This window comes from Ipomoea nil, unplaced genomic scaffold (assembly GCF_001879475.1).
Source record: "Ipomoea nil cultivar Tokyo-kokei standard unplaced genomic scaffold, Asagao_1.1 scaffold0415, whole genome shotgun sequence".
Taxonomy (NCBI): Eukaryota; Viridiplantae; Streptophyta; class Magnoliopsida; order Solanales; family Convolvulaceae; genus Ipomoea; species Ipomoea nil.
In genome coordinates this window covers 2,735,979-2,806,853 of record NW_017616843.1, presented here as the reverse complement: position 1 = coordinate 2,806,853, position 70,875 = coordinate 2,735,979, and the positions used below count along the sequence as shown (strand labels likewise).

General features: G+C 38.3%; 8 protein-coding genes and 1 long non-coding RNA gene across 12 annotated transcripts; 1 reads left to right on the top strand and 8 right to left on the bottom strand.

The window, feature by feature from the left end:
* Positions 1–19,070: 19,070 nt before the first annotated feature.
* On the bottom strand, positions 19,071–23,487 carry LOC109172299 (receptor kinase-like protein Xa21). 3 transcript variants are annotated; one of them, XM_019321473.1, is made up of 9 exons: positions 21,924–23,486; positions 21,368–21,796; positions 20,709–21,032; positions 20,577–20,649; positions 20,436–20,492; positions 20,178–20,243; positions 19,994–20,050; positions 19,659–19,905; positions 19,071–19,479 (listed from the first exon to the last, which is right to left on the bottom strand). In XM_019321473.1, exons 1-2 carry the CDS (start codon positions 23,404–23,406, stop codon positions 21,444–21,446), a joined length of 1,836 nt encoding a protein of 611 aa, XP_019177018.1. In that variant the 5' UTR covers positions 23,407–23,486; the 3' UTR covers positions 19,071–19,479; positions 19,659–19,905; positions 19,994–20,050; positions 20,178–20,243; positions 20,436–20,492; positions 20,577–20,649; positions 20,709–21,032; positions 21,368–21,443. The 3 variants fall into 3 exon arrangements, with proteins under 3 accessions (XP_019177018.1, XP_019177019.1, XP_019177020.1); XM_019321474.1 differs by lacking the exons at positions 19,071–19,479; positions 19,659–19,905; positions 19,994–20,050; ... (1 more) ...; positions 20,436–20,492; positions 20,577–20,649 and adding an exon at positions 21,185–21,265 and having other exon boundaries at positions 20,953–21,032; XM_019321475.1 differs by lacking the exons at positions 19,071–19,479; positions 19,659–19,905; positions 19,994–20,050; ... (2 more) ...; positions 20,577–20,649; positions 20,709–21,032 and adding an exon at positions 21,262–21,340 and having other exon boundaries at positions 21,375–21,796; positions 21,924–23,487.
* Positions 19,639–20,975, bottom strand: LOC109172212 (4-diphosphocytidyl-2-C-methyl-D-erythritol kinase-like). Its single transcript, XM_019321359.1, has 4 exons — positions 20,858–20,975; positions 20,173–20,243; positions 19,994–20,050; positions 19,639–19,905 (listed from the first exon to the last, which is right to left on the bottom strand). Exons 1-4 carry the CDS (start codon positions 20,973–20,975, stop codon positions 19,639–19,641), a joined length of 513 nt encoding a protein of 170 aa, XP_019176904.1.
* On the bottom strand, positions 23,463–28,222 carry LOC109172211 (probable LRR receptor-like serine/threonine-protein kinase At3g47570). Its single transcript, XM_019321358.1, has 4 exons — positions 27,141–28,222; positions 24,343–24,414; positions 23,512–23,915; positions 23,463–23,477 (listed from the first exon to the last, which is right to left on the bottom strand). The coding sequence occupies exons 1-4, from the start codon at positions 28,138–28,140 to the stop codon at positions 23,463–23,465; spliced, it is 1,491 nt and encodes a 496-aa protein (XP_019176903.1). The 5' UTR covers positions 28,141–28,222.
* A 7,083-nt stretch (positions 28,223–35,305) lies between these two features.
* On the bottom strand, positions 35,306–51,608 carry LOC109172305. Its single transcript, XR_002052729.1, has 3 exons — positions 51,462–51,608; positions 49,127–49,132; positions 35,306–35,316 (listed from the first exon to the last, which is right to left on the bottom strand). It is a non-coding gene; the product is annotated as an uncharacterized LOC109172305 (long non-coding RNA).
* LOC109172297 (luminal-binding protein 4-like) lies at positions 38,329–41,979 on the bottom strand. Its single transcript, XM_019321471.1, has 8 exons — positions 41,772–41,979; positions 40,967–41,234; positions 40,668–40,882; positions 40,325–40,567; positions 39,680–40,159; positions 39,442–39,596; positions 39,218–39,300; positions 38,329–39,131 (listed from the first exon to the last, which is right to left on the bottom strand). The coding sequence occupies exons 1-8, from the start codon at positions 41,830–41,832 to the stop codon at positions 38,630–38,632; spliced, it is 2,007 nt and encodes a 668-aa protein (XP_019177016.1). The 5' UTR covers positions 41,833–41,979; the 3' UTR covers positions 38,329–38,629.
* A 133-nt stretch (positions 51,609–51,741) lies between the features above and the next one.
* LOC109172209 lies at positions 51,742–52,936 on the bottom strand. The gene is made up of 2 exons (XM_019321357.1): positions 51,977–52,936; positions 51,742–51,816 (listed from the first exon to the last, which is right to left on the bottom strand). The coding sequence occupies exons 1-2, from the start codon at positions 52,934–52,936 to the stop codon at positions 51,742–51,744; spliced, it is 1,035 nt and encodes a 344-aa protein (XP_019176902.1).
* Positions 52,937–53,025: 89 nt separating this feature from the next.
* LOC109172208 (fasciclin-like arabinogalactan protein 3) lies at positions 53,026–55,771 on the top strand. Its single transcript, XM_019321356.1, has 2 exons — positions 53,026–53,033; positions 55,429–55,771. The coding sequence occupies exons 1-2, from the start codon at positions 53,026–53,028 to the stop codon at positions 55,769–55,771; spliced, it is 351 nt and encodes a 116-aa protein (XP_019176901.1).
* Positions 55,772–56,741: 970 nt separating this feature from the next.
* LOC109172207 (protein YLS7-like) lies at positions 56,742–57,245 on the bottom strand. Its single transcript, XM_019321355.1, has one exon. It carries the CDS (start codon positions 57,243–57,245, stop codon positions 56,742–56,744), a length of 504 nt encoding a protein of 167 aa, XP_019176900.1.
* Positions 57,246–59,620: 2,375 nt separating this feature from the next.
* Positions 59,621–62,739, bottom strand: LOC109172141 (receptor kinase-like protein Xa21). 2 transcript variants are annotated; one of them, XM_019321287.1, is made up of 4 exons: positions 60,729–62,739; positions 60,224–60,586; positions 60,125–60,159; positions 59,621–59,869 (listed from the first exon to the last, which is right to left on the bottom strand). In XM_019321287.1, exons 1-3 carry the CDS (start codon positions 62,674–62,676, stop codon positions 60,146–60,148), a joined length of 2,325 nt encoding a protein of 774 aa, XP_019176832.1. In that variant the 5' UTR covers positions 62,677–62,739; the 3' UTR covers positions 59,621–59,869; positions 60,125–60,145. The 2 variants fall into 2 exon arrangements, with proteins under 2 accessions (XP_019176832.1, XP_019176833.1); XM_019321288.1 differs by having other exon boundaries at positions 60,248–60,586.
* Positions 62,740–70,875: the final 8,136 nt, after the last annotated feature.

Below are 70,875 nucleotides of genomic sequence, written 5' to 3'. Positions count from 1 at the left end.
ATTAACCATTATAATTTATTCTTTCTCCTGGGTTATTAATTTAATTAATTAATTAATCAGTTGGTTTTAGGATTCGTAACACGGGGTGTTACACACGCCATCTCCTCCTCATCGTGAACCCCGCCTCGCCGCCGCCTCCCCCGCAGCCGGAAGACGCCGCGTCGACACCCGCCGGAAAAAAAAAAAAAAAAAAAAAAAAAAACACGCCGGAGCGCTGCCCACCTCGCCGGAGACTCGCCGGAAATCTCGCCGGAAACCTCGCCAGAAAATCCACCGGAAAAATACCACCTATCGCGATGCCAAAGAAACCCCTCGGAATCCGCACCCCGGAGTGGAACAATGCCGATTACACCGTGATCGGAGGTAAAGCACTTGAACCCGACCAATTCTCTCCGGAATTGGTTGATATGCTTAAACACCAAGGACTTTTAGATACGTATCTCACCATCAAAGGGGATACGTACCCCGAATTGGTGAAGGAGTTCTATCAACACCTTGTAGCCACCAAACGGGGTGACAAGGTAGAAATCACCACCAAAGTCCGCGGCAAGGAAATTGTGCTTTCCGAAGGCCGTTTGGCCAAGCTCTTGAAATTGACCACCACGGGTGTGTCCGACTATGACCGGAAGGGGTGGATTGGCACCCAAACTACGGGATACAAGGACTATCTCGGGTACTTACTCGGGAAAGAGGATGGGTTCACCTCGGCCACCCGACCAAACCGGAAATGGCTATCGGCGGAGCAAAAGATATTGGTTATGATTGTAACCGATAGCCTCTTGCCCACCAATAACAAGAGCAAGGATGTGGGAAGCTTGGAGTGCACCTTTGCGTATCTCCTAAAACATAAAATCAAGTTAAACCTGCCGGCACTCATGCTAAAGCACATAGAGTTCTGCAAAACAAACAACCGGCTTAGCCTACCTTACGGGATGATCCTAAGTTGGATCATGGAGAAAAAGGGGGTAGACCTAAGCCACACCGAGGTCAAAACCGCCAATGGCATGGTTTTCAATGCCCAAAACCTCCGCCGCAACGACATCTACTTCATCGAAGGAGGACACTATCTCACCCTCGAAGAAATCTGCCACAAACCCGATGAGGAACGTAGGGAATTGGTTGATCGGTTGGACATCTCCAACAAAAAGCTCAAGCGGGCCATGCAAGATTGCGGAGGCACGGAAGAAAATGAAGGACAAGAGGAGGAAGACGGGCCTAACCCGTCAGTGCACCCACAGCCAGGAGGGAACCCGAGGGGGCAAGACGAGGGTTCGGTCAACGAACGCATACTCGCACAGCTCGACCGACAGAATCAAATCATGGAAGAAGGGTTCTCATCCCTGATCCGCACCACACACGCACTCGATCAAAGGGTAGCAGCGATCGAGGCCGCCTTGGGCACTCGCGGTGCACCCAGTTCCAGCGCAGGAAACCGAGGTACAACCGAAAACTTCCCTATCACAACACCATCAAAAGTTCAGCCTACCCCAAGCCAAGACAAACGTAAGGCCGCAACCCTAATCAGGAGGCCGAACTACGAGGTGTCTAGGGGTGAAAGGGTGGACTATAACACCGGGCTTCGGGGATGAAGCCCTTGTAAAGGGGGGAAGAGTGAAACACCCCGTGTTACGGCCCCTAAAACCATTTAATTAATCAATCAATAAGCCCAAGAGAAGGAATAAATCATAATGATCAATTAGGGAAAAGGCCCACCGTAGTCCATGGGCCCTCATATATAAACCCAACCCCTAAACCCAATCCTTAGTTCCGAAAGAAATAGAATTAGCAAGCCTATAGTATTAATTCCTAATTAGGACTCCTAAATATATAAATAAGGGACTTAGGAGACACCTAGAACTTCCCACACGCCTAAACGCCCCACCTCCCCAAGAGAGCTCCAAGAATTCCCTTAGAAGAAAGCAAGAAAGCTTAAAGAAAGACCCTGCATAGCCAAGGAACTAATTAAGGCTAAGAGGTAACCCATGTCTCAAAAAAACCTATTTTCATAGCTATGATTTCCCCCGTAGGATTTCCCCATATTATTGTATATTGACGAATTGTGATATTATTATTGATGATTGATGGGATAATTCCATGGGTGATCTTGATATTGGTAGGTTCTTGATAATAATGATGTTCTTGAAGATTATGCGGAGTTCTTGATGTTTATATGTCGTTCTTGATAATTGTTTGGCATTCTTGATGCTTATGTGTTATTTGTACCGAATCTTGTAATTAGAAGACGAATCGTATTCTTGATGTTATAAAAGTGATTAGAACCCTAGGTTGTATCGTATGATATTATTCTTGGTGTTTCGGGTGGGGAAATCGCATGTTTGGGTGTCGATTATGTTTAGAAAAGCATGATAGGTTATGTGTCGTACGTTTCTCGTATTTGATCCGTTAATTGTCTACGTGTTAATCGTTAATTGCGTTGCAAAGTGTCTAAGCATGGTTTCGGGTTCCACAACGGTTCCCGGGGCGCAATTGATGAAAAAGAGTCAGTGGGGGGTAGGTGGGGGGTAGGGGACCCGCCACCTACCCGGTGCCGAGAATCACCGCCTGGCAGCGGGTGGCCGGCCGGCGGGCAGCTGCCCGCCGGCGACCCGCTGCCCGGAACAGTAAAACCGGCGGGCAGCCGGCGGGTGGCCCCCCACCCACCGGCTACCCGCTGGAAATTCCCCCAACTTGGGATCCCGGCTTCCCCATTTGATGTTCCCCGTTCCCCGTGGTGTCCCAACGGACTCCGTTTATCGTGCTTATGTCTAGTGTGATGTTTCGGGTACCGTTCGTAGGTTTATGAGTCTGTTATATCGCATGCTAGATGAATTGGTATCCCGTTGACCTAGGTGAAGGAAGTATGAACCCCTTAGGACTATTCTTAGTATGTGATGGATCACGCATAGGTTTGTTATACGCTTTATCCCCCTTCCCAATGTGTAACGTGGGTTGCATGTGCTTGCTATGTGTTATGTGTGGGTGCTACCCCAATTCGGTTGCGATCGGATTGGTTATCCTGAGCTGCGGTTCAGAAGCTGGCTGCGGTCAGATTGGTATTCCTGGCTGCGGTCAGATGACATTCTCTTGGGCTGCGGTCCACCGTTTGGTTGCGATCAAACGTTTCTATACGAGCTGCGGTTCGTCCTTTATCCTGGCTGCGGTCAGATGACACTCTCTTGGGCTGCGGTCCACTGTTTGGTTGCGATCAAACATTATGATGAGCTGCGGTTCATCGGTCGGTTGCGATCGACCTCCCCGTGTTGCGATACGGGGCATGGTGCTGCGGGGCTGTGTCAGAGCTATATGCGCTGACCCTCATGTATGGGCATGCGATCGGTCCCGTGGCGCCAACAATGTGCGCTATGTGTGTGATATGGACGAATTGTGACTATAAGTGCCTTGGGGGATGTGACTATGGGATTTATATTGGGGATTGTCATGTTGGGTTATGATTATCGTTTATGCTTTGCCTTATCTGCCTTATCTGTTGTGAACTGCATATGCTCGTTATAACTGTTGATTGTGTCTGGCATTACCTGTCGAGTCATTCCCGGTTTTAAAAGCTAGAGTTCGTAGGATATATCTTCATGCTCATAACGGTTTTCGTATATCTATATATATCTCTATATGTATTGTATTTCAACGCGTTGGAGTGGGTTACCAGCATCTCTCGCTGAACAGATATATTTGGCTTTCAGGCACAGAGGACTAGAGCACTGGAGCGCGCTAGAACTGGAGCGTAGAAGTAGAGTAGTTTCCCTTTCGGCCTGCGTGCCATATTATGTATTGTGTTTCAATGGATATTAGTTAAACAGCCTGTGCACCTGGGTTCTCTAGCCCAGGTGTGGCATAGCACCCCGTACACTTATGATATACTTTGGGATGTAATGAGATATTACCTTTATTATATAAGCTTAAAATGTCTTGAAAATCTGGGGTGTTACATCCACGATCCCTTGGCCTTCTGCATGCTCCAGTATTGTGCTGACGGGCTGCGTCAACGGGGTGAGAAAGCGTGTGGGGGTCATCCTGGGCCCCTCAGCGTACTCACGGCGGGGAGGCCTGGGTGCCCGGCGGTCTTCTTGGGGGGCTTCGCGTCGGGGCGGGCGCGGTGCCTGGCGCTTCTCTCGGGGTTCCTTGCCTTTACGGTCCTTCCCCTCCTCTTCATCCTTCTTCCTCTTCTCGACTACCTCCGCGTCCGCAAACCTAGAGGCACGATCCATCAACTCTGTGTAGGTCTTTGGGGGGGGGGGGGGGGGGGGGGGATCGGATGAGGTCCTGGTGGAAGGAACCGGATGTGAGGTTGCTTCTGAAGATGGGTATGGCCGCCTTGTCGTCAAAATTGGAGACCCCTATCGACTCCTTCTTCCACTTGCTCAGGAAGTTGGCCAGGGACTCCGAACTCCTTTGTTTCAAAAAACATAAGTCGACGAACTGCTTCTTTTTCCGCATATGGCCAGCGAAGTAAGGCAGGAAGCGTCTTGTGAGGGTGGCGAAGGTCGAGATGGATCCTTCCGGTAGGGACCCACACCAGTCCTATGCGTGGCCGTCTAGGGTCGAGAGGAAGCTTCGGCACATGATAGCGTCGCTGGCCCTAGTCATTCGCATCGCAGCTAGGTACCTGTTCAGGTGTTCACGCGGGTCAGTCGTCCCAAAGTACGCCTGGATGGTGGGGAAACGGAAGTTCACGGGGAGGGGTTCCTCCATGATGTCCCGCGTGAAGGGGGCGGTCAGGACATCAAGAGACACCGGGGACCCGTTCCTGTCATTGATTTGCTTCTAAAGCTCGTCCATCAGCCTGCGGGGTTGCTCGACCTCACCCTAATGGGAGCTCGGAGCTCGACCATTCGACTCCCCGATCGCTCGACCCGGGAGTGTTGCTCTTACCGCGCTGGGGCATGGGGCCCCTAGCTTGGCGATCGTCTCACCTGCGACTCCTGTCGCAGCGGGGCTCGGGGCCCCCTGCAGGGCGAGTTTCGCGAACATGACCCTGCGGCGGGCAGTCCGTTGGCGGCCTTGGGCCCAACCTGTCCCAGGCGGACACGCGGATGCCCAACCTCTCCAAGGCGGGCCTGGCTGGGGCCGACCTCCCTCGAACTCTCTAGCCATCTTGATGTTGATCCAAGCGGATGCTGCCTCCTCCTCGCCTGTCCGAGGGCCGGGGTGAGTTGACCTCCCCTTCTGTCTGGGCGGCATGGGTGCAGGGTGGCCTGCTCAGGCCGCTACGCCCCCTCGTGGGGGCCGGAGGCGGGGTCAGGGTTCTTTGGGCGGCCTCTGGGCCGACCGAAATACCTCCCTGGAGCCCCCGCGCGAGGCGGTCCAATGTCACTGAAGCTTGTTGGAGGGCGGCCGCCCCTTCCCGGAAAAGGGCAGGATCCGGGGGTGGGCGGGCGGCCACCGTGTTGTTGCAGTGGTTGTTGAGGCGATCTCTGAGGTCACCCGCCGACCTCAAAGAAGGGACTTGTGGCTGACTAGTGGTTCCGTTGAGGCCACCCCTAGGAGGGGAGGCACGGGTGTTACGGGAGCCGCGAGAGTTGGACCTCGACCTTGCCATCGTGGGATATGGAGCACGCTCGAGCTTGTACGTCAACTCTCAACAAGAACACCAATGATGGATTTAATAAACCCGGGGTAGACCCGAATCACTAAACCCGATAAATAATGGATCGGAAAGATGTAGAATGTGTGTCGCGGGGACAACTTTGTATTGATAATAATTGTAGAAAGGTTACAAGGTAAAATGTTGTAATAATAATAAGTAGATGTCTTAGGCAAGATAATAATTAATCCTTTTATACTAGCCAAAACTCCCAACCGCCCCCCTATTCTCGCTGGGCGGTTGGATCGCGCGTTGACCGGGTCCGCGTGAGTGCCCGGGGCCATCTTATGCCCCGGGCCAACGTAGGCCTCGCCCGAGGCCGCCTCGAACCAGGCCACCGTTGGCCCGTAGGCCGAGGCCTTGGTCGGCTCCATCCGGGGCCGCCCTAGGCCCTTCGCGTCGGCCTTTCCGGGTCGGGTTGCCCTGAACCTATACCTAATATATCCATCAAGATGTATAAGTCTTTTTCACTCAACCACATCTCTTGGGTTGTAATGTAACATTGACATTGGTCCGTGATATATTTTTCCCTCAAATGAATGGTGGTTTGTGGCAAATTGTGATGTGCAACCGTGTGCACCAAGCATGGTGCACACGGTTGTAAAAACGGCGTCGTTTTGATGTCCAACTTAAAAAAAAAATAATTATTTTCGATTGCCGTTAACGGCGTTATGCTGTACATAATTTGAACTATATATCCAGAATTAATGAACTATATATCCAGAATTAGTGAACTATATATCCACACCAGTTACTTGTACTCTATTTTGGCTTATGACAATTCGCTGCGTCTGTGTATTCAGAATGAATGAACTATATATTCAGAATTAGTGAACTATATATCCAGAATTAATGAACTATATATCCAGAATTAATGAACTATATATCCAGAATTAATGAATTATATATCAGAATTAATGAATTATATATCCAGAATTAGTGAACTATATATCCAGAATTAATGAACTATATATCCACACTGAAAATGGTGAAAATCCCGTCGATTGGAATTTTTTTTAAAAAAAAAAAAAAATTGATTGGTGGAATTAAACGGTTCCACTAACAACACCGTTATTCCACCATAGTGAAACGATGTCGTCGTTCGCAACCGTGTGCACCATGCATAAATAGGGTCAGTGTCATATTTAGTTAAATATTTTTGATCGTGTGCCAAATAAGATAGTTTTACAAAGATTTCAAAATATGAATGAACGTGAGAGTAATAATGTCTCTTAATTTGTCATGAATTTTAAATAATTTATTTTGATTTATAACATAATTTTTTTAATCATTCTATTTACAAACATCTATTTATACTATATATAAAAACAAAATCCTCAACTTTAACTTCTCGCTCAATTCCTAAAATTTCTATTCTAATATTGTAAAAAAATAGCCTAATACAATTCCTAATAAAATATATTGTTTTCTACTTTCCTATTCGTATTATAATTCTATGTTAAAATTCCTATTCTAATATTATAAATTAGTGTAATATAATTCCTAACAGAATATATTGTTTCCTACTTTAAAATTCCTACCATCCTATTCGTATTATAATTCTACATTAAAATTCCTATTCGTAATACAATAGGACAATACAAATAAATCTGGCACTATAAATACTAGAAATCTTATAATCTGCCCACATAATTCGACACCTCCATATAATACTTTCAAATCTGCAAATTTAAAAAAAAAATTTCGTTCGATTCTTCAAATAGTAAATACTAATGGGATTTGTTTTTGTCTTTGCTTTGACTCCGGCTAATGCAATGTTATTTGTCAAGGGAATATCAACGTTCCACAGTCAATCAACAAAGGCAATTCAACCAAAGGTTAGTGCCATTGACGAAGTAATTTAAATTTCTTGTTGCTATCTGTATACTTTAAGTTGTATTTTATTAAGTACTTGACAGTTGCCAAATTATTGTTTTAAGTTTTATTGTATTCTTACTGCTATGTATATATAGGAACCGTGGGTAGAAAAAACAAATAATAATATAAAAAAAAGATTATTATTTTCAAGAAAAATAGGGAAGGAAAGATGGAGAAAATTGGCTAGTGTTTGGTGTTGGGTTTTTGCAAGAGTCAAGTGAGCACTCTTTCCTTAAAACCATATTTGCCACCTCCCAAAGATGCTAGGAGCGTTGTGGTCTAGGCTTCCCAGGATAAAACTTGCTATGATTCAATGTTTGAGCATTCAAACAAGGAATCTGGCGAGCAAGACACGGTTATGAACACAGTAGGATTAGAACGAGAAGGAGTAGAAGCAGAATTTTGAGGCTGGAAAAACAAAGTTTCGTGTAGTGTGCTTGTTGTACTCTCTGTGTAAAAAACTGCTTCTCACTGCCTCTCTTATATAGGGGTGGAGGAGCCAATAGCTTTTAATTTGGCATTTAAAGGCAGACAACTCCTATAACAGCAACCACTAACTTGAGTTTTAATTCAAAATTAAAATTGGGATTAATTCCAAAGAATTAACTCCGTAACAGCTGAATTAAAAACCCCAACGATCACAGAAGAAGCTTCAGTTTAGCCAAGAATTAACTCCGTAACAGCTGAATTAAAAACCCCAATGGTCACAGAAGGAGCTTCAGTTTAGCCACGAGAAGGCCGAACTTTCGGCCAAGTCCTCCGGTGGCCGAAACTTGCAAGTTTCGGCCACTGGGTGCATGTTTCGGCCATCTGGCCAAAACCTCTTACAAGTTTCGGCTCATAGCCGAAACCTCAGTGGCTATCTGTTGGAAAAATTGGTACCGAATTTTGGCATAACTTAGCCCGCAAGGCCAATTTCCGGACGACATTCGTGCCCGCAGGTGCCGGCGCACACGAGCTCGGGCTTGAATCAAGCCTTTTCAATCTCGTTTAGTTGGAATTTGATTTGCACCCCCCACCCCCCACCCCCCCTACAATTCTACAAGCTTCAAAAGAGCTCTTGTATATAAGTGGGGGAAATCCTCATTCCAAACCAATGTGCGACAAAGCTCACTTTTCCCTTCATTTTTCCAACTCAATGGGTCTACTTTGAGAATCAATATCTCATTCATCCATTATCCGTTTTGAGCGTACAGTATATCGATCTCTTCGTCTCACTACAAAGAATCCGAATCCACTTTGACCAGAACCAAATCGGAAGTGGACCCCACTGATAATTGTACCACAAAATAGCCACTTAACATGCCATTTTAAGCTATTTTTTCCAACAATCCCCCACATGAATGAAAATTGATTTTCGGGTTATTTTAAAATCGGAAACAACTGTGTTCAAACGGTCGGTTCCTGCATAGGATAGGTAGGGAGTCACTATACCCTTAGAACCTTCCCTTGTGAAGACATGTTTACTCTACTGGCTTTACGGTAGAACGCGATGTCTTTGAACCGACTGCCGTTTGTGTAGACGATGACATATCTCACATAGGTACCTCCCAACCATGCTCTTGCTCTCACGAGTGTGCCCGTTTTGGTCGTGGGTCACCGTTCCTGGTTCTGCGAGAGTTTCTAAAGAATTGTGCCCAACAATTCTCCTTTGAAGCGACCCTCACTTCTCTCTAACATAGGTGATTCTTTCTCGAGTATCCCGCATACTCAAGAATCATTAAAGCATTAACATGCTAGCCTCTTGCGGGAGTCACTGTTTTAACGAGGAGTGGTAGGGAGTCCGAGACCCCCACAGTAACGCGCTCCGTTCCATAATTTAGTTGTCCCATTGAACCTAGGTGCCAGCTAGGTTGGGTATCCACTATAGAACTTTTTAGTCCAAGGGCATTAGACCCATTCCTCATGTCAACTTCTCCACAACTTTTTTGCCTAACCCTTTGGTCAGCGGATCCGCTATATTGTCTTTTGACTTTACGTAGTCAATCGTGACAACACCAGTTGTGAGTAGTTGTCTAATGGTATTATGTCTACGACGCACATGTCTAGGATTACCATTATACATATGACTATGTACTCTCCCAATTGTGGCTTGACTATCGCAATGCACACATATTGGAGGTACCGGTCTTTCCCAATTAGGAATATCCTCTATAAAATGGCGTAGCCATTCAGCCTCTTCACAACCTTTGTCCAAGGCTATTAGCTCAGATTCCATCGTGGATCTAGCTATCACAGTTTGCTTAGAGGATTTCCATGCAACGGCTGCACCGTGGACTTAGAGTCCTTAATATCAGATATCCAGTTCGCGTCGCTATACCCTTCAAGTACAGTGGGATATCTCCCGTAGTGCAGTCCAAAGTCACGAGTATACCTCAAGTATCTCATAACCTTTACTATTGCCTTCCAGTGCATAGCACCGGGGTTACTCGTATATCTACTGAGTTTACTAACCGCATAGGCAATATCCGGCCTAGTACAGCTCATAAGATACACCAAACTACCAATAACCCGAGCATATTCCACTTGTGAAATTCCTTCTCCGTGGTTCTTGGTTAGATGAATATTTGTATCAAATGGTGTCCTAGCCAATTGACTATCATCCTTGTTAAATTTGTCAAGGACTTTTTCAATATAATGTGATTGGCTCAACACGAGACCATCAGGTCTTCTAACGATTCTAATCCCAAGGATTAAATCAGCCAAACACATATCCTTCATGTCAAATCTCGCATTTAACATGTTTTTGGTAGACTTAATCATCTGATCGTTACTACCAACGATGAGAATATCATCGACATATAAACAAAGAATGATGTAGCTGTCTATCGTTTCCTTAACGTAGACGCATTTGTCTCTTTCGTTTATCTTAAACCCGTTAGTTAACATCGCATGGTCAAACTTCTCGTGCCACTGCTTAGGCGCTTGTTTCAAACCATAGAGCGATTTAACCAATTTACACACTTTCCTTTCTTGGCCTGGAACCACGAACCCTTCGGGTTGTTCCATATAGATTTCCTCATCTAATTCGCCGTTTAGGAAAGCGGTTTTCACATCCATTTGATGAACTTCCAAGTTCCGCAACACGGCTATGGCAAGTATCATCCTTATGGAGTTTATTCTCGTCACGGGAGAATACATGTCGAAGTAATCAAGGCCCTCGCGTTGCCCGTAACCCTTGATTACAAGCCTAGCCTTATACTTCTCGATGGAACCGTCCGATTTCATCTTCCTTTTAAAGACCCACTTGGATCCTAAGGGTTTACTACCCGGAGGAAGATCAACGAGTTCCCAAGTGTGATTCTGTAGGATAGAATCTACTTCACTTTTTATAGCCTCTTTCCACATTGGTCCTTCTGTAGAAGTCACGGCTTCTACATATATTCGAGGCTCTTTTTCTATCAAACAAGATAGAAAATCAGGTTCGTTTTCTAATAAACAAGTTAGAGTACCTGAATCGTACTCTAACAAGTAAGTTAGAAAATCAGGACTGAAAGATTTTCCTACTCTCGCCCTCTTACTGCGTCTCGGCTCGAGCTCGGGTTCTTTCTCAGATTCCCCACTATCATTATCCATAGTTTCGTCAAACGTTCGTTTTGACGTACTTGGTCCCTCGTTGGACCTACAAGGAAATATATTTTCGAAGAAATATGCATTCCTTGATTCTATTATCGTGTTCTCATGTACGTCCGGATTATGCGACTCGTGTACTAAGAACCGATAAGCACTACTATTATGTGCACAGCCAATAAAGATATAGTCCACCGTCTTAGGACCTATCTTTATTTTCTTAGGTGTTGGCACCAAAACTTTGGCAAGACACCCCCACACTTTCAGGTACTGGTAAGAAGGTTTTCTACCGTTCCACAGCTCATAAGGCGTCTTATCGAGCTTCTTGCGGGGTACCTTATTCAAAAGGTAATTACTTGTCAAAATTGCCTCACCCCACGCATCTTGAGGTAGGCCCGAACTTATAAGCATCGCATTCATCATATCTTTCAATGTACGATTTTTTCGTTCGGCAACACCGTTCGATTGAGGTGAGTAAGGTGCAGTACGCTCGTGTATTATACCTACACTTGCACAGAAGTCACCAATCGGTACTTCGTACTCACCACCTCTATCGCTTCTAACCTTCTTAATTCTCCGATTAAGTTGGTTTTCCACTTCATTCTTATAAAGAACAAATTTATCAACGGCTTCATCTTTGCTCTTAAGTAAATACACATAGCAGTATCGTGTGCTACCATCGATAAACGTGATAAAATACTTATTACCACCTCTCGTTTGTATCGATCTAAAATCGCACAAATCACTATGGATTAATTCTAGTGGTTCAGTTTCCCTTTCAGCCGATTTGAAAGGTACTTTCGTTAGTTTTGCATCAACACAAATTTCACACTTGTTATTTGTGTCAATTTTAAAGTTAGGAATATGGTCCATGCTAATTAATCTACGCATAGAATTAAAATTAACATGACCTAGTCTACCATGCCACAAATTGGAAGACTCCAACAAGTAAACAGAATTAAGTTTGCTTTTATTGATAACAGGAATTACACTGAGCTTGAAAAGCCCATCAGTTACATATCCTTTACCAACAAACATCCCTAACTTGGACAAAACTAATTTGTCTGACTCGAACACCATGCGAAAGTCATGCTTGTTCAACAGAGAGCCAGACACCAGATTTTTCCTCAGCTCAGGAACATACAGCACGTTGTTCAACGTCAGTTCCTTCCCGGAAGTCATCTTCAGAACCACCTTGCCCATGCCTTCCACAGCAGACTGAGCAGAGTTTCCCATCCACACCTTTTCACCCTCAACGGTCTCAAAGGTGTTGAACATCTCTCGGTTGCAACACAAGTGTCTGGTTGCACCGGTATCAATGAACCACTCACGAGTCACGAGGGTTTGAGCCACGAGGTTCACCTCGGTCACCATAGCCGAAAGGCTAATCTCGACCTCCTTATGACTGCTATCTCCAACAACATTGGCTTCAGAACTCTTGTTCTTCTTCCTTGGAGCCTTGCATTCAGATGCTCTGTGGCCATGCTTGCCACAATTGTAGCATTCACCAGGAAACTTGTTCTTGGTAACGCCACCTTTCGGACCTAGCTTTCGCTTGTCCTTCTTGTTCCTCTTGGAGCTCTTACCGTGCTCCACAACGTTGGCCTTAGCGCCAACAACGATAGGAACTTTCCTATCATTCGTCCTGTTCCCTTCTTCAATCCTGAGTCGCTGGATCAGGTCCTCCATATTTATCTCATTTCGCTTATGCTAAAGGTAGTTCTTGAAGTCCTTCCAACCTGGAGGCAACAAATGGATCAAAGATCCCACTTGGAAGGCTTCACTTAGCACCATGCCCTTGTCACGGATCTCATCAAAGATTAATTGCAAATCTTCTACCTGACTTAGCACGGTCTTTGAATCAACCATTTTGAAGTCGAAGAATCGGCCAACCACAAATTTCTTTGAGCTGGCATCCTCACTTCGGTATTTATGATCCAAAGCTTCCCACAACACTTTTGACGTGCTTATCTTTTGATATACATCATATAGCGTGTCACACAATCCGTTTAGGATGTAGTTTCGGCAAAGGAAGTCCGAATCCTTCCAATAGCCAACTGCCATTACGGATTGTGTATCTTGTTCCTTCAACTCGGGAACCTTCTCGGACAAGAACCTTGCCAAGCCGAGAGTTGCTAGGTTGAACAACATCTTCTATTGCCACCTCTTGAAGTTCGAACCAACACCGGTGAACTTCTCCGGCTTTTCAGCCGAACCACTCGGTACCGAAGGTACCCGAGACATGGGAATATATCCCTCAGTGCTCCCACCATCTTGTGAACCAACGTTCACTGGTGTAGCTTGGGAATTAGCAACATTGTTGCCGTTTCCTCCATTGTTGTTCTCACCAACATTTTCTTTCCCATTGTTAACGACAGACAGCTCGCGGTTATCCATTTCTTCAAGGAAATTAGAGAAAACAACCAACGGGAAAACAAGGAATAAGGTTTTAAGATTGTAGGAACCGTTGGTAGAAAAAACAAATAATAAAAAAAAAATAAGATTATTATTTTCTAGAAAAATAGGGAAGGAAAGATGGAGAAAAATTGGCTAGTGTTTGGTGTTGGGTTTTTGCAAGAGTCAAGTGAGCACTCTTTCCTTAAAACCTTATTTGCCACCTCCCAAAGATGCTAGGAGCGTTGTGGCCTAGGCTTCCCAGGATAAAACTTGCTATGATTCAATGTTTGAGCATTCAAACAAGGAATCCGGCAAGCAAGACACGGTTATGAACACAGTAGGCTTAGAACGAGAAGGGGTAGAAGCAGAATTTTGAGGCTGGAAAAACAAAGTTTCGTGTAGTGTGCTTGTTGTACTCTCTGTGTAAAAAACTGCTTCTCACTGCCTCTCTTATATAGGGGTGGAGGAGCCAATAGCTTTTAATTTGGCATTTAAAGGCACCCCTACAACTCCTGTAACAGCAACCACTAACTTGAGTTTTAATTCAAAATTAAAATTGGGATTAATTTCAAAGAATTAACTCCGTAACAACTGAATTAAAAACCCCAACGGTCACATAAGGAGCTTCAGTTTAGCCACGAGAAGGCCGAACTTTTGGCCACCAGGCCGAAACTTGCAAGTTTCGGCCAAGGCCTCAAGTGGCCGAAACTTGCAAGTTTTGGCCACTGGGTGCATGTTTCGGCCATCTGGCCGAAACCTCTTACAAGTTTCGGCTCATAGCCGAAACCTCAGTGGCTATCTGTTGGAAAAATTGGTACCGAATTTTGTCATAACTTAGCCCGCAAGGCTAGCCAAAGCCAATTTCCGGATGACATTCGTCCCGCAGGTGCCAGCGCACACGAGCTCGGGCTTGAATCAAGCCTTTTCAATCTCATCTAGTTGGAATTTGATTTGCCACTTAACATGTCATTTTATGCCATTTTAAGCTATTTTTTCCAACAGTATATACTTACTTGCTTACTCCGGCTGATGCGATGTTATTTGTCAAGGGAATATCGACGTTCCACAGTCAACAAACAAAGGCAATTCAGCCAAAGGTTAGTGCCATTAACGAAGTAATTTAAATTTCTTGCTGCTATGTATATGCTTTAAGTTGTATTTTATTAAGTAATTGACAGTTGCCACATTATTGTTTTAAGTTTTATTTTATTCTTACTGCTATGTATATGCTTACTTGCTTAGTGACATAAACATTATATGCTCTATTCTTCTTTATTAGTTGCATATCAACAACTAATGGGTAAAATGGTTGGATAGGTATGCCCTTGTGGCATTTTATGTGTTTTACATATTTGACAATTACTACTTTATAAAATGTTTGACTTAACTTCTTGCAGTTTAACTGCTTATATGATTTTTACTTTAAGTGCTTAACTTTTTTTGTTTTTTTTTTTTTTTGTTTTTTTTTTTTGTTTTTGTTTTTTTTTTTTTTTTTTTTTTTTTGCAGATGTGTGAACTAACAACCAAAGACACTGACAAGTAATAAGAGGTGTAATAGTATAGAGGACAAATGTATAGGTCTTTCGTGGGTTTTCTGTAGATTTTGTATATAGGGATTAAATGTATTTTTATTTTTATTTTTTTTTGAAAATAAATGTATTTTTATTTACAATATTAATATTTAATAAATAAATAAATATTCTTATCAAACTAATACAAGCTATACATATTTCATCCTTTTAAATTAATAACACAAGTATATCTTATACTATATAATTTGTTAACAGCGTAGCAGGACCTTACACTTAGTGGACTAGCATCTTATTATAAAAACTCTAACAATAAGGCAAAAAAAAAAAAAAAAAAAAAAAAAAAAAAAAAAAACACAAATTAATAACACAGATAAATCCCAAATTGCACAGGGTTAAGGCAGAACTATGACTTATATCAATGTATAACCTCCAGCTATTACGCATAAATACACAATAACTGAAATGGTCCCTTGACTATAGCGAAATTACTAATTTGGTCCTTGACTATTTTTTGACCAATTAAGTCCCTCAACTTTAAAAACTTAATCAAATTGGTAATTTGCTATAGTCAAGGAATCATTGTGGTAATTAACTTTAAGGGTGGGCAATTCAGTTCAGTTTTCTCAAACCGAACTGAATTTGTTTGGTAAAAACCGAACCGAACCGAATACCGTTTGAACTTTGGATTGCTATTTTGTTGAGAAAATTTCAATTTTGGTCCACTGACTATTGGGGTTGTGTTAATTGCAACACTTGACTTTCAAAAATGTTAATTTAGTACCTTGACTATGCAATTTCTTTCAATTTTGGTCACTCCGACCAAATTACTGGTCAAATCTCACCGGAAATTTTTAATAGGTCAAATATTGAGGGCTTTTTTGGTCATTTTACTTTTTTCCTTTCTTTCCCGACGAGCAACTCCATTTAGACTATGTCCTCTAGGAAGAAAGAAATGGACATTGCAGTCCTAGTATATGTAACGCGGCGTATTCCCACATTACGAGGTTGGAAACTGCCCGCCAGGCTTGGAATCCTGATCAGGGGGTATGCACGCTGATAGTTCGATACCTGATTCCACAGAGTTTGAGCATAAAACCAAGAGAGTGGTTCGGTGGACGAGATGAGTATTAGGACGGCTAGACGTCATGCCCGGATAGGTTCGTTCACGCTAGGTGAAGTTCCTACCTCGTCCATTAGTAAAGAAAGTGAGTCATTGCGACTCTAAGAAAAGAAAGAAAGAAAGCGAGTCATTGCGACTCTAAGAAAAGAAAGAAAGCAAGCGAGTCCTTGTGGCTCAAAGAGACCTCCACAGAAAAGTATTCTATTTTACAAACGAGTGTATGAATATACTTATAGTATTGCACGAGATTGCATTTGAGTATAGTATTGCACTAGATTGCATTTGAGAATGATTAACCGAGATTGTATATCGAGTATGATTGCTTTAGTGGCATTTTGATGTCTTATATATCTAGTTTGCATGATGAGAACTTGAAAGCATGAAGATATTTTCGTATTGATTGTTGGTCCGCAATTGATTGATAGCATGAGTTCGTTATGATGAGATTTGTTATGAGAAATATGTGTTGGAGTATTTATGTTGATGAGTTTTATATATTTGGAGCATGCTTGATGATATTATAGGTTGCAAGCATATAGAAAGTCTGTGATGTATCTTAAAGTTGTCTAAGTGTTGAGATTCCTTGATTAGAGTTTGTGAACAAATGTTTTTCCAAAGTATATATTGTAGTACTTTACAGGGTTGAGTATGGTTATACTTAGCTTCATGCTAACGCGTGCTTTCCTACTTGTCTACGTGTTGTTTTGCAAAACCCCTTTCAGGTGGGCCCAGCGTTTGAGAGATGATCGAGTTAGACTAACTTAGTAGATCTAGTCTAAACTCTAATTATTATGATGATGTTTATTTGATGGATTGTAGACTTATGCTATGTATGTCCGATGATAGACATCAGGGTGTTTTTCCCCAAGTGACTTTAAGTTAAATAATTTGAATGTTAGTTTGGTTTAATGATTTAGTTCCATCCAAGGTTGCAAAAATCGCGCCTAGGCGCCGATTAATCGGCGCCTAGGCGCTAGGCGCCCGGCCGCCGCCGCGAAGAAGGCCGGAATCGGCCTCCTCCGCGGCCGGCCGGCTAGGCAGTCTAGGCGGCCGCCTAGACCGCCTAGCCGGCTGAACCGGCGCTTTAATTTTTTATTTTTATTTTTATTTTTATTTTTTTTTTGCGTTTTAAATTGCGAAATCTTCGGGAAGGCATAACTTTTGACTCGGTTGTCCGTTTTGGACAATTTTTTTTTTCAAATCACGTATTTTTTTCGAGATCTATCCACCGCAAACAGCCGAAGGCGGTTTGGTCCACTAATTTCTCAAAAAAATGCTTCTTTAGCTCTTAATTTTAGTTTTTTATGTATTTAGATGGTTTAAACAATCTTTTGAACACTTTTACAACCACTTTCGTAAATAGTTTCTAAGAAATAACTATGGAAACCTTATGTTTTGTTACTAAATTTTAAAAATTTTTAATTTTTAATTTTATTTTTAATTAAAAAAAAAATAATAATAATAATAATAATAATAATAAAATAAAAAAATCGGCGCCTAGGCGCCCCCTTGCCGCCTAGGGGGCGCCTAGCGTGTTTTGCAACATTGGTTCCATCCTTAGCATGTGCAATCACCGTGGAGAGTTGGTTGTGGCGGTGACATTCCCACTAGTTTATTATTTAAGTTGTTTATCCGCTGCTTAGTTTATCTTGATTTTGGTTTTAGAACTGTAATTAAGTTTAAAAAAAGTGGGGTGTTACAAGTTGGTATCAGAGCGGTACGAACCGCGGGAGACTTAGGAAGATGGACAAGATTCTGCTACTACTACCAATGTCGTCTACAAAGATGCTTTCAATAATGTGCAATTCCAACCAGTGATATTATGTTTTCTTTTTAGGCGAAGATGACAAAATTGGTATATATCTACACAGAAAATATATCTTCCATACAAATAAATTAGGATAGCAAATGATTTCTATAAATCCTAAACACTGATATATAAATTCTCTAAAGTTTCAGCACCGGATTCATACATATACACATTAGCTATTAATTGGGTAATTATTTATTCAAATTCAAGCAATGATAATATCATAAAATACAATCGATCGAACTCAATTCTTCAATTGTGTTATATAATAATCAATGTTATAATAATTTATATAATTATATATATCGATCCAAATATTCTTAAAATATTATAACAAATCTATTCTGTGAATTGCACGGGTGAAAATACTAGTTTTATTTATTAATAACATTATCTTTTGACATTTCTGAATAAAACCCCAACTACGACACCTGCTTTCCTAATATAAATCCATGTTAGTCCAAATACTAAAAAAATTATTGTATTCACATTTTCATAGTGCAGTGACGTCATAGAAAACTTTTCTTCTGGTGGAAAACTGAAATGCATGTGGACGAATATTGTTTTTTTTTTTTTCTGAATTTTAAAGGGAATTTGTTTTGTTTTTTTTTTTCACACATTAATTCTCTAATTTTAAAATTCAAAAGATGCGTTCAAATTCAATAACTAATGATGACAATATCAGAGACGCCATAACTTACAATTTTTCTTATATGTTATTGTATGACTCAGGATTTCAATTTCAATTTTCACAAACTAATTTTATTATAACACTGCATTATTTGACAATATACGTTGCTGAATTAGCAAATCTGGCATACAAAGTTTCCGAAATAAACGGGGAACAGAAGATCACTCCCTGCAAATAAATATAATAAATACCGACTTCCAAGCAAATAAATGGACATTCGTTGTGGTTTAGGCCATGTTTGCATATATGTCTGAACGATCCTGCTGAACAACTTCTCCCTTACAAACTCTGAATGCTATTGGCTCTATTAAAATGTATTATCTGCCTCCACTGAGGCTCGAACTCACAACCTTTTAAATAGAAATTCAATCTTGATACCATTAGACTACATAATCTTGGTAACAAACTCTGTATACAGATTCAATTTAAAAAGAAAATCAATTGTAATAAATATTTGTCAAATAATATTCAAGTACAAAAATCTACATATTATTTGAATTACACACATAACTAAGAAGTACTTTTATAGTTTTACATAAAAAATCCATACTTATATCTTTGTATCTATTGACATGAATGGATCAAGTTTATTAATACGAGTGTATATTTACTTCTTCACATGTACTATGACAACTACAAAATTTGTATCTGTAGACATGAATGTAACAAAACTCTCAAACTCTCAACAAAGCATTGAACGGGGAGATGTTTTTCAAGATTGCAGGCCACAAATTAACTATAGAGTTGAGGTTGATGCTACTTATGTTAAGCCCATTGAGACAGAAACCATTTTCTGGACCAAATTGTGATCCAAGCAACTCCTGGATATATAAATGCTCTTCCAACTCCTGAAGTTCCTATTAGAATTGTAGGTTGTAATGCCTGAAACGAGAGAAAACACAACATAAGTGGCTTTGAGTTGACAAGTTAATTTTTTTTTTTCGAACTACGACAATGACACACAATGTAGTTCCAGCCTTCAGTGGTTCAAACAAAATGTGATTTATACAATTGCATAATGCTAACATTGTAAAAATTCATTTAAAGATGAACAAGCTCACCTCCAGCGCCTAAGAACAAGAAATTTTGGTCAATTAACGCTCTGCCAAGTACTTTAAAAGCTGAAATGATGAGCTCAGCCAAGACAACAGATGTTATTCCCTGTGATATAATTTGAAGCATAGCATTACAATCAAGTACTTTAATGTCACATAAATTATGCAAACAAATATGGATATAGGCTGTTGCAGCATTGCTGCTCCCACCACCAAGACCAGCCCCAGTAGGTACCTTCTTATCAAGATGAATCTGCCGATTTAACATCTCAAAATCAGAAAAAATAAAATAAAAAATTGGAAACATTGTTATATTGTCAGTACACTTTCAAATTTTTTACCCAAAAGTGCTTGTCTGTTCCAGTCTTTTTCCTGTAAAGATTAAGTGCCTTTATTATCTGCAAAAGGAAGTGGTAATAATCAATATGCATGTGATAACATAATATAATGATTATCTTTAGAGACCAACAGTAACACATAAATAATTCCTGTACCAAATTTCTTTCATCAAGAGGAACACCATACCAGGAGCATTAGTTGATAAAGAGTCCTTCGACTTTGATGGTGATAGAGAGAACTTTATTTTATCTCCTGAAAGGACAAAAGGGCTTATCATGATTCATAATACCATTATTGCATAACCAAAAGAGCAATATATTACCAAACAAAGACAATATTAATACCATTATTGCATAACCAAAAGAGCAATATATTACCAAAACAAAGACAATATAATTATTCCCTAATCTCATTATCTTCTGAAAGAGAGTAAGAGATGCTTACATGAAACAGAGATGCCAAACAAGTTTCATGTCCCTTTGCACTTCTTTGTCTTCAAACCTATTTAAGATCTCCATTATAGTTAGCTTGAAAACACACACACAAAACACATATTGGAGGAAACTTAAGAGAGAAATTCATTACTTTCTTCCAATAAGCCTCTTTACATATAAAAAAAATGGTCCTCTGATCTCAGGGTTGATTCTTGGCTGCATGCCTCACCGATTAGTCTCTCATTGTCAGTGAAGTAAAGCCATGATGGTGTGATACGATTACCTTGCTCATTGGCTATGATCTCGATCTACACGCTCATCCTTTGCGGTTGAAAAGGCAAATAACAGGCCCCATATATATAGTCTTTCTAAACAAATCATTGTTCAACTCCTCAAAACCAGCCCGAGTAAGTGATTCTGAGAAATCATTACCATCAAAAAGAGATTCAACCTCTACACCAACTTGATGCTGACTGCTCAGAGCCCTCTTTGCCCACTCACATTCCCTCCTGAACTTCCCAAGAACCCTGTTAGTTATCCTTATTACCATGCTTCTTCTTCATTAATTTAATGAAATACTCCATCATTCTCTCATCAAAATCTTCATCTACAACAACAAATTAAAAGGTAAATTAAATGTTTGAGTGAGGCCAAGAAGAATCATTTATCTTATTTAAACCAAAATTAGTCAAATGCTACACCACCAAACATGAACAAACAAGTCCCAAACACCACATACATAACTACAAAGGCCCTTACCTCAAAGCTGAGTATCTCCATGGGCAATGGCAATGATGCCAGCATCCTTAGTAGCTTGCCTCTGAGCATCATTCAACTATGCTGCACCCAAATTCAAAGGAGAGGGCAATCAAATTGAATGTCAATATCAGAAAGACCAATTAATTAAATTAAAATCTCAACCATACCATTACTCAATTTTACCTGGAACGGTGACAACTGCATCCTTGATTGTCTTTTATTCAAAGGTAAGTTTTTCAGCTGTTTCCTTCCAATTTTATCAGCTCCCAACACTTCTTAGAAATTGAAGTTTGATTTTATTCAGTCTTACAACAACATCTTCTGCGTTTAATCGCTTTTCAGGGGATTCATCTGCACAATGCAATGCCAATTCTAATACGGAGGATATACACTGCAATTTCGCATTGAAGTCTTCATCATATGCCCTTATTAAGTTGGGATCTACAACTTGAAGTACATGATGAGGTAAAGAATCACTTATCCAACTTTTCAAGCTCATTTCTTCACCAAATGTTTCATCTGTGGGCCTTCTTGCTGAAAATGTTTCCATTAACACAATTCCAAAACTATAAATGTCACATTGTGTTGATATCATTCCTGTGGATCCATACTCTGCGATTATCAAAACTACCATCAATCAATCATATGATTTGGAACGGAAAATGGAAGTCTAGCTAGTCCATGATTATTTTAAAATATTTTAGGAATAAATTGAATGAAAGTATAAAATCGCATTTACCTGGTGCCATATAGCCCAGTGTTGCTAGAGTTTTGGTATGCTTGAAGCTCTCCTCCTTAGTTAGTAACTTTGTCACACTAAAATCACATACATGGGCTACCATTTCTTCATCTAATAGCACATTTGCAGGCTTTAAATCACAATGAACCACTGGCATTGTGTAGCCATTATGAAGATAGTCCAAACCACATGCAACATCAATCATTATCTTCAACCTCTGAACCATATCCAAGAAGTTTCTTTGTGAATGTAGCCACTGGTCAAGGCTTCCATTTGGCATGTACTCAAGGACCAAGGCCTTAAAGTCTTCGGCAAAACATCCAGTAATCACCTTAGTGAGATTTCGATGGCATAAATTCTTTAGCACTTCAATCTCAACATTAAAACTCTCAAGTGCATCTTCTAATTGATTAAATACCTTCACTGCTATAAGCATCCCGTCATCCAAAGTCCCTTTATACACAGAGCCAAAGCTCCCTGAACCAACGAGATTGTTTTGGCTAAAGCAAGAAGTAGCCCTTGAAAGCTCATCATAAGAAATCCTTAATTTATCCCATGGAAAGCCAATATCCGTCATACTTGGTACTCGAAATTTCCTTTGTCGCTTTGTAAGGACAAATGCAATAATTACAAAAGTAATTATCAATGAAGCTCCAAGAGATGCAAGAGCAATAAGAAGTCTTCTTTTAATCCTCGAATGGTGGGTAGAATGGCACGGTGGTACGTGAAACCTAGGATTTCCACACAATTCCTTGTTAAACGTGAATGAAGCACTTGAGAAGTTTTTGAAACAACCAGCTGATGGAATTTCACCACTCAATTCATTAAATGAGACATTGAAGTATTTGAGGTATGCAAGTCTTTCCAAAGATACCGGAATTGAACCAGAGAGTTTGTTTAGAGATAAATCTAAGAATTCCAAGGAAACAATTTGACTTATTTGCTTTGGAATAGATCCTTCTAGTTTATTCCGTTCAAGAGAAAGAGAAACCAAATTTTGCAATTGTCCAATAGTGACAGGGATATTTCCCAAGATTTGATTGTGGGATATGTCTAGGAGTGAAAGTGCCTTCAAACCTTCAACATCATTGGGTATAAACCCATCTAAGAAATTTGAACTCAAATCAAGCTCTAATAAGTCTTTGAGATAGCACAAAGTTGAAGGTATTCTAGAAGTCAAACAATTTGAATCTAGATATATTTTTCTGAGGGAAGTGCTATTACCAAAGCATTTCAGCAAACTGCCAGACAGCTGATTGTTGCTCAAAAATAATTCATACAGATAGTGAAGATCACAAAGGCTATCAGGAATGGGACCACTCAATCTGTTATTACTGAGATCCAATACTTGGAGCATACTAACCCTACCTAGCATTGGTGGAATAAACCCGACCAAGTTATTACTACCCAGAGCCAAGCTAATCAAGCTGCTTAAGTTTCGTAGTTGATTTGGTATGATTTGCTTTAACCCACAACTCGGCATAGACAGATATTGAAGGGAAGAAGAAAGATTCCCAATTGATGACGGAATGATAGCATTTAGAGGGTTATAATCTAAGTATACCACCTCCAAGTAAATGCAATTTACCAAAGAGCTGATAATACTTAACTCTTGAGATGCAATATCATTTGTGAGCATGTTTTCATCCAGAGATAGTTCGTTTAGGAGCCTTAGATTACCAAGAGATGTAGGGATTGTGCCGCTGAAATGATTGCTGCCAAGATCTATCCTAATAAGCTTTGAACAATTTGAGATAGAGTCTGGTATCACTCCAGAGAGCGTATTGTTTTCAAGATAGAGTTCATATAAGTTCAATAGAGCATGCCCCATGCTTGAAGGAAGTGTGCCCACAAGGTTATTGAACGAAAATGAAATTGTTTTTAAAGAAGAAATGTTGAAGATTTCCTTGGGTATGGACCCACTTAAGTTAGCGATTTCTAAAGTTAGTTCCTCCAACATATGAAGTTTACCCAACTCTTTTGGTATTACACCTGCCAGCCAGCCAAAATATTTATTTTCTCATGAACTCATCAATGCAACAAGTGTATGTGCAACATACGGGGTAAATAAGTTGTGCATGCAAAATTGACGTAATATATAGATATTATTATCATATATTACATTTTAATTTTCATATATTTTTATTTAAAATAATTTGAACTATCTAGAGTCACAAGTTCATACTCCCTCTGCTCCATTTTATGTGTCTGGTTCGGTTAACGAGACTTGACTGAAGTTATTTTTAATCTAATTTTTCATAATACTAAATTTAATATTAGTATACAAAATTTATATATTTAGAAACTACACTAAACGTACTATTAAACACACAAAAAAAAATTAAAAAACAAGTCTTATATAAATAAACGAATAAATGTGTCTGGGTTTATATATTTAGCAGTATAGCATTAAATGTACCTCCAAAGTTGCAATGTCCAATGTATAGGGTTTGAAGCATGCTTAAATTCCCAAGTTCCTTTGGCATAGGTCCTGGGAGAAGAAAAACAACGCTTCGTAGTGAGGACAAATTAATCCGCCCCTGGTCAAAGCTAATGCGTCTTGTTTATGGGTGTTGCTATTTGCACCACCCTTTAACTAAAATGGGGTATAAAGTACATTGAAAATATTAAAAGGTGATAATTTATAATAAATACATAGGTGGTGCAAATAGCCTAATGGATGGTCAAAATGTTATTTGCACCACCTTAGTAAAACTGCATTTATTAGATTTAAGTATTAATTAATTAATTCAAAATTTAATTCATTAAAATTTTAAAAAAAAAAAAAAAAAAAAAAAAAAAAAAAAAAAAAAAAAAAAAGAGGAAACCATCGCCTTCTTACCGGAGAAGGCAACTGGGTTGCCTTCTCACCGAAGAAGGCGACCCAGGTAGCCTTCTACCTGGGTTGCCTTCTCCGCTGAGAAGGCAGCCAACCCACTGGACTGCCTTCTCACCGGAGAAGGCAACCCAGGTTGAAGGGTACCTAGGTCGCTTCTCTGGTGAGAAGGCAACCCTTTTTTTTTTTTAAATTAATAATTTGATTACAAAAAAATATATAAAATAAATATTAGTCTTTGACCACATTAAATGATGGTGGTGCAAATAGTAATTTTTAATGAGCACCACCTATAAAATGGTTTGACCTATTAAATAGGTGATGTAAATAGTAAAAGAGGTGGTGTGAATAGAATTTCCCCTTCTTTATTTATGCATACTTCTTAAGTGATTGTTATGAAGATTTAAGCTTTGGGAAGTTGCATTGTGAAATTCTTTTGGTGCACCGCATGCCCACTAAAATTGTTGTAAGATATAGATATATATTGTTTGAAGTAATAAATATTTATACAAATTTGATAGACTTTCAACACTAAATTTAATTTGTTCCTAGGTATATTAAAATTTTGGAGTATAGGGAGATGATTTCCAAAATGAAGAAGAAGTTCACCAAATAAATTATTGACTAAAACAGATCAGATAGATGTTCCATATTAGCTGCTTATCGTTAACATATTATGTGAATGCAGTTAACATAATATGTGTCTGTAGTTCACATATTATGTCTCTTTAGTACACATATTATGTGTATTCAATTTATTTACACGAACATAATTTATTAACTGAAGACACATAATATATTAACTACATACACATAATTTTTTGAATAGGATCAAAGTCTACAATGCAAGGTGGATTCTTGTTCATAGTATAACAATTATGTGACGTTTGGTTGGAAGGAAGGAATTAGGGGGGAAATGAATTGTAATTCGGTGGGAAAAGAATAAGGTGGCCGGGAATAAAGTAAGAATTCAAATTACAGTATTTGGTATGTATGTGGGAATAAAATAGGAATACAAATTACATTGTTTGGTATGAAGAAATAAGGCAGGAAATAAGTGATATAATGACTGAAATGACGCTATGTAATAATAATAATAATAATAATAATAATAATAATAATAATAATAATAATAATAATAATAATAATAATAATAATAATAATAATAATAATCCTATTTTTTTAAAAAAAAAATAACCTATGTAATAATAATAATAATAATAATATTATTATTATTATTATTATTATTATTATTATTATTATATTATTATTATATTATTATTGTTATTATTATTATTATTATTATTATTATTATTATTATTATTATTATTATTATTATTATTATTATATTATTATTATTATTATTATTATTATTATTATTATTATTAAGACTTGGGTAGTTTAATCTGGTTTTCAAGTGAAGATGAGAAAGCTAAGGGTCATGTGCGTATGAAGCAAAGCAAACTAGTATGAGGTAGTTATGGGTGGTGATGACTGAAATGCACTAGGGTGGGCTGACTAGTGCACATTAGACCAGGGTATTTTAGAAGGGCAAAATTGTTTTCATACTATTCTTTTTTCTCCCATTGACCACCGAATTGTAATTCTTTGGGGAGGTTTGAATTTTAATTCAGCATTTGGAGGGAATTGTAATTTGGTGGAATTGTAATTCCATTCAACCAAACAGCGTAATTGTGTCTTTCACTGAATTACAATTTAACTACAGCTAAATTACTTCCAACCAAACAGACACTTATGGCCTGTTTGGTTGGGCGTAATTTGGCTGTAGTTGAATTACAATTCAGTGGAAGCCACAATTACGCCGTTTGGTTGGAGGGAATTGCAATTCCACAGAATTGCAATTCCCTTCTTTTGCTGAATTGCATGCAATTCATGGGCACCCCCCTATGAATTGCAATTCGGTGGTTGTGGGAAAAGGAAAAAGGGATGAAATAACAAAAGTACCCTTAATTATTACTACTATTATTATTACACAGGGACATTTTAGTCTTTATATCACTTCTTTCATTCCCTACCTAATAATTCTATTCATCCCTACCAAACAATGTAATTTGAATTCCTACTTTATTCCCTCCTTATTCTTTTCCCACCGAATTGCAATTCCTTTCCACCCTAATTCCTTACTCCCAACCAAACGCCCTGTTATTGTTTATTCAATAATTCTTTGTCAGTCATAAGTCTTGTACTCTTGATCCATTAATTAATCTCCTAGCCCATGACTGACCCGATCTGACCCGACCCCTTTCAATTTCTTCTCTCGAAGTTGAAGGGAAACAAACGAAGTACAAGGAACAGGAAGAAAAAGAATGGAATGGAACATTTAAATTTCATATTACCTATGAAGTAGTCATTACACATACCTCTTAACGGATTTCTACCAAGGGATAACTCCTCAAGCTTTGTTAAGTTTCCAAATTCTTCTGGTATATGCCCACTAAAATTATTGTAAGATAGAGCCATAGTTTGAAGCAATGAGCATTCAGATAAACTTAATGGGATTTGACCACTAAATTTGTTATAACGCATATTAAATGTTTGGAGTTTAGGAAGATGATTTCCAAGATCAAGGGGAAGTTTACCAAATAAGTTATTAGTTGAAAGAGATATAGTTTCTAATTTGGACAAATTTAAAATACCCAAAGGAAAAGATCCAATAAGATGATTAAGGCTAAAATCTAACCACGTCAGTTGGGGAAGATTGCCAATTTCTCTAGGAACACTCCCTTCAAGAGAATTAACTCCTAAATGTAAGACCTCAAGTTTTGAAAGATTAAAAAGGGATGTGGGAAAAAAACCTCTAATGTTATTATTCCCCAAATGCAAAAATCTAAGGTTTGGTAAGAGACCAAACCAAGATGGAATATTCCCACTAAAGTTATTGATGCTACACTGAAGAATTTTGAGGCGTCGCAATTGAGAAAGCTCTCGAGGAAAGGAATTATGAAAATTGTTTTGACTCAAGTTAAGTAAAACAAGAAAAGAAAGGTTTCCCAAGTCTGGAGTTAATTCTCCAACAAGACCCATGTTGAAAAGATCCAAAGCAGACACTCTATTGTGACGAGAATTGCAAGTGACTCCAATCCAGTTACACGGAGTTATGCTGTTAACCGACCAATTGTCAGCTAAAATGCTATGAGGATCAAAAGAAATTTTAGATTTGAGAGAAAGAAGGGCATGTTTGTCGGTGGTAATGTTGGTATGGGCATTAATGGTTAAGCAAAGCATTAGAGAGTGCAAGAAGAAGATGGATAAGCACAAATAATGGCGAGTGATCTCCATGGAATCACACAATCTATTATGTAAGCAAGTTTTCAGCTTTGATAAATATGATATAGTAACTGAGTGCTTTTTTATAGCCATTCTGGCCTGGTGGAGGGAAATTTCTCAAACCCAATATTGCAGTTGACTGATGAGATCTGTCTCCTCAATTCAGAACCACTAAATTTTTATCCTTGAATGATGAAAAAAAAAAAAAAATGGAAATCCATGACGACGAAGGACGGGGTAGGGGGTGGCCAATTATTCGGGAATTTGGCCGAAAATTTAACGGTAAGATTTAATATGATACAAATTACAAAATTTCTTGTGGTCAAACGGCATAACTATAACACCCCCAAATAGGAAGTCATATGTTTGAACCCTGATATAAAAAATATATTTTTAAAAACTCTAATTAAAATATTTTAAATGACATTCATATTAGTAATTATTTTCAAATTATTTTTAATTGTACAATTAAAGTAAGTCATTATCGCACTTTATAAAATCATTACTACAAATTCATTAAGTTATTATTATAGATTCATTATTGCAGGTTCATTAAGTTGATATTACAAGTTCATTAAATTATTATTGTGGATTCATTATTGTAAGTTCATTAAGTCACTACTATAATTTTATTAAATCATTATTGAATTTTTATTATGTTATTACAATATTTAATTAAGCCAGCACTATAAATTCATCATCACATAATTATTGAAGCAATATGTTAAAATAATATATCAATATATGTATGTGTTATTTAAAAGATTTTAATGAAATGTTTTAAACAATAATTTATATACATTAATTTTATTTTTTTTAAGCAAACCATTTTATCAAACCAATTATGATAGTTGACTGATGAGTGATGAGAAAGATGTTTTTTCTTAACTCACGACTACTCACTTATTATGTTTGGGAAAATAGAAATTCAAGAAGAAGACCAATACCAAACTCTATAGTTGTTCCCAATAGTTTTGAATTTTCTATAATTTTATTCAATCTTGTGTTAGTACATATTATATTTATTTATTAATAAATACTCTTGATAATTAATGCTTTGAATAATAACACTTGATTTTCTTTGTAAGGATAAAATATCTAACATAATTCATATGTACGTAACTTCACCAATCGTGCGCACCCAAAAAAAAAAAAAAAAAAAAAAAAAAAATCTTCACCAATCGTTTAAATTTTTAATTGAAATAAATACAAGTCTTTCATTTTTTTCAAAAAAAAAAAAAAAAAAAAAAAAAAGACAAGTCTTTCATTAGTCCAAAATTGTTATGAATTTAATATGTATTTTGGAATACTTAAATATAACCCGTAAAACACTCCAAATTCATTCAACTTTCTTGTGGAAAACAGAAGAGGTGAGGTATGTGGATGCATTTTCTATTATTATAAGGAAAATTTTAGTGTGACAAATTTTATTAAAGGTTATATAATTAGCTTGGTTGACGTGAGTGGTCGTGCACTCTTGTTCTTGTAATCTTAGGTGCCTCTTACAGTTAAAGCCTACTCAGAACATTTCGTAATTTAGATTTAAAGTGCCTCTTATAGTTAAGGCATACTCAAAAGATCTCATGGTCTGATAAAATAAATAAATTATTAAAGGCTATATTTAAGTCTACTACATGTTAAATCTTGACTGTGTCAGTGAGGAGTTATGTGGCGTAGGGGAAGGGGCGTGAACGGGGTCAATTGACCCCTTCCCCTACTCCCAATCTCCTATCCCTATCCCATCCCTATCCCTACTTCTTGAATTTTTTAAAAGATTCTTTTGTCTTTTATTTTTTTGATTTTGGCATTATTAAAGTTTATATTAGAAATTATTTTTAATTATGTAGATTTTATTATTACCTATAATTTTGATATGCTTTGTAGATTTTATATTTCAAAATTTGTATTTCATTTAAATCTCTTTATACAAAATAGAATTTTATAATATGTATTCTTTTCAATTTTTAAAGTTGAATTTTAAAAATTAAATTTTATATTTTATATTTTATATTATATATATTTCCTGTTTGGAACATTAAATTTTAAATATTGTGCTTTATATTTTACATTTTCTATTTGTATTATTTTTTATTATCATTGTCAATTTTCAAATTAGAGGACTAATTGTTTGAGAAGGGACCGTCTCTTTTAAGAGGATTCGCAGCATGTCAAGCAAATTAAACCATTTAGATATGAAGTTTGGTAGTTATTACATAGGAAGGGTTTACTCCGTGAACATTATTAGATAATATCTGCGAGTTTCTCTTGGTAGAAAAAATAGATTAAAGATGTCTTGGAATGAGTGATTGAGTACGCAGAGCATGATTCTTGTACTTGAAAAATAATTTGTTTTTTGTCAATATCATATTGGTCAAACCATGCACAATCTCAAATAGTAGTGGTGTGTTTCTCTCATTACAAAAAAAAAAAAAAAAAAAAAAAAAAAGGAGGGGGGCGGGGGGTGTGTGTGTTCAAAGATTGAACATTAATTAAAATAATTAATCATGACAATCATGACAAGTAGTTAAAAATAGAACAAAAAATTGGAGTCAGCATAAAATTGATCATGTGGAGATTTATTTTAGAGTAAAGAGATTAAAACGCGTGACGTTATAGTTTAGTTAAAAAAAAATTCAAAGCTAGAGTACTTTAAAAACTTAATTATTTATCAAAATTTGATAATTTTAATCTTATTCGAGTCTTAATAAACTTCAAAATTGAACGAATAAACTTCAAAATTGAATTACTTGACAACTTCAAGTCTTCAATAGACAGATGCCTAATACTACAACCATAAATACGCTAAAAATATATTGGACTTAATATGCATTTTTTAATCCGAAAACACAAATTACATTTTTCCCTCTATAACTCTATTCCTGATCCTCGTTAGTCCAAAAATGTTTTGTATTAATATGTTTTTTTGGAATACTTAAATATCACCCGTAAAACACTCCAAATTCGTTCAAATTTCTTGTGGAAATCTGAAGTGGCGATGTGGACGTATTTTCTAAATTTATCATAAGAAAAACTTTCATGTTTAAAAATTTTATTAGACTCAAAAAGGACAAACTTTGGAATTTATTTAATTAAAGGTTATATTTGGGGTCGTTATATCGTGGACCGCGGTGCATGTCAAAATGACGCTGTTTCTTTAAGTAAAGAAACAGCGCGCCGTTAATGTTAACGGAGTACGCATTTTTTTGTATGTTAATTACCAACTGCCACTACAGTATATCTAAACCGACACTGCCTCACGTATTATTTTTATATTATCAAATGAAACTGCAGTTATTTCAAAATGATACTGTAGTTATGGTGAAATGAAACTGCAATGTATATAAAATGAAACTGAATAACATTTCACATATTTGAGTGTATATTGTACAATGAAGTTGTAATTATATCAAAATGATCATGTAGTTGTGTTTTAATAAAACTATAGTATATATAAAATAAAATTAAATAACATTTTCACATATTTGAGTATATAAATATCGAATGAAACTGTAGTTATATCGAAATGAAAATGTAGTTATGTTGAAATGAAATTGTAGTTATGTTGAACTGAAACTGTAGTGTATACAAAATGAAACTAAATAGCAGAGTTACTTTTTGCGGAATGGTGCGGAACGACGGGAAACTGATGCCGTTTCTTTTCATTAAACAAAACGACATCGTTTGATGCGCAGTGCATAATCGATTATGCACTGCGGTGCACGATATAATTTGCCCTATATTTGATTCTACTATGTCAGTTAATGTTAACGTGGTTTAGGGGGGTCAACATGGTCAAATGGGCAATTTATACCGTGTACTACGGCACACATAGCAATGTGCACCCAAGCACAAAACGCGCGCTTTTCAATTGCTGACGTCACTCCGTCTGTCCAAACGGTCCAAAAACCCCATTATGTGTATTTAGTTAAAAAATTTTGTGTATTGTGTTATGAGTTTTTGTGTATTCAGTTAAGAGTTTCTGTATATTCAGTTAAGAGTTCATGTGTATTCAGTTAATAGTTTCTGTATATTCAGTTAAGAGTTCATGTGTATTCAGTTAATAGTTTCTGTGTATTTAGGTAAGAGTTTTTGTATATTCAGTTAAAAATTTCTGTGTATTATGTATCATGTTAGATTATGTGTATTCAGTTATGAGTTTCTGTGTTAGATTATGTGTATTCAGTTATGAGTTTCTGTGTATTCTGTTATGAGTTTATGTGTATTATGTATTTATGTTATGAGTTTTTGTGTATTATGTTAAGAGTTTATATGTATTATGTTAGATTATGTGTATTCTGTTATGCGTTTATGTGTATTCTGTTATCAGTTTATATGTGTATTTGAAACGAAAGATTTTTTTTTAGACAATGCACCAAAACAACGTCCTTTTGTGATGCGTCCTTTTGTGATGCGCGGGACGCACATTGCTATGTGCTCCTGGTGCACGGTATAACGATTGGGTCAAATGACCCCTTCCCTTACTCCTAATCTCCCATCCCCAATTCCTACTCTTACTTCTTTGAAAGTTTTTTGTTAATATTTTTTCATTATTTGAATTTTTATTTATTTTTAGAATTTGATATTATTAAATTTTATATTAGAAGTTATTTTTAAATATGTGACTGTTAAAATTTTTATATTAAATATTTTTAATTATCAAATTGTTAAAATAAACTTTGATTTTGATTTTTTATTTTTTATTTATTTTAGTTGGTGTAGAGGTATTAAAAGTTAATATCTAATATTTTCGTGGCCTGAAAAAGACTAAGCTCATCTCCCCTTAGTATTCAAGCAATAGATTTCGATGTTCGCTCAAGCCATTTAAGTCGTCCCATGTCATGGTTAAATGTTTAATTTGCAAGCTTATCAACTACTCAACTCTATTATGCTCTCTTTTTGTGTGCGTGGCATATTTTTACCTACCAGGTCGTGTCATCCACTTTTTGTACTCGTCTATGAGATCCATGACTAGCCCGTGCAATGAAGAAATAATATTCAGTGTTTCAATAATGAACGAGAAGAATTGTACAGTCTTATATAATAAAGCTCAGCACCACAATAGGTGGAGCAGATAGAGATAAGCTAAAGACTCTAACTGAAGTATAACAAACTAATATAATTTAGCTGGTCCAATATTCCCCTCAAGCTGGCAAGGGACAAGGAACGACGCCAAGCTTGTGACAAAGATCGGTTAAGCGAACAGCGGAAAGCGGCTTGGTGAAGATGTCGGCCAACTAGTCATGAGTGGAGACAAAGTTGACTTTTAGACTCCAGTCGTGACTTTGTCTCGGACAAAGTGGTAGTCCTACATGTTTTGTTCTGGCGTGGAAGACAGGATTGGAACACAAGTACGTGGCACCTAGATTGTCACACCATAACACCGGGACAGTCGTTTGTAGCAAGCCAAGCTCACGGAGCAGGGACTAGATCCACGTGACCTCTGCTGCGACATCTGCTAGAGTTTTGCACTCGGCTTCTGTGGAGGAACGAGCCACGGTGCGTTGCTTCCTAGAGACATAGGACAAAAGATTAGGGCCTAAAAAACCGCATAGCCACCTGTTGACTTCCTATCAATGGAGCAACTAGCCTAGTCGGAGTCGAAGAAAGGCATGAAGCACTGGAGTGGCGGACGGAGTAATGCGGAGGCCAATGTCAATGTCTAACACGACTTTGATGTACCTGAGGACGCGTTTTAGTGCTGCCCAGTGACTCTGCTTTGGGGTATGCATGAACTGATAGAGCCTGTTGACAGAGTAGGCCAGGCTAAGTCCGGCCGCGTGATCAAGAGGTACATTAACCATCCAACAAGTTGGCGATAGGGAGTTGGATCGTCTAGCACATCTGAGTCATGGAGCAACCTGTGTGGTCACAGAAATACGTGTCGCTAATGGCTTGCACGAGTCCATACCCGCTTTACGAAGCGGCTCAGTCATGTACATTTTTGTCGCTAATGGCTTTACGAAGCGGCTCAGTCATGTACATTTTTGTCGCTAATGGCTTGATATACACGTAATGGTGTGCCTGTTGTAGCATGGTGGTTGTCCGGCAATCGAAGTGTGCGACAACCTGGGTTGGCTTGATATACACGTAATGGTGTGCCTGTTGTAGCATGGTGGTTGTCCGGCAATCGAAGTGTGCGACAACCTGGGTTGACCGATTGGAGGAGTTGGTGGGAGTGGTGGTGTTGCCTGCGGCGGGGGAGGGGGGTTAGTTTCATTCTCATTGGCCATAGGATCAATGGTAGGGTGATACCAAATGAAGAAATAATATTCAATGTTTCAGTAATGAACAAGAAGAATTGTACAGTCTTATATAATAAAGCCCAGCACCACAATAGGTGGAGCAGATAGAGATAAGCTAAAGACTCTAACTGAAGTATAACAAACTAATATAATTAAGTTGGTCCAATACGTGCATCTTCTTCCATTAATGGCTTACTTGTCAAAACATATGGTCAATTTCAATTTTTCTTATCTTACTAGCTTGCTTCCAAATATATGAATTTTAGTTAGGTTATTGTTATTTATTACAGTACCTTATTAGAGATTATATATATATATATATATATATATATATATATATATATATATATATATATACTTGCTTCCAAAATATAAACATCTTGATTCTGACTTATATAGGTTGTAAAAAAATTAAAAATATGATGTTAGATTGTTACTTTGTTAGAAAAAATGATTTTAGGTGTTAGAAAACTATGCTTCTATATATTTTCTTTTTTCTTGTTCTTTTTTTAATCAAGAAAGTAGAGTAACCTAAAAGCATGTAGTTAATAATGTGGTGGCTCTACCCCCCATTACCCCACACTTGTCGTCCCAAACCGTAGTACAGGTGTTCATAGAGGGATCCTCCAAGATTCCAAGCCTATCTCGTGAGTGAGTGATTATTATATTTCCTATAAACAGGGGCGGATCTATATAACCCTTGTAAGTGTATATATATATATTAGCAGTCTCTGTCTCTTGCGAGTTGCCTCAACGCAAGGGATCCTCTTATAGAGCGGGGAATTGAAATCCTTATCGAAGGATCTCCCTAAAAGCTTTCATCGATCTTAGGAGCTTAACCCATCGTTTGGCAGTCTTCTTTCAAGCCAGTTCAAAAAGAAGTTCAGTCAACGGCAGAGCCTAAAGCTCACGCTTATAGTATTCTATTATAACACAGCTACCGCAAAAGAACAAGCAACGGCTTCTAACGCTGCTACAGACGCCCCAACGAGGAAGGTGTTAGTGGTTTATCATTGGGTCAATAATGCTAATCCCTCTTTTTGTGCTACTCCTAGGGCGGGAAGAAGACGGTCGCCATTAAGGTTCGACCCATTAATAGTCCGCCCTGCTCCCCCCTTCTGGGGGTTTGGTATGGGAGCTTCTTAAAGAACGAGTATAACAACCTATGCCGTCGGAAAGAGGGGATGATACGTGGTATACCTTGATCGTTTAGTCAACGAGACGTACGTAAGTCGACATAGCTCCATGTATATGTTCTTTGGAGCTAGAACCAATCAATAGAATGAAATTAGTGTTGCGCGCCTAGGAGGGCAGCGCGCTTTGGGATGCGGAGGAGCTATTATCGTCCAGCTCCCTAACCTAATGCGGCACCGGGTTTGGACCGCAGGGAACCATCATTTCTTTGTGGACAGAAAGGAAAGATTACGACTATTTCCGATAGATAACCAAAGAACAGACAGGAGCAAGCCAGAGACCTATTCCATATGAGCTAGCTAGCCGAACGATTTGTTCCTTTTCACTTCACAACAGCAAAGAAACTCTTTCTAAATAACCAAGGAACACGCTTGAGTCTTTAGACTTAGACTCACGCAGGTCTTGTGCCGTTGGACCTGCCCTTTATGCAGCAGTAGTTTCGGTTGAACTGGACATTGCTCCCGCTATTGGTAGGCCGCGGAACGGTGAATAGACTTACCCGGGAGATGATCGAGGAAGTAAATAATATATACGCTAATGCGTATATTTGGAGCTCAATATGAAATCCTATTTTCTTGCAAGACCCATTCGGAGAAATACCATTCCGGCACAATATGAGGCGGGGTGGGCATCGGATTAGCAGAGAGCGGACCTTTTTGGATATATAATCCAAGTCGAGACTTGGGATCTCAGCAGGAAATGCGAAGGTTGCTTCGGCCAAAGAGAATCCACTAGTTTAGTTCTGATCTGAGTAGGCTCAAAGCTTCCTAAATCTACTGAAGCGAGGAATACTAGGATCATATATATATATATATATATATATATATATATATATATATATATATGTATATATATATATATACAATATGTATATATGTATATATATATATATGTTGTAGTATAAGTATAAGAAAACAGAAAATATTAATAAGAGTTGAGTTAGAGTAGTTGGTAAGATATGTGGATCAATTACATTATGAAAGGTCTGTGATTTGTGTTTCGATGTGTCTTATTTTTCGCCTATATCCAATAATATTTATGGATATATCTTAATGTTCGTCCCCACTAAAAAATAATTCTGAATCCTCCCCTGCCTATAAATGTTATGAACCTCCACTGCTTCAAAACCTTTGATCTCTTTCATGCATGTTCTGATAGTATTTTTCCCCTAACCATGAATAGCACTGCCACCTCTAAGCCAGCTTACAATGTTGGAAGAATATATTGCACACAATAACAATTTTCCTCGTTCCAGTTTCCTTAGCCACCCTCTAATGCCTTGGAGAATAGCCTAAGCCTTCGCCTCAACCGCTGAAGGTGAAATCTTTGATCCACTACCCCATGCTCATCTCTCAAGATTCCTCCACAACCTATCTACTCGATCTATTTTCAACTCCTTTGTAGCAGTCATCAACATTGACCTTGCTCCACCCGGCAATGGCTTCTCACATTTCAGGTATATGTGTCCATGAAATTCACGGCGCCACTACTTGGGGTCCATAACCGTGCAAATGTCGCATCAACCAGGGCAGATCCAGAAATTTTGTTCAGTGGGGGCGAAATTTTAAAAAATATAGATAGTTTGAAAAAGAAAATGTAACACTTAAGAAATATAACTATAAATATGGTGTGATATAGCGAAAACTAAATAAATATGTGTGTGTGAAAATTTCATTATTAATATTTAAAAAGTCAAATTTAACTGTGTTGAAGCAAAACCAAAATTGAAGTATTTAACTATATGTTAGTACAAAGCCAAAACTAAACTATGTTGATTTTCAAAACCCAACCGCGCACCTTCCATCTAGTCTAAATCAACCTTTGTAACAATTTTCAGTTTTCATATACTTATATTAAAACATTTACTATATATACATACATACACCACAAATGTCCGACGAGGGGGTGGGGCGGGGCCCAGGCGCACGGCGGAGGAGAACATTTAATCTTAATATGGTGACATCCAAAACACTAATATGAATAAAAACTTAAAACAAGAATTTAAAAGTACTAATATATACAAAAATCAAATTATCAATAAAATTTAAAGCAGTCATCCAATATAAGGATAAAACTTGGAATGTGAACGTAGTCTTTGAAGAGGTTTATTATTTTATTTCCTTCATATTGCCCCTAGCCCCCTACACAATTGCTCAATAGTTTATCTGCCAAATTTGGTATTTGAACTTAGCTTCTGCATGACTGCATATATATGATGTGGAGAGTGTGTGTGCGCGTGGAGGGGAGGAACGGGGGAGGGGGGCGGTTCTGTTTTTTTTTTTTTTTTTTTTTATCATCAATATAATGGTGGAAGACTGGTTCATGCAAACACAAAGCCCCTCAATATTTTCCTTCAAATCCACGTGCAAAGTTTCCGAAATAAATAAGAGGACAGAAAACCACTCTCTACGAACAGACATAGACCACTCCCTTAGTTCGTTTAACAAAAGACGTTTAACAAAAGAAATGACTGGCATTGCAAAAACAATCTAACATTTCGTTAGAGGAGACTTCGGAACACACCCCAGGCCAAGGAATTGAAACTGCTGCCACAAATTGACCCAACCTACTGCCACCCACCCCCATTCTACCACCCAACCTATCAAAAGCTGCATATAACATTACTTTCCACCACCCAAACCGTGTTTAGGGTCACTTCTCCCTCTCTGTCCCTAACATACTGGCAATCAATTGTTAAAATTATCTCCTTCGGCATACCACTGCATTGATTTTTGGAGATTTGAAAATGTTGTAGAGTTAAATTAGTGGCTTAGGAAAACAAAAAAAAAAACAAAAAAAAAAAAAAAAAAAAAAAAAAAAAAAAAAAAAAAAAAAAAACCGGATCGGAGAGAAATGAAGTTATATATATTCAAAATTACATGATTTCAATCTGTCTGGGTAGCATGTGTTTCAAAATTGAACCCTAAGGAACCTGGAAGTAATCATTCATGTCCCTTCAATTCTCAGGAAGATTTCCACTACCATCACTCCTCATCTTTCTGCTATTGTTTCAGTGGGGGAAGGGAAACCAAAAATACACAACTAACATTATCCAACCATTAGCCTATCCAGCTAGCTAGGCATCAATAAAATTTCTCATACCTAGAAATAATAATAAGAGGAAGATAAGAATAATGATTCATCATCTACAGCTCATCATGAGAGTCATCGTCATCGTCACTGCTTCCACTAGCTCCAGGGGCTCCACCAGATCTCTGATACACAGCGCTGATGATTGGGTTGCACACAGCCTCAACTTCCTTCAGCTTTTCCACATAATCCTCCTTCTCAGCGTTCTGGTTGTCATCCAACCATTCAAGGGCCTCTTTTGTTGCTGTCTCAATCTTCTCCTTCTCATCAGATTCCAGTTTATCTGCTAGCTTGTCCTTATCGTTGATCTGGTTTTTCATGTTGTAAACATACGTCTCCAAGCTGTTTCGGGCATCAATTCTTTCTTTTACCTTCTTGTCCTCCTCGGCAAACTCTTCAGCCTCCCTGACCATCCGCTCAATTTCTTCCTGGCTCAAGCGGCCTTTATCATTAGTGATGGTAATCTTCTCAGATCGCCCAGAGGCCTTGTCTTCGGCTTTAACGTTCAGGATGCCGTTGGCATCAACCTCAAATGTAACTTCAATTTGAGGTGTTCCTCTGTTCCAGCAGGTTACAATTTCAGTTGAGAGAATGGAAAGGCAACTCATTAATTATATTGGGAAGAAAATAAATAATATCCTTACCTAGGAGCTGGAGCTATTCCAGTTAGATCAAATTTTCCAAGCAACCTGTTGTCCTTTGTGAGACTCCTTTCACCTTCAAAGACCTGTACAATGCACAAAATCATGTTAGATCAACTGCTACTCTACAAAAGAACTAGACGGTCAACTGTTATAACTGCCCTACAGAATTTAATGATATCTGAACTGATAAACCTATAATTACTAAATGAATGTTGAGGACACACCTGAATTGTGACAGTTGTCTGTTGATCTTGGTAGGTGGTGAAAACTTGAGATTTTTTTGTTGGGATAACAGTATTTCTGGGAATCAACTTCGTCATCACTCCACCAACGGTTTCAATACCAAGGGTAAGTGGAGCCACATCAAGGAGAAGAATATCTGATAACAAAGCACACAGATGTTAGCAAAGAAGTTTAGATTTTTGGCTAATTAAACATAAGTCATATTTACTCTGAAATTACCTTTGGTTTCATCACCTCCTTCCCCACTTAAGATTCCACCTTGCACAGCTGCACCATAAGCAACAGCTTCATCGGGGTTAACACCCTTGTTTGGTTCCTTACCATCAAAGTAATCCTTCAAAAGTTGTTGAACTTTGGGAATCCTAGTACTTCCACCAACCAGGACAATTTCATCAATCTGGTTTTTCTGTAACCCAGCATCCTCCATAGCCTTCTTAACAGGCCCCATAGTCTTTCTAAACAAATCATTGTTCAACTCCTCAAAACGAGCCCGAGTAAGCGGTTCTGAGAAGTCATTACCATCAAAAAGAGATTCAATCTCTACACGAACTTGATGCTGGCTGCTCAGAGCCCTCTTTGCCCGTTCACATTCCCTCCTGAGTTTTCCAAGAGCCCTGTTGTCCTTGCTGATGTCCTTACCATGCTTCTTCTTGATCAATTTAATGAAATACTCCATGATTCTCTGATCAAAATCTTCACCTGCAGGAACAAAAGGTAAATCAAATGTTTGTGTTAGGCCAAGATATGCAGGAAGAATCATTTATCCTACCTAAAGCACAATTAGCCAAATGCCACCCCAGCAAACAGTCCAAACATGAAGAAACAAGTCTCAAAAACCACATACATAACTACAAAGGCCCTTACCTCCAAGGTGAGTATCTCCATTGGTGGAAAGAACCTCAAACACACCATTATCAATAGTTAGGATACTGACATCAAACGTTCCACCACCAAGGTCAAAGACAAGAATGTTCTTTTCACCGCCTTTCTTGTCCAATCCATAGGCAATGGCAGCTGCAGTTGGTTCATTGATAATCCTAGCCACATTCAATCCAGCAATGATGCCTGCATCCTTAGTAGCTTGCCTCTGAGCATCATTGAAGTATGCTGCCAAATTCAAAGGAGAGGGAGCATGACAATCTCAGTAATCACATTATGGTAAGACCAATTAAAGTAGATTCTCAACCTTAGCATTACTCAATTTTACCTGGAACAGTGACAACTGCATCCTTGATTGTCTTTCCAAGGTAAGCTTCAGCTGTTTCCTTCATCTTAGTAAGAATCATGGCACTAATCTCCTCAGGGCTGAAAACCTTGGTTTCACCATCTTTGATCTTGACTTGTATATATGGTTTTCCATCCTTGTTAACAATTTTGTAAGGAACAAGTTTCATGTCCCTTTGCACTTCTTTGTCTTCAAACCTATTTAAGATCCCCATTATAGTTAGCTTGAAAACACACACACACAAACGCATATTGAAGGAAACTTGAGAGAGAAATTCTTACTTTCTTCCAATAAGCCTCTTTACATCAAAAATCGTCCTCTCAGGGTTGGAAGCGGCTAGATTCTTGGCTGCCTCACCAATTAGTCTCTCACTGTCAGTGAAGGCAACCCATGATGGTGTGATACGATTACCTTGGTCATTGGCTATGATCTCTACACGCTGATCTTTGTAAACTCCAACACAGGAATAAGTTGTTCCAAGATCTATTCCAATCACAGTCCCTAATTTGGATGCTTCCTCTTTTGCGATTGAAAAGGCAAATAAGCTCCCTGTCAAGAGATACATTTTCAAATTAATGCATAAAATCAGTAATAATTAAATGAAATATGCAGGTTAGATTCAACAAACAAGGAATGCTGATGCAGAACTTCAATTTTATCACTGTTTAAGCTTACTCCAATCATTTTTCCTCAAACAAACACTAAGAGAAGAAAACTCATCCGGTGATTCAAAGCTGAACATGTTAATAAAATTACTGTAACAACATGAATTCTACAGTGATAGAAAACATACATCACAATTAACACATATGTAGAAGATCTAGTAATATATTAAAACAGGCACCGTATTCCATTTTATTAACTACTCATCACTCATGCCTCCAGATCCAGACAGCATGAGTGATAAGAACACATTTCCTAGTAGATATCACTATATCAGACGGTCTTCGTTCAGCTCTGGCCCTAGGATTTTTCTTATCGTTGTTTTTCTATCATGCAATAACATAAATTTCGACAGTGAGCTTCGCATACAGGCTCAGAAACATAACACTTCGAAGATTCGAAAGCGGAAATCAGAATGCTTACCGATAACAACGATTCCGAAAAGGATCGAGGACGTGCGCCTCTTCCACGCACCACCAGCCATTGCTCGAGGATCAGATTGAGTTTTCGTTCTCGCAAGTTAGAAATGGTTCCACTGTTCTATCTCTACTTTTCCGTGAATTTTTACAGAGATCAGAGACTGAGTATAAAAGAGAAGCCGTAGTCAGTTTTCTCTTCGAAACTCAAACGGCCAATATATATATAACGCAGTGGAACCGGACGAATGTGTCATTGGGGATGACGTGGACCAATCCGCTAGAAGGAAACTAAGTATCGTAGCCAATCAGGAGAAGCCATGTTTTTTGTTGCGTCATCTCGCATCTAATGTGTATTGCTGACCATGTCATCCGTGATGACTTGGACCAATCAGGATTGTGCTTTATACGTGGGAGCCAATCAGTACCTTCTCTACGGTGGTATCATCCAAACCGTTCGTTTCAAGATCTGAGAGTTCGGCGGTTTTAGATGGACCGACTTCTGTGACATGCAATGGAGTCGACGCATTTCTGGAAAGTTCATGCCCAAAAATATTTGGGACGTAAAATCCGAAACAAAAGGGGGGAAATTCCGTTAGCCCATCCATAATAGTTTAATTTTGGTGCAGTTTTTTAAGGGGTTTTGTAAGAGTGATTAGAAAAGAGAAGATAAGAGATGAGAGAAAAAAGAATTGAATTTGAAAAAAAAAAAAATTAGTGTGTCAGACGCGCGCTGAGCCCAATGGTGAAGCCACATGAAAGTTACAAGGGCCTTTATAATAATAAACTAGTATTTGCTCCCGTGCGATGCACGGAATGAATTTGTTAAAATATTTTAAGAATATTTGGATTGATATATAATTATATAAATTATTATATCAAATATTATATAATGCAATCGATTGTATTTTCTAATGTTATCATTGCTTGAATTCGATCAAATAATTGTCCAAAATTAATAGTCAATGTGTAGATGTACGCATGCTGAAACTTTAGATATTTTAAATATCAGTGTTCAGTGAATTATATCTAGGGATCATATTTAATTTTGAGTGAATTATTAATATTCATTACATTTTCCAATTGGTCTAATTTGTTTTCCATCTTTAAGCAAAATCTTCCTTACATATTCTATACATAATTTTACATCTTTAAATTTCGGCTACTTTCATTTTTGTCTTTTTTAATTTGCAAATGAAATACATTGCAATTGTGTTTATTATAATAATAAATTGTTATTTTGCTACCAAAATCTTTAACTTTCTACTACTTTAATCTTTGTCCATCTATTTTTTTTCAATTTTAGTTAATTCAATTGATTTGTCAAAAAAAAAAAAAATTAACACGGTAAACATCGGAAGTTTGAGTTGAAATGAAAAAGACACAAAGAATTGATCTTTTCTTTAAAAGAAAGAATTTTAAAAATTCAACATCTCAAGTAAATTTATTTACAAGTATTGAGCCATTGAATTCTGGAAGACGTTCAAAACTTTAGTATATTTGTAATATAATGTGTATTTTGAAATATGTTAAATAAATATTAATATGTTTTTATTATTCTCTCTCAAATTGTGATTGGCCCCTCGCACCAAGAAATCCTGACTCCGCCCCTGGCTGAGCCACACAGGCGCGTGCACGCGCCCATGTCGCCATTGGCTGTGCGCGAATGCGCATAGCATTTGTTGCTTCTCTGTTTTTTTTTTCTTGACATTATTTTGATCTTTGCAGAAGAAATAATTCATGCATTAATCCCACCTCACATCAATAAATAACCCCACCCAAGTTATTTCATCTGACATTAACCCAATATTATGCTCTACTATGGATGCTCTTAGTGGTTTACTCTTTACGTTCTTATTTCTGGACAATTTCATCCTTTGGATTACCGGAGTCGTTAAAACTGAATTTGAGTTCTCCATTTTAAACCATTTCAAAACTAAGAAATAACACATTCAGGGACGGAGCCAAGGGGGGCAGGGGGCAGCACCTCACCCCCACCCCATATATAGTCTTTGTATGTATATATGTATATATATAGTACAATGTTTTAGTATTAGTATAAAAAAACTATAAAATATTAACAAAAAGTGAGTTAGATTAGGTGGTAGAACACATATTTGGTAATAATATGAGGTCAAGTGTTCTAATATTGGCCTAAACATAGTTTTACAATTCTTTTTTAATAGTTTTTTTAATATTTAATATTAAATACACACACACGCACGCACGCACACATATATATAAAAAACATTTTTTATATTAATAATAAGATGTGTAATTTATAATGTGTTTTCTACTCAAATTATTTTATTAATTATGTTTCATATTTTGTTATGAATATTTTTATAAAGTTTCGATGTGTTTTATTTTCGTCCATATCCAAAAAAATTTACAACTATATTTCTTAAGGTAATTTATTTATTTATTTTTAAATTATCTCTTTTGTTTTAATGTTTCGTCTTTACTGGAAAAATTTTCTGAATCCGTCTATACTGTTTCCCTTCCCCCCCCCCCCCCCCCCCCCCAATCAAATTTCTGGCTCCGCCCCTGAACACATTAGACCAAATCGTGTTGTTCAGCGACATAACTGTGGCTCTCCCAAATGGAAAATCACATATTCGAACTCCAATGGAATATTGACTCTTTGTACTTCAATAGGTTGAGCAAATATGTATGTACAGATACTATATTGTAACAGAGTGGATAGTACTCGCAAGAAAGATTTATCATGAAATAGACAAGAGAAAATAGGGCTAAAATGCTAACTTTTAAGGAGCCGAAAGTCATTGCAACGATTGAAAAATCTGACAAAAATAACCTACTACGCAACCAATGGTCATTATACACGGGAGTTTTTTCCCAAAATGGTCCCTCAACTATCGCTCATTCTCAATTTTGCATTTCGACTTTCAATTGCACCCAATGTGGTCCCTTGACTTTTAAAAACTACCCCAAATTAGTCCTCTGTTAGGTTTTCTGTTAACTAGGCGTTAAGTTTAGGGGTATTTCGGTCATTTCGTTGTGTTTTGAGGGTTTTTGTTCTCCAGACGATGCAGGAGCACCAGATGAAGCCACGACTCCACCAAGAGGTGTCACACTGCCAACACTTGCAAACAAATTAGGTAACCTGGGATTAATTCCAGTATTAGGCAAAGCAGATATAGCCGAGAAAGAAGACTAACTAATACCATTAGATGAAATAACACAGTAGTTAATCGTCCTAAAACATTGGCATTCTCACGAGCTGCACCAACACTAGAATTAAACACAGAATTGGGCAAAAGATTAGGAATATTTGCAGCAACTAGATCATTTTGTAAACCAAAACCAGTTATATTATTGAGTGTATGTCCACTTTCATTAGGATTGACAGTGGACACATTCAGAGTATCAATATTAGAATCAGAATTAGTTTCTTGAACATACAAACCCATATTGTTACCAAATGTTGGATCAAGAGATTGAATATTTTGGACTTGAGACCCAACACTTAGCATGGCCGCCGAATCAGAAACTTCAGTGGCACTAATGATAGGGAGTTGAATGCTATCAGTAGGGAGCAAAGATGGATTCACAACACCTCTACTCCCACTATTAGCATTCGATGAAATAGAATTGAAATCTCTTCTCATTTAATCAAAAACATTAACATCAGCCACGGTTGAAACATCAAGATTTAGCCTTGGTCGAGAGATAGTGATACGGGGAGCAACTATACTCACACTACTAACACCTCCATCCAACGCCAAACCTTGATCAGTAGAATGAATGGTTGGTAATGTATGTCCAACAGAAGTTTGCTCATGAGAAACCGCCACATTACCAACAATTAGAGGCGGCAAGCCTTCGTGAACCCGGCATTGGAAACCATCGGTAAAGGTGCTCAAAGAGGATTATGGGAGCTATGACCAGCCAAGTTCGCATGAACCGGCCGATTAGCAACACCATGAGAGGACAAGCTCACATTACCAGTACGTGGAGTCTCCAATCTGCTATAAACTATCCCAGAATCTTGAGGAATAAAGGACTAACCTTGCACCATAGAGTCAGATGATGAACCTTGACCAAGAGCAGTTTGAACCCGAGAGTATGGAGCCTTGGTTTTGTGACGTCTCCGCCTGCCATCGTCGATGGCTCAACTCTAGACGATGGTGGCTTCCCCACCAACAGAGACGACGAGACCACCGGTTGTGGCATTATGCCAGCCGAGGCCTGGCCTGCATTGATGTTGACTGCATTGCGACTTGAGAGTTTGCAACAGGTGGGCGATCAAAAAATTGGCGATGACAATCAACATCCCTAGCATCCCTGACTCCAACGGTGGACTCCGATTGCCCATGCAATCAACCTCTGCAATCAGACATAAGAAAGGCATTTGATTTCGGTCATAAATTAATGCTCACAAATTTTTATAACAGTAGTGACAGTTCCAATTACAAACACGGAAATAATATATCAAGTCCCCAAAGTGAAAATGATAAGTACTGAACAACGCCAACCAACGATTGAAGCTAGCCATGAGAGGCCGATAACGGAACGATCACCACCGACATTACGACACGGTCGGCGTTACATAAAGCCAAGGCTAACATAGCCACCACTTTCACTCTCTCCTAAGTAATGAATTCTACGAAGCTGGGCTCTCACACTCCTCCTCTGTCTCTGAACGAACCACCGGCAACCGACCAAGCATCGATCGACGAAGCTTTAGTTGCGGTCAATCGGAGCTTCCGAGTCGAGAATTCGCGTCTAAGAATACTGTTTAGAGTCAAGAACTCAGAGAAGCTCCGGTGTCCGGTTGGATAAGCGCGACGATAACTTTAAGTTTGTGGTTAATTTCTGATCGGAAGACAAAAGGAACGATGAACAACGAAGAACAGTTGTAATAGGCAGTGAATGGACGAAAATACCCTCACACTTAACACTCAGTTGACAGAAAAGCTAACAGAGGACTAATTTGGAGTAATTTTTAAAAGTCAAGGGACCACATTGGGTGCAATTAAAAGTCAAAATGCAAAATTGAGAATGAACAATAGTCGAGGGACCATTTTGGGAAAAAACTCTTATACACGGGTTAAAGACATTTTGTTTTAATTTTGTTTCTCTCTAATAGACAAATTCAAAGAAGTATATAAGTACAATTCAAAAGATGAATGAGGTGCTGAACTTTTCAAGAAAAACTTACAAGTGCTCAAATTGTTTACAAGAGAATTCAATCACTTGACCAGTGAGGGATATAACTCCTAATCACTCAACATCAAGAGATGACTTTGGCAGATTCAAGAACTATTCAAACATCAAGTCATCATCCGTTGGATCAAGAAGAACAATCTTTTTGTGTTCAAACCCATCATTTCAACTTGTTGAAGTAGAAATAGGAGTAACAAGTTATATCTTGTGAAAATCCTTAGAGTTGTGCTTGACTTTGTGATCAAAGTGTACGTCCTCTCCACATGTATTAGGAGCAATACTAGTGAAAACTTCTTAAAGATTTTAGGAGAAGAGCGGATTAGAACGGTTGACTGAACCACTATAAATTTCTTAGGTCTCATTTACTATAAGCACTTTATTTATTGCTCATTATTCTCGCACTCAATATAATCTTAAGTCAAAAACGTGCCACAAACTAAAAGGGTTAACAATATTTTCTGCTATGTTTTATAAACTTTATTCTTTTTAAAATTTAAGTTCACTCAAAAATTATTTTCAAAAATCTATTTAATGAGTCTATTCACCTCCCCTCCTCAAACTTTTCCAGATCAAATAATAATTAATTTTAATATAATAAAGCAATTTTAATTATAATACATTAAAAATTATTATAATTTACATAAAACGGCTCAATGTAAAGTTTACTTTTTAATGAGTTGGCACATTTTGGATCATTGTCATGGTGCATCACATATTGTTTCATATACGTGTGTGTTGGATATTGTACATTTATTTATTAATATTGGTATTTATGTATTAAATCTCTATTTTTTTTTTTGAAAGCGAATCTCTAATTAATTTAATAACGTGTTAGTCTTCGAAAAATTTTAGTTGAAGAGTTAATTTAAAAAATTTGTTGGTATGACCCAAATTGAATTCGAATTAATTTTCATAGTAATTAGAATAATATATGTGATATGTAAAATAAAAATAAAATAAACAAACAACTTTATCCATTTACTAGTATTTGCCCCGTGCAATGCACGGATAAAAATTTATAAGTATTATTGTAATATTATGAATTTATGATACAAAGCAGAATTAATTTTATTAAAAATGTAAGTATAGTTATACATTATAATATTTAAATGTTAAGACAATAAATATGATAAAAAATGCATTCATATTGCTAATCTCATTTGCAATAATGATCTTACAAAGTTAAACGGACAGAGAAACACCTGGACCACCTCGTGGTTTATACACAACAAAAAAAATAATGAACTTACAAATCTATTAATATGCATTCACACTTAAGCGGGAAAATTTTTTCCCTACTTGATTTTACTTTATCTAACTTTCTTTGTAAATTATTAAAAAACTAATCAAAATTACAAACTATTAAAAAGTTAGTATATATATATATATATATATATATATATATATATATATATATATATATATATATATATATATAGGGTTGCATTCAAATACAAACTCCCCTTAAAATACAAACATGAGCTTGTGCACACATTAATATACTTACATGCACACATTGCGCACTGCCAACAATTTCTGGGATTAACTCGTGCACACAGTAACATACTTACATGCACACAGCGCGTAGGAGAAAAATCACAACCATTCATCAAAGCTCGTGCACACATTAACATACTTACATGCACAGAGCGCGTAGGCGGATAAAATCACAACCATCCATCAAAGCTCGTGCACGCATTAACAAACTTACATGCACACTGGGCACACTGTCAACAATATATAGGATCAGCTTGCGCACACATAAACATACTTACATGCACACAGTTTGTATTTTGAGGGGAGTTTATATTTTAAGGGTGGTTTGTATTTGAAAATAATCCTATATATATATATATATATATATATATATATATATATATATATATATATATATATATATATATATATATATATATATAGGGATGCACTCAGGTGCGAATAAGTGCCCAGGAAGGAATATGCGAACGAATCAGCGCGCGACACGTGTCCAGATCTAATAGCTTAAAAAAAACGCGGTGGCATTTTCGTAAATAATTGAACATCAAAGTGCAAGTAAAAATCACTTACAAGTGCACCTACTTTCACCGATGAAGTTACGAGGAAAGAATTGATTGATTGAAACTGTAAAACCAAGAGTCCTAAAACAAGAGAACTCTAAAGAGCTTCCTAAACTCTAGGCTATGTACAAGCAAGACTCAGCACAACCACATAATAATATTAAGACTCTAACACTCCCCCTCAAGCACAAGGTGGATGAGAAGCAACATTGAGTTTGTCCCGAAGCGCTGCAAAGCGTGGTCCCGGAAGGGGCTTCGTGAAGATATCCGCAAGCTGGTCTTTGGTGGAGACAAAGTTGACCAGGAACTCGCCAGAAGTCACTTTATCCCGAACAAAGTGGAAGTCGATTTCTACGTGTTTTGTGCGGGCATGGAACACCGGATTAGCACATAAGTAGGTGGCCCCGAGATTGTCACACCATAGGGTGGGTGGTACACCGGAGTGGAGGACCAGCTCACGTAGAAGAGAGGCAATCCACGTGACTTCTGCAGCAACATCGGCGAGACCCTTGTATTCTGCCTCTGTTGACGAGCGCGCCACCGTCCATTGCTTGTGCGAGACCCAAGAGACAAGGTTGGTCCCTAGAAACACTGCATACCCACTGGTGGACTTGCGATCTACAGGACAACCCGCCCAGTCTGAATCTGAGTAGGCGTGAATATCTGCTGAGGTCGAGGTAGTCAGGCGAAGACCATGTGTAGCAGTACCCTTAACATACCGGAGGACACGTTTCAGAAGGGCCCAATGGTCAGCAGTTGGTGTATGCATGAATTGACATAGGCGATTGACAGCGTAGGAGAGATCCGGACGTGTTATCGTCAGGTACTGGAGCGCTCCAACTAGGCGGCGATACTGAGTGGGGTTGTCAAAGTCCTCTGTGGACGGTGTTACAGGCTGTGTAAGAGCAGCTGGAGTAGCCAGAGGCTTGCAGTCAGTCATGCCTGCGCGCTTCAGGAGATCACTCATATAACGCCGTTGAGACAGCAGAAGCCCGCCTTCTATCGGAATGGTCTCAATGCCCAGAAAGAAGCTTGGTACGCTGAGATCTCGGATCTTGAACGTGGTACTCAAGCGGTGTAACACTGTGTTGATGAGAGCAGCGTCATCGCCCATAAGGATGATATCATCCACGTAGACAAGTAAGAAGACCCGTGACGTCCCAGTGGTGTAGTGGAACAGAGATACGTCAGTCTTTGACGACTTGAATCCTGTAGAGATTAGAAAATCATACAGACGCTTGAAACAGGCTCGTGGTGCCTGTTTCAAGCCATATAGAGATCGCCGCAGGTGGCATACATGATCCGGATGTAGAGGATCTTCATAGCCCGGTGGCTGCCGCATGTACACGGTTTCAGCCAAGCGCCCATTTAAAAAGGCGTTATGGACGTCGAGTTGGCGGAGGGTCCAATTGCGTGAAACGACGAAGGACAGAAGCAAGCGTACTGTAGTCGGTTTGACCACAGGACTGTATGTATCAAAAAAGTCCTCTCCGGCGACTTGATTGAAACCTTTGGCTACCAAGCGCGCCTTGTAGCGTTCTATGGTGCCGTCTGCCTTGCGTTTGGTGCGATACACCCACTTACACCCGATTACATTCATGTCTGGTCGAGCCGGGACGAGTTGCCACGTCTCGTTGTGAATCAGGGCGTTGAACTCTTGGTCCATTGCCTCTCGCCATTGTGAGTGCCCCACGGCCTGCGAATAGCAAGTTGGATCCACAGACGCCGTGAGAGCTTGAAACTGTTCATCTGCACCCCTTGTCATACGCCGTAGCCGCATGACATGGCCATGCTCTTGCGGTTGCTGTGGTTGTTGTGGTTGCGGGGGGTTCTTCCTTGGGCGACCACGGCCGCGCTTGGGTGCAGCTGGTGGTGCCTCAATGGCTAAGGGAGGATGATCAACATCCAAGGGAGCAGCTGGCGGTGTGGAAGGTCCAGCCTGTGACACAATAGGACCAGAAGCCCATGGTATATTGGCTTGGTGCACGACTTCTGGATTACCTGTACTTGTGGCAAAAGGAAATATATTTTCATCAAAACGGACATGCCTACAGATAAAGGTTTTTCCTGTGCTGAGGTCCATGCATCTGTAACCTCTAAAGGACGGGGGGTACCCTAGGAAAACACATGGGGTTGACCGAAACTCAATTTTGTGTTTGTTGTATGGGCGTAGGTAGGGAAAGCAACGACACCCATAGACTCTTAGGAAAGTGTATGAAGGTGTGGTTTTGTATAGTCGGTAGTGAGGGCTTTCAAACTTGAGTGCGGAGCATGGTAGCCGATTGGTTAGATAAGTGGCCGTTTCAAAGGCTGAGTCCCAGTGTTTAGTAGGAACAGACCCTTCGGCTAATAAAGCGAGACCCGTCTCGACAATGTGCCGATTGCGACGTTCTACGCGCCCATTTTGCTCGTGGGTATAGGCACACGATTGGCGATGTACTATACCCAACGACTCAAAGACACTGTGCAGACGGCGATATTCACCGCCTAAATCTGACTGTATTGCCTTGATAGAACGTGAGAACTGACGTTCTACCATGACACGAAAAGAATGAAAAACACTATAAATATCTGATTTTAGCCGAAGTGGGTAAAACCAGCAGAATCGTGAATAATCATCCACGAATAAAACGAAATACTTGAAGCCGTTCACCGAAATAACAGGTGACGGCCCCCAAATGTCCGTGTATACAAGGTCCAGTACATTATTTGAAATAAAAGAAACCCTATCTAATGGGAATCGGGAAGATTTGCCGAGTTGGCAAGCGGAACGTAATTCAGACGAACTGGAACGACTTGTGGTGACTGGACATTGTGGTAGTATTTTCTCGAGCACTTTTGAGTGTGGATGACCCAACCGCCGATGCCAAATATTGGGAGATGCCCGGGAACTCAGGAAAGCAACGTGAGACCGCGGAATTGACAGTTTGTACAGGCCATCCGTACTGGGACCCTTAAGAAGTACCTCCTTGGTAATTGAATCCTTAACAACAAAATAAGTATTGTGAAATTCAAAGAACACTGCATTATCACTTGTAAAACGATGAACAGAAAGAAGGGGAACAGACAATTTCGGGACATGCAGAATATTTGAGAGTTTTAAATTTTTAGAAACCGACGGAATAAATGCATGTCCAACAGAGGAAATTCCCAAACCTGTACCATTTCCAACCCGAAGGACATCGCCTCTGGTGTACTCCTCGGCCTGGTCGATCATCCCGGAATCCGGTGTGGCGTGTGCAGTTGCACCGGTGTCCGGGAACCACGTCTCCAACGCAGAACCTGCCCCGTCGTCTCCGGTGGTCGCAACGTGGGCCTGCGATGGTGCCGGCGGCTGGGTGTTGTATCTCTTGGAGAAATACACGGCGGTATGCCCATGACACCTGCATATCTGACAGCGAGGGGAACCACCACCACCGCCGCGATTCTGCCCCCGGCCGCCGCGTCCTCTGTTCTGCCCGCGTCCGCGATGCTGCCCACGGCCACCGCCATTGCTGTTCTGCCGGCGGTTCTGGCCCTGCCCGGCGTACATGGCGACTGGAGAGGAGTTCCGATGCTGATCGACCGGGAGAAACTCATCTGCGTAGATGAACTCCTGCGCCTGGAGGAAGTCCGCGAGTTGAGGGATGGTCACCGGCGATCCCGTAACCGTGAGAGACGCCGCCACCGCTCTGAATTCCGGAATCAATCCCCTGAACACATATAAATTTTGTTCATCGAGGGACATAGGCCTACCTGCTTGCGAGAGTTGTTCGACCAGAAGCTGCGCACGACCCAAGTACTCGGCCGCCGAACTGTCTCCTTGTCGGAGAGATTGGAATTGACCGAGAAGGTTTAGACACCGGGCACGCGTTGATGAGCCAAGCGCGGCAGTGATGGACAGCCACACGTCCCTGGAAGTCGCACGGCCAACCGCCAAATGCATGCATTCATCCGAGAGAGAGGAGACGAGGAGACTGAGGATCGATTGATCCTGTTGTGTCCATTGCGCGTGAGCCGGATTCGGGAGCGGTGATGGAGACGTGCTGCCGGAGCCATCACCGGAGGGGGCCGCTGCAGTGGTGGCGGGTGGACACGGAATGTCACCCTCAACGTAACCGATGAGCCCTTGCCCACGTAGGAACGGTATGATTTGTGTGCGCCAAAATAAAAAATTTCGGTTTGTAAGTTTTAGGGAGATGAAGTGGTGAGCGGATGTTAAGTTGTTTGTGGTGATCGGGGAGGGAAGATTGGCAGCACTGTTCGTACGTTCTGATGAATGTGTCGACATGGCTTAGGATCGGTAAGAATTAGGCTGATACCAGATGAAGTTACGAGGAAAGAATTGATTGATTGAAACTGTAAAACCAAGAGTCCTAAAACAAGAGAACTCTAAAGAGCTTCCTAAACTCTAGGCTATGTACAAGCAAGACTCAGCACAACCACATAATAATATTAAGACTCTAACATCACCTATAAATGCATGTAATTTTGCCTTGTTAACAATCGCTTCCCACAACCATTCATGCACCTGGGTGTGTTTATAACTATAGGTGCAACTATTTATAACTATAGGTGCAACTACTTATAATTATAGGTGCACATACTTTCACCTATAAGTGCATGTAATTTTGCCTTGTTAACATTCATTGATCTGAGTTCAGCGGGTAGTAATATCCCTGAAAACCACCCGCGAACATTCATGCACATAGGTGCAACTACTTATAACTATTTGTGCAACTACTTAGAACTCTAGGTGCAACTAATTATAACTATAGGTGCACTTAGTATTGATGCTCAGTGTAAATTTTTACTTGCACTTATAATACATTTTACATGCACTTGTAATACATTTTACTTGTACTTCGATGTTCAATTATTTACGAAAATACCATCGCGCTTTTTAAAAAAATCAGTGTTTCTCATCCATTAGATCTGGACACGTGGACGGACAGAATCCATTCCTATTTCGCTTCTGGGCGAAGCATTCGCACCTGAGTGCAATTATATATATATATATATATATATATATATATATATATATATATATATATATAAAAGTATGACATTTGTTGACACACCTACTAAAAGGATAAAATATTAATTAAATTATACAGTGTTATTAAATTATATATATAAAAATGTGATATGAACTTTATTCATTTATATATATAATTATTAATTTAAAAATTATATTGATTTGATTTTTAATTATTAATATAAGTATTTGTAATTAAAATCAAAGTTGATATATAATACTCGTAGAAATTAATTCATGATTACATGAATTTATAAATTTGTATGTATTTTTTATCTTGCATCTGTTATATAAACTAAACAATCTCTTATATATATATATATATATATATATATATATATATATATATATATATGTATATAAAGATATAAAGATAAAGATAAATATAAAGATAAAGATTTTGGCAAGTAATACATACATACATCATGCCTTTGTGCTGATTTTAAGTTGCAAAAAAATAATTGATAGTACTAATTCCCGGTGGTCGGTTGTACTCGTAGTATGTATATACTGTATGTCTGTATATAATATGTGATTGTTATATTGGAAATGGCCCAATAATAATAGAGACCCGGGGTCCAGGATGTATAACACGAGCAGCCCAAGAAGACTCTCAAGCCCGGAGCTTGCCTACGAGCCGAGAATGATGGGCCTTGACTTAGTCTCACGACCCACCGCATGGGCTTGGACTTATTCCTACGGCCCACCGCATGGGCCTTAACTTAGTCTTTTGGCCCATCGTGCAATTAGCGAGTTAGTTAGGGTTATTTTGTATAAATAGGCATGTGTTTGTCCTGTTAAGGGGACACCTTCTATCTTGTCTTGATCTTCTACTATAATAGCTCCACACCTGTTGTAATCGGCTTATCAATTCACTAATCAATACAAAGTTGTCTCTGCGATATATATTTATTTCGCCATTATTTTACCTTGGCTATTCATTTATTATTTCATTTATTTATAGGATTTAATAACTCGGACCCCCGGGTTAATTAAATCCATCATTGGTGTTCTTGATGAGAGCAGCTGTACAAGCTCGAGCGTGCTCTCTACTTTTTGTCTAACATGACTACCACGATCAACAATAGTGCGATCCACCTTTCACAAAATACCTAGATTTCTACACAATTTCCATTCATCAATTTACAAGACGATGAATATATGGTCATTGCATCATTAGACGATATTAGATCATCCCTGCTGCTTCTTGCCGTCACCATAGAACCTCGATTTTCTTGACTCCCCTCCAATTCAATCTCAGTGATTCGGCAGCCCTCTATGAGCCTCAACCTTCGATTCTGCCCGCAGAAATCAATCGCCACTTGCATGCGACACCTCACGCTACGGCCATCGTAGCTGGGAGTATTACATCTCGAGTAGTCGTCGACCATCTATCTCAGATCATCAGTAAAGGCGCGCTCTCCGCCGCCGCATGCAGTTATCCTCCTAACATGCATCCTCTCCATCGCCTCCGCCTTCAACATCACGCGGATCCTAAACCGCTCCCCCGATTACGGCGTCTTCAACGATCTCTTGACTCGGACTGGTTTAGCCACTCATATCAATCAGCACTCCACTGTAACTGTTTTGGCCATGAAAAACGGCCAGATCGGAGATCTCTCCAGCCGCCCCATCGACATCGCCGAGAGCATTCTCCGAACGCACGTCATTTTGGATTATTTTGACATCATGAAGCTCCACCGGCTTAAGATTCACCAGGCGAAGCTCACCACCATGTACTAGCAGACCGGAATCGCTGAACCCCGCTTATGTATGACTTTGCCGCATGCCATATCAGAAATCAACCTTTCCTCCGATCACAGCGTTCTCGCACTTTTCATCAAGGAAGAAGCCTTCTCTTCGCCCATTGAAGCCGTCGCAACCAACTTCGCCCAGAAGAGGAGAGACAAAGTAAGTGCGGATGCAATCGGAGCCTTCGCCTTTGATCACCTCGTCGTTACTGACGCATCATCACCATCAGTGCCCGAGCGAAGATGCTTTGTTCTGCACACTGTACACTGTGCAATGCCGAGGTATGCAAGTTTAGTAAACATTATAGAAGCTGTGACAAATGTGTTGACGGATTTGATCACCATTGTCGGTGGCTAAATAACTGTGTCGGGCTGAAAAATTATGCTACTTTATATCTCTTATGGCCATCAGTCTAGTATGGCTTGCTATTGAAGCTAGGACTGGAGTTGATGTTTTGGTGCGGTGACTTGTGAATAAAAAGAACATGGAGGCTGAAATAGTCGACAGACTAGGGAATGGTTTCTCTCGGGCTCCATTTGCGGCTGTTTGTATAGCGATTTCAGTACTGGGTTGTGCACCCTCGGATGAACTCTTCTTTGTCCACATGATACTAATTAGAAAGGGCATTACAACGTACGAATATGTTGTTGCAATGAAGGCGGCGATGGAGGCCCGGGTATTTCTCACGGCAAAGTGAGTAGGTCAGGCAAGGATCGGAGGTCCGGGTCCTGCAAGTGAACTTTACTCATGTACTACTACTGTTTAGCGTATCAAACAACAATAATTATGTGGGGGTAATGTGACAAGCCAAGCTGCATTCCAAATTTGTGGCAGATAAGGTTCATAAACAAGATATGGCCGTGTAGTTTTGTCTGTCTGTTTCTCGTGTAGCCTGAAGAAGAAGGGAGTCTAGCTATAATTTAAAAGAACCTTTGCATTGTGGGAAGAAACTGTGAGTGGTTCATGAGGGAGTAGTTTGCGGCCCTTGGAATTCCCTTCGTATAATTTCAAACACCATATCATTCCATGTATTAACTGGACCTGGCATGCACCAGTGCAGGCAGCCCTGCGGTGGAGGTTTACCATCCCGCCCTAGTTTTGTGATTTTGTTTGGGTCCAGGCTTCGATAGAGGCCTGGGTGTCCATCATGGCGATACCCAAACACTCGTGTGATGTCCATGAGTTTCAGCTCTAACTTGTTGGTTTTCTTCTTGATTGCTCGAGAGAAGCCAATGGACTGTTTCTCGTGCATTATGTTGGTGATGCCATTCTCGGCCAATTCACTATCTACAGTTGGCTTGACCTCCTCGGTGCATGATCCTCCCATGTTCCACTCTCCTCCCTCGTAATGATAAGGTGAAAAGGAAAGTACAATGGTGAGACCTCTGTAATTCGGGTGTGCAACCATGGCAGTGAGAGCTGTTTCAACAGATATTCCGAAAGCTTCTATATTATTGGCTTTCATCGAAGGCGGCAGCTTTCAACATAATAATAATAATAATAATAATAATAATAATAATAATAATAATAATAATAATAATAATAATAATAATTATTATTATTATTATTATTATTATTATTATTATTATTATTATTATTATTATTATTATTATTATTATTATTGGTTCTCCTTAGTGGCGTTGTGAGGTCCGACCTCGCCTGGGCAAAATAATTAATATATCCATGGTTACGGTCGTGCGCGCCGGCCCTGACCTTGGCACTCCCTAGCGGTGGTACGGGATCCGACCCCGCCCACTACTTGATGGAAGAGCCTATTATTGACATATTCCATGTATGTTGGTCCGACCAACAATCTATTTTATTAGAATAAAATATTTGTTGGTTGCAAAATTAGCCCAAGTTCGACAAATTTTTCCATTCCGAGGTGGGAGAGGGGCCGGGACCAAGGACTCCAGACCAACGGTCCCTGAATTTAATTCCAATTTGTTCGAGCTTGCTCGCTCTATTCCCTAAGGGCAGGCACGGGATCCGATCCCGCTAGCTACCCGACGGAAGAGCCTGACGGCCCGAGGTCAAAGTGCTCAGATCGAAGGGCTATCGTATCCTAAGGGGGCAAGAGGCCCGACCTCGCGTACCAACCCCGACGGAAGAGCCTAACGGCTCGATGTCAAAGGACTTGGGTCAAAGGGCTACCACCCTAAGGGGGCACGAGATCCGACCTCGTGTACCAACCCCGACGGAAGAGCCTAACGACCCAATGTCAAATGACTCGGGTCAAAGCGCTATCACCCTAAGGGGGCACGAGGTCTGACCTCGCGTACCAACCCCGACGGAAGAGCCTAGCGGCCCAGTGTCAAATGACTCGGGTCAAAGCGCTATCACCCTAAGGGGGACGAGGTCTGACCTCGCGTACTAACCCCGACGGAAGAGTTCGGTGGCTTAATCCGGTAGGACTCGGCCCAAGCGGCTTGCGCACCCTAAGGGGGCACGAGGTCCGACCTCGCGTACCAACCCCGACGGGAGAATCCGATGGCTTAGTCCGGCAGGACTTGGCTCATGTCGGTAGCGCACCCTAAGGGGGCACAAGGTCCAACCTCGCGTACCAACCCCGACGGAAGAGCTCGGTGGCTTAGTCCAGCAGGACTAGGCCTAAGCGGCTAACGCCCCCTAAGGGGGCACGAGGTCCGACCTCGCGTACCAACCCCAACGGAAGAGTTTTTGGACCAAGAGTACCCTTGGCCAAATAACTACATACTACGTAAAAAAAAAAAAGAGAGAGAGAAAAAAAGAAAACAAAGCAAAATAACGCGAGTAAGAATCTAATAAATGACCATGCGTCGTCTAGATAGCCCGCTCTCGAACGGAGAGGACTCGAATCACTGATTAAAGTGTGAAGCTAAAAGCTTAAAAGGTGTTGGAATAAGCAAAATATTTTTTCAAGTTGACCCTGAAGCATTCATCCAAGCATGGAGTCCCGAGCAGTTTCAATTGGGCCAAACGTTTACTCTCTCTCGTTGTAGACAACTCGCAACTCAGAGAATGGGGGACTGATGATGGATATATTGGAAATGGCCCAATAATAATAGAGACCCGGGGTCCAGGATGTATAACACGAGCAGCCCAAGAAGACTCTCAAGCCCGGAGCCTGCCTACGGGCCGAGAATGATGGGCCTTGACTTAGTCTCACGGCCCACCGCATGGGCTTGGACTTATTCCTACGGCCCACCGCATGGGCCTTAACTTAGTCTTTTGGCCCATCGTGCAATTAGCGAGTTAGTTAGGGTTATTTTGTATAAATATGCATGTGTTTGTCCTATTAAGGGGACACCTTCTATCTTGTCTTGATCTTCTACTATAATAGCTTCACACCTGTTGTAATCGGCTTATCAATTCACTAATCAATACAAAATTGTCTCCGCGATATATATTTATTTCGCCATTATTTTACCTTGGCTATCCATTTATCATTTCATTTATTTATAGGATTTAATAACTCGGACCCCCGGGTTAATTAAATCCATCAATATGTATCAACAAGGTATGAACAAAGAACAAGAGATATAGAAAGGAGGTTCTCTTATTAATGTTCTTGTATGCTTCTTATGTGTTTGTAGAGAGAAGTAGGAGGAAATAACGTATATAGAGAGAGAGCCGAGAGAATTGAGAGAGTGAATGGAATTGACTCCCTTTAATTGAAGGGTAATGTCCCTTTTTATAGGCTAAGGGAGGTGGCGGGTTTGACCCGTCACCTTCGACTTTGACCCGTGGACCGGGTCCCGAACCGTTCGACCCTGACCTGACTATAACGAGCCTATGGACGTACAGGTGGCCGGTCGGTGTCGGGATATATATCCTATCAATAATGTAATGAAGAATCAATTTGATAAAGTCTTTAAAATAAATGTTTACTACATGGATAAAAAGCAACACTCTGATGTTGAATATAATGTATATAAATAATAAATGTACAGTCGGAACAAAACAAAACATATAACAATTAAAAATTTAGGCTCTTAACTTTTCCGACTTCTCAAACACGGTAGAAAGTTTTTTGTTCAAGCTGTCTTCGTGTTAAGATACTCATACATAATGCTTTATGCTCTTCCCATGGCTAGGGGCTATAGCCAACTGTTAATAATTGCAACAGCAAAATTACTTCAACTGATTATATGCTAGAAATTGAAATAAATACATATAGACAACTCATGATTAGAGCAACAAAAGCAAAACCAATTGAATTACGACAAAAATTCATTCATAAACAAATTGCATGCCTTTTTATGATTGCATGTTCCCTAATAGTGGATTAATGAAACAAAGCAAAAAAGAATGCAGAAATATGAAATGAACATAGGAAAACATGGTCGGAATCTTTCATATTACCTTTCATTTCCTCATCTAACTTTAAGCACTTTGATCTGCAAACACATAAAGTTACAATTTTGAAACCTGATAATGAAGAAGATTAAAGAAACACATTACCATGCACTGATGTCACATAACCACCTCGTAAAAATTGATGTTTGATTCCATTCAGCTTTGCTACAATATCTGTCATATTTAACCGCTTTTCAGGGGACTCCATAGCACAATTTAATGCCAATTCCAATATAGAGGATACACACTGCAATTTCACAGTGAAGTCTATATCCTCTTCCCCCAGTAAGTTGGGATCTACAACTTGAAGTACATGATGAGGTAAAGAATTGCTTATCCAACTTCTCAAGCTCATATCTTCACCGAAAGCTTCATCCGTGGGCCTTTTTCTTGAAAATGTTTCCATCAACACAATTCCAAAGCTGTAAATGTCGCATTGTGTTGATACTATTCCCGTCGACCCATACTCTGTTATTATGAAAACTACAATCATCATATTTGAAATAGAAAATAGAGAGAACTATGTCTTTTGATCAATGACAACTTACGAATATTGAAATTTCATTGTATGAATAAATTGAATGAAAGACTAGAATTATATTGCTTTTACCTGGGGCCATATAACCCAATGTTGCCAACGTTTCTGTTTGCGTAAAGCACTCTTCCTTAGTTAACAACTTTGTCACGCTAAAATCACATACATGGGCAACCATTTCATCATCTAATAACACATTAGCGGGCTTTAAATCACAATGAACCACAGGTGTTGTGTAGCCATGATGAAGATACTCTAAAGCATAAGCAACATCAATCATTATATTCATCCTTTGAACAATATCCAGGAGGTTACTTTGTGAATGCAACCATTGGTCAAGACTTCCATTGGGCATGTACTCAAGGATCAAAGCCTTAAAGTTGTCAACAAAGCAACCGGTAATCACCTTAGTAAGGTTTCGATGGCGCAAATTCTTTAGCACTTCACACTCAGAATCAAAACCCTTAAATCCAACATCCGATTGATTAAACACCTTCACTGCTACAAGCGTCTTGTCATCCAGAATCCCTTTATAAACTACGCCAATGCTCCCTGAACCTATGAGATTATTTTGGCTAAAGCCACAAGTAGCCCTTGAAAGTTCAGCATAAGAAATCCATGGGGTGTGTATATCCTTTGTACTTGGAACTGTACTTTTCTTTTGTTTCTTTCTAAGGATAAGTGCAATAATTACAAAAGTAATCATCAGTACAACTCCTAAAGATGCAAGTGCAACGAGAATTACTTTATAAATCTTTGAATGGTGGGTAGAATGGCAAGGTGAGACATGAAAGCTTGGAATTCCACATAACCCTTCATTAGACATGAATGATGCACTTGTGAGATTTTTGAAACAACCGCTTGATGGAATTTCACCGCTCAGTTCATTGAATGACACATTGAAGTATTTGAGGTATGCAAGTCCTTCCAAAGACACTGGAATTGAGCCAGAGAGTTTGTTCAACGATAAGTCTAAGTATTCCAACGAAACAATTTGACTTATTTTCTCTGGAATATTTCCTTCTAGTCTATTGTGCGCAAGGGAAAGAGTTTTCAAACCCTGCAATTGTGCAATAGTGCTAGGGATATTCCCCGAGATCATATTGTTGGACAAGTCAAGAAAATAAAGTGCCTTTAAACCATTAACTTCAACGGGTAGAGGTCCATCTAGAAAATTAGAACTCAAATCAAGCACCAACAAATCTTTGAGAGAACACCAACTTGAAGATATCCCAGAAGACAAACGATTTGAACCTAGCAAGATACTTCTAAGGGAAGTGCTATTACCAAAACAAGTTGGTAAACTACCTGACACTTGATTATTGCTCAATTCCAATTCACCTAGAAACTGGAGTTCACAAAGGGTATGAGGAATGGGGCCACCTAATTTGTTTTTATCAAGATGCAACCTTTGAAGCTTTTGTGCCCTACCTAACATTGGTGGAATAAGCCCATTCAACTCATTCCCTTGCAGATATAAGTCAATCAAGCTACTTAAGTTGCCCAGTTGACTTGGAATGATACCCTTTAATCCACAACCCATGAATGAGAGAAATATAAGAGATGATGAAAGGTTTCCCACTGATGCAGGAAGGGCAGCATGTAGAGGGTTATCATCTAAGCGTATTTCAATCAAAGACTTGCAATTAACCAAGGAGTTGATGATACTTAGCTCTGGTGAGGCTGCATCGTTTGTGAACATGTTATTGAATGCATGTACTCGTTCTAGGTTCCTTAGGTTACCAAGAGAATTGGGTAATGAGCCGTTGAATCTGTTATTGCCAATGCATAGGACAGTAATTTTGGAAAAATTTGAGATAGAATCAGGTATCACTCCAGAAAGCAAATTGCCCTCAAGATAGAGTCCTTGTAGATCTGGTAGAGCACGCCCAATGCTTGTAGGAAGGGTGCCCACAAGTTTATTGTCTAAAAGTGAAATATATTTTAATGAAGAAATGTTGAAGATTCCCACTGGTATGGACCCACTTAAGTTAGCATATCCTAATTCCAAATGCTCCAACATATCAAGTTTTCCCAATTCTTGTGGTATTGCACCTGCCAAAAGTTGATTTTTTATGTGAGCTCATTGAATACAAATAGGTAAATTTAGGAATTATTATGAAAGAATAGTTAAAAAATACTAAGCAAATCATTTAGCAGCAAATAAAATCATTGAACGCAACTATAAAGTTGTTGGATCAAATTGATACCAATTCAAGTGTGGTTAAATATCCAATTTCTCTTGCAATAGCTCTTGAGGGAACCTCTCTAATTAATCAACAAAATGTAATTAGGTCATTGAAATTTAAAAAAAAAAAAAAAAAAAAAAAAACTAAATTGAATTTTTAAACTCAGAAATAATCTAATGCAAATAACAAAATTAATTTTGACCTATAATAACCAATTGATTTCAAATTACCGTCATATAAGATGTCACATTATATATTATTTAACCTATTCATTGTCCATATTGTACACTAATTTATCATCCTCTTAAAAAAATTAAAATTAAACGAGTGTTGTGACAACTAGTTTCCATGGAAATCGTCCATACCTTCATGGTGAAGAAGGCAACCTTCTTCATCCTCTAGATTGGATGAAGAAACACGCTTCTTCGTTTGAAGAAGCTTGGTTGGCTTCAATTCATTGTCGATTTGAATGGAGAAATCATTCGGCTTCTTCGTTCAATCGGGATAGAGAACCCATCAAACTTCTATGTTTCAATCTAAACAAAGAAGCTTGTTGGATTCTTCCTCCAAATCTGGCCATGGCTTCTTTGTCAAGATTTGGATGAAGAATTCGATAGGCTTCTTCACACAGATCGAATAGAGAATTTAAGATTGACAAATTCTTTTGATTTTTTTTTAATAAGATTGAAACCTTAGCCTTAAATGTAAACATTTAAAAGGTCTTGTGTACAAGAAACTCTTTAGGATTAAGGATGGTGATCATACCCTTCTTGTGAAAATCTACGTAGATGATATCATATTTGGAAGCACAAATTCAGAGTTATATAAGAACTTTTCAAAGCAAACGATGAGAAATTTGAGATAAGCATGATGAGAGCTAGAGCTCATACTTTCTTGGTTTACAAGTAAGGCAAAGCAAAGAAGGGTTTTTTTTAGAGCGGTCAAAACGGGCCCAACCCGTCAGGTTGGGCCCGTTTACCCGTGATTTTGGACGGGTTGGGTGGGAGAAATCCCAACCCGTCCTGTTTAACCCGTGCTGGGCACGGGTTACACGGGCTACCCGACCCGTGTACTTAAAAAAAAAAAAAAGATGCTATTGCGGGAAGGCTTCTAATATCTTTGTTGTGTACTTGTGTTGTAGACTTTAATGTATTTTTCATTTATGGACTTTTGAATTTAAATTATGTTTGAATGTTTGACTATTTTGAACTTTTGGTTGTGTGTCTTGAACACTTTGAATGTTTGATTAAAATTGTGTTGAAAACTTGTAAGATTTGAATGTGGAATTATGAATGTTGTGTTGGAATTAGGAAGTATGTCATTCTAAATAATTTATTTATTATAACTTATAACAAATTAACAATAAAATAAATATAATTTTTTTTAAAAAAAAAAGTAGTACGGGTTGGTCCGTTTAGCCCGTCAACCCGTACCCAACGGGCTGAGTTGTGAAAATTTCAACCGTATAGAAAACGGGCTGGCCCGTCCCATCCAGTTTTCTTCCAACCAGTGACAGGCCAGCCCGTATGGGACGGACTGATCCGTATTGAAAGCTCTATACCTAGGTTTTTTATAAACTAAGCTAAGTATACCAAAGATTTGATCAAGAAGTTTGGAGTAGATAATAAATCTTCAGTTAAGATACCCATAAACACCTCATTAACGATGGATTTGAATAATGAGAGAAATGACTTTGATTAATCAAAATAAAGAGGTATCATTGGTCCACTATTCTACCTTACAGCAAGCAGACTAAATATTTCGTATTCAGTGGGTGTTTGTGCGAGATTTCATGCAAAGCTTAAGGAAAGTCACCTTGTGGCAGCCAAGAAGATTTTGAGATACTTGAAGGGTACACAAAGTGTAGGGTTTTGGAATTTGAAAGGTGGAAGTTTCGAGCTGATTGGTTATTTAGATGCGGACTTCACGAGTTGCAAGATTGACAGGAATAATATGTTAGGTACTTGTCAATTCTAAGGTGATAGACTTGTTTCTTGGTTTAATAAGAAAGAAAACTAAATTGCTACAAGAATTGTTGATGCTGGGTATGTGGCTTTTGGAAGCTATTGTGCACAAGTTCTATGTATGAAGTAGTAACTCGAGGATTATGGCGTTGAAGCTAAGTAGATAAGCATAAAGCGTGAAAACACTAGTGTGATAGTCTTCACTTATAATCGGGTGTTACATTCAAAGAAAAAGCATATAAACATCAAATATCACTCCGAAATTAAAGATATTAAGTTGGAATATGTCAATACGGATTATTAGCTAGCATATATTCTTACCAAGCCATTTAGTCAAAGCAGATTTGCGGCATGAGTTTTGTATGATTGAGTTAAGTTAAACTACCGGAAAGTTACACCAAAAAGTAAAGAGCAATCGAGAAGTGGATCAAGTCCGAGAAGTGAATAATATACTACAAAGTGATTTGGGCATACATAGATAGTTTATATAACCGAAAGGTGTCAATGGTTTAAAATGTCAATACTGAGCATCAATGAAGTTGGATGGTAAAATTATTATAGATGAGACTGAAAGTCGAAATGTGGAATGTGAAAGGTTTCATGTATTAAATTCTGGGGGATTCTTTCAAGGTGGAAGGCGATCATGTCGAAAGATAAACTGACCCGTTGTTCAGCTGAGAGGTATGTTTTACCTTTTTGAATTGAACAGAATAGTTACTAGCTATAATTTTTGACACATCGTATGAACTTATGTGTATTTAATGTAGTTAAATAACACCAAGTTAAACTCTCACATGGAAAGTTGTGGGTATGAGTCGAGTCTCAATAATAATATTCAAAAAAAATATGCACTTAATGTTGATTCTCTCTCATATTAACTGTCTTGCCTATTATATTTTATCATTTATTATCAATCATGGTAATATTTCGTACCTGGAACATACCCCTACAAATACAGAACTCATTTATTACCTAAGAGCATCCACACTAGTGGATAATAGGGGGATAATGTAAGAAAAAATAACTTGAGTGGGGTTATTTATTGATGTGGACTGGAGTCAATACATGAATTATTTCTCCTGCAAATGTTAAAATATTTCTCTTCCCAAGGGAAGAGAAATATCAGGAAACATTAACTGCTGTGCGTGTTTTGCGCACAGCAGTCAGCCACACGGGCGCGTGCAATGCACGCGCCCGTGGGCGCGTCAGGCGCGCCCTGCCTGACAATGTTTTTTTTTTTTTTTTTTAAATCAGTTTTATTTTGTTTTGATTTTTTTTTCTTCCCTTTCCACCTTCTCTTTCCTAATCACTCTTACATTATCCCCCAATTCTCCCCAACCATTGTGGATGCTCTAAGGGCATTTAAGGCTTTTATGTCGGGTAATGTTTGACATATTTTCAATTTGAACCGTTTTCAAACAAAAAACATTTCCACTCACTCAAATCAAATCACTTTTGCGAAATTATCTATAAGTGTTTGAAGTAGGAAAATTCTATTTACACCATACTATTTGCTAATTACATCACCCATTTAATAGGTGTAATAGTTTTATAGGTGGTGCAAATATAAAAGTGTTATTTGCACCACCTTCATTAAATGTAGTTAAACATTAATATTTAATATTTATTTTTTTTAACAATCAAACTATTAATAGCCTACTATTTGGGTTAGCTTCTCCAGTGAGAAGGCACCCCATCAAGTGGTTGCCTTCTCACCCGGAGAAGGCAACCCAGGTAGAAAGCTACCTAGGTCGCCTTATCCGGTGAGAAGACAACCCATTAGGATGCCTTCTCACTTGAGAAGGCAGCCCAGTTACCTTCTCACCAGAGAAGGTAACCCAGGTAAAAGGCTACTTGGGTCGCCTTCTTCGGTGAGAAGGTAGCCCCTCGCCTTCTTACCAGAGAAGGCGACATGTTCTTCTCTCTTTTTTTTTAAATGTTTTAATTAATTAAATTTTGAATTAAAAATATTAATTACACCTAGTAAATGACGTTTGACCAAGGTGGTGCAAATAGCAATATGAACCCCCATTCGGCTATTTACACCACCTATGTAATTATTGAAAGTTTTCAACTTTTTACAATTCTAAAGTATTTTATACACACTTTTTGACTAAAGGCTGGTGTAAATAGTAACACCCTTGAAGTATTACCAAATACGCTCTCTATTTTTTTCTAAAAACTCTCAAGTGAAAACTATCTATGTTTGAAGTGTTTGTGAAATTTTAGCTAAATGAAAGAGAATGTGACTTTGTGAAAATCCCTTTAGTCCTAAGGATTGTTGGAAGGATAACGAACACTACAAGAAAAATTGACCTATACAACAACAAGAATGACAACAATTTTAGCTAAAAACGTTGTCTTCTATGTAAAAGAAAATCATTTTTAGAAAAATTGTTGTCTTTGAGCTTACATTTTTTTCAAAGACAACGATTTTGATTAATTCATTATTTTTAATGTGTTGCCTTTAAGCGAAACTTGATACTTCGTAAACAGACAACACTTTAATGACAATGACATAAGTTTAAAATTGTTATCTTTGAGCGCAAAAGCTCACATTAAGTTTCATATTTGCTAAATATACAGAGTTAGAGTATGTGGGGAAAAGAAATCGTTGATTAATTGAAAATAAAGAAATATTGTCATGTAATTTATGGTTTGATGACATCATTGTTACATTTTTAAACGAAAGGTAACTAATAGCACGTTTGGTTCACATAATGAATTTTGAAGTAATAGGAACGCTATTCCATAATAAATGGAATAGTCAAGGAATAGAATAGGAATTGTATTCTATTGTTTGGTTCGCGAAAGGAATATACTTTAGGAATTATATTACAGTGTTTGGTTGATTTAAGGAATAGAAATGAAATATGTTTTAAAAGACATAAATACCCTTATAAAAATATGTGATGGTGGCGATGGTGGTGGCGGTGGTGGTGGCGATGGTGGTGGTGGTGGTGACGGCGGTGGTGGTGGTGGCGGTGGCAGTGGTGGGGGCAACGGTGGTGGTGGTGACGGTGACGGTTGTGGCAGTGGTGGTGGGGGCAGCGACGGTTGTGACGGTGGTGGTGGTGGTGGCGGTGGCGGTGCTGCTGCTGGGTGGTGGTTCTGGTGGCGACGGTGGTGGTGGCAATGGTGGTGGCGGTGGTGGTGATGGTGGTGGTGGCGGTGGTGGTGCTGGGGTGGTAGTGGTGGTGGTGGCGGTGGCAGTGGTGGGGGCGGCGGTGGTGGCGGCGGCGACGGTGATGGTGGTGGTGGCGACGGCGGTGGTGAAATAGGATAAATTTATATATAGAATTTAAAAAATTAGGTTAAAGAAAGGAGTAAAAAAGAAAATAGATTCTAAAATCTATTCCTGAGCGTTCAGTAATAGGCTAATATCAGGGGAGGCCCTAGTAATAGCTATTACCTTATTTGAGGTAATAGGCTATTACCAGGAATATTATTATATTCCTGGTAATAGAAATGGTTACCAAACAAAGGAATAGGCCTATTACTGAGAATGCTATGTCATTCCCAGCCTATTCCGTGAACCAAACGGGCCATAAGGGTAAAGATTTTGGAATATCATCATGTTAAGCAGATACTACAGATAGGTTAGATTATAGTCTACTATCTACAATCTACAATTTTAATAAGAGCCAATAATGTTAGGCCCTTAACTAGAATAAAAAAATGTCTGTCCTAATTGTTTCTTAAAATGAATGCTTCATATTATTTTGATTTTCGTATTTCTTAATGATTTTCCTTATTTACCCTTTATTATATTATTTTCTTCCCTTAAATAACCGTAAATTCCGTTAGTTTAAACTTTCTTAACGAAATATTCCGTTAACTATTTATTATTCTTAACTTACTCATTAATTTCTATAAGAAAAGTCTTAGAGTTGAACCACATCCCAATTAGAGTTGGCATAATTGTTAAACATATAATACGAATATGTTACAAAGTATTAAAAAATAAACTTTTGTCAAATAATTAGTTTATCTAAATGCATAGCATTCAATGATTATAAACCAAGAACTTTGAAAATCATTTGATTTTCTTTCATTTAAAAAAAATAAATTTAAGTTAAGTTTTTTTTTTCGTTTAATTAATCTTATTTTGATTATTGAGAACAAAACTTAAAATTTTAATTATGCTTTTATCAATGCATGAAAACTTCTAAAAATTTGAAATTTATAAGTTAATTTTTACTATATTATTATAACAATGTATATTGTAACTTTATATTTTGAATTATGTATTATCATCATCTATTGATAGTAATTGTTATTGACAAACTCTCAAAATAATTTGTCTCAACAACAAGTGGAAATTAAAAGAAATATCAATGATTTCATTATTGTGGATGAAAGGTATGTATGCCACTTTATTGCTCTTATTAAATTAAAAATAAATTAGTAGCTACAACAAAAAATAATACATATACATTTAATTAATTTAGAATTAGATGTCTATAATGCCTTTATTTAAAATAAATTATTCGTTATAAAAAAATTAAAAAGAGATATAATTTCATTAGTTATATTATCTTTATTTTATACAATTCAAATATTCTTTACCTTCAAATTTATTAATTTATTATATTCACTACATTATCTATTGTCTTCTTTTTACATTATCTTGTAATTAAATATCAAAGTTTTATATATATATATATATATATATATATATATATATATATATATATATATATATATATATATATATATATATATATATATATATATATATATATATATATATATATATATATATATATATATATATATATATATATATATATATATATATATATATATATATATATTTATTTATTTATTTATTTATTTATTTATTTATTTATTTATTTATTTATTTATTTACCAAGTATTTTATACAAATATAATAAATATTAATATTTTGGTCAATACTTTCACATGATAACCTATGACACACATCTCACAACACATGAAACATGTAGGGGAAATTAAACTACCACTATCAAATATCAACATGTGCTTGTAAGATAAAGAGTTCATAGCACAACTAAAATCACAGTCATATACACAACAAGGCAAATATAAAGCTTACTACACCATAATCTCATTACATGATGAATCCCTCTCTATGATACCAACAATAACCTAATTGCACATGACATACTAACAAAAAAAAAACAAAAACAAAAACAAAAACAAAAACAAAAAAACATGTACTGAAGACAATGACAATGCTACCCAAACGAGAATTAGAAAAATTTAAACCAAAAGTTGTATTTATTTAGACTATCGCTTTTAGACTAGCGTTATTACAAAGTTGCAAACATTTATTTTGGAATAAGGTTCAAATTGGTCATTAAACGTAACATGAAAATGCAATTAGGCCATTGAGCACTCCAAAAACGTGCAATTAAGCCACTGAACACTCCAAATGTATGCAATTTCACCGGATAGCATGTTACCATCAATTTTAGTAGGTTACCTACTTACGTGACAGCTGAGTTGGCATTTTAAATAATTTTTAATAATAAATTTTTAAAAAATAAAACAAATAAAATTTTTTTAAACCTTATTCCATTTATTTTTGTGACAGTTATACATAATCAATCTCTCATATATTATCTTGCATTTATATACTTTAAATTACTGATTTAAATAAACAAATTCAACATTTATTTAATATACTTTAAATAAACAAATTCAACATTTATTTAATATACTTTTTTTGAATGTTACTGGCTCTATTACATTGTAATATGTGTTCATATACTCCCTCAACTTACTGAAACACAAAGAACCAATAACGCCTCTACTGAGGCTCAAACTTACAACCTTCCAAATGGAAGTCCAACCCGGATACCATTAGACCACATAGTCCTGATTTGCATTGATATACTTTGAAATACTTATTTAAAAAGAATCATTGGGCATTATCCCATTCGCGCAAAGCGCGTAGAAAAACTTATATATATATATATATATATATATATATATATATATATATATATATATATATATATATACACACTAATAAGAGAGCCCAAGAGAGTTGGGCCTATAATTGGTAGAAAAAATGGCGGT

Coding starts and splice junctions, on each gene's coding strand:
- LOC109172212 (XM_019321359.1), bottom strand. CDS start 20,975: ATGGTAATAAGGATAACTAACAGGGTTCTTGGGAAGTTCAGGAGGGAA. Junction 20,244..20,857: donor GGTTGAATCTCTTTTTGATG/GTAATGATTTCT, acceptor TTGTCCTTTCAG/GAGATAAAATAAAGTTCTCT. Junction 20,051..20,172: donor CAACTAATGCTCCTGGTATG/GTGTTCCTCTTG, acceptor TTCCTTTTGCAG/ATAATAAAGGCACTTAATCT.
- LOC109172299 (XM_019321475.1), bottom strand. CDS start 23,406: ATGCCGAGTTGTGGGTTAAAGCAAATCATACCAAATCAACTACGAAAC. Junction 21,797..21,923: donor ACTGGGCTATATGGCACCAG/GTAAATGCGATT, acceptor TGATAATCGCAG/AGTATGGATCCACAGGAATG.
- LOC109172211 (XM_019321358.1), bottom strand. CDS start 28,140: ATGGCTATAAAAAAGCACTCAGTTACTATATCATATTTATCAAAGCTG. Junction 24,415..27,140: donor TGGTAGAAATCCGTTAAGAG/GTATGTGTAATG, acceptor TTCTTCTCCCAG/GACCTATGCCAAAGGAACTT. Junction 23,916..24,342: donor TGGACATTGCAACTTTGGAG/GTACATTTAATG, acceptor GCTGGCTGGCAG/GTGTAATACCAAAAGAGTTG.
- LOC109172297 (XM_019321471.1), bottom strand. CDS start 41,832: ATGGCTGGTGGTGCGTGGAAGAGGCGCACGTCCTCGATCCTTTTCGGA. Junction 39,597..39,679: donor AGGAGGTGATGAAACCAAAG/GTAATTTCAGAG, acceptor CTTTGTTATCAG/ATATTCTTCTCCTTGATGTG. Junction 39,132..39,217: donor GGAATAGCTCCAGCTCCTAG/GTAAGGATATTA, acceptor CTGCTGGAACAG/AGGAACACCTCAAATTGAAG.
- LOC109172209 (XM_019321357.1), bottom strand. CDS start 52,936: ATGCATTTGGCGGTTGGCCGTGCGACTTCCAGGGACGTGTGGCTGTCC. Junction 51,817..51,976: donor AGGATTCAATTACCAAGGAG/GTACTTCTTAAG, acceptor CACAATGTCCAG/TCACCACAAGTCGTTCCAGT.
- LOC109172207 (XM_019321355.1), bottom strand. CDS start 57,245: ATGAAAGCCAATAATATAGAAGCTTTCGGAATATCTGTTGAAACAGCT.
- LOC109172141 (XM_019321287.1), bottom strand. CDS start 62,676: ATGTTGGAGCATTTGGAATTAGGATATGCTAACTTAAGTGGGTCCATA. Junction 60,587..60,728: donor ATTGGGTTATATGGCCCCAG/GTAAAAGCAATA, acceptor TCATAATAACAG/AGTATGGGTCGACGGGAATA.